Below are 72,089 nucleotides of genomic sequence, written 5' to 3' on the forward strand. Positions count from 1 at the left end.
TCATCTACAATTACTAGGCAAAATCTTTTCTTTGAAATTGACAATACATTGACTGGTCCAAACAAATCCATGTGAAGCAATTACAGAGGCTTTTCAATTGCTGAATCAAGTTTCTTCCTGAATGATGCTTTGATCTGCTTCCCTTTTTGGCAGGCATCACACAGTCCATCCTTTGTAAACTCCACTAGAGGAATGCCTCTTACTAGTTCTTTCTTTACCAGCTCATTCATGGTCTTGAAGTTTAAATGGGATAGCTTCTTGTGCCATAGCCAACTTTCATCTTGACTTGCTTTACTGAGAAGACAAGTTACAGATTCTGCTTTAGTTGAGTTGAAGTCAGCTAGGTACACATTTCCTCTTCTCACACCAATAAGAACCACTTTGTTGTTTTGATTATTAGTCACAATACAGGCTTCTTTATTGAAGGTTACTGAGTTGCCTTTATCACAAAGCTGGCTGATACTCAACAGATTGTGTTTGAGACCATCCACTAAGGCAACCTCTTCAATGATGACATTGTCCTTTGAAATCAAGCCATATCCCACAGTATAACCCTTGTTGTCATCTCCAAAAGTAATAATTGGGCTAGCTCTCTCCTTAAACTCTGTGAGCAGGGTAGAATCACTAGTCATGTGTCTTGAACAACCACTATCCAAGTACCAAAGATTCCTTCTGTTTCCCTGCACACATCAAAATCAAATCAAGTTGATTTTGGTACCCAAGTTTCCTTGGGTCCTGCCTTGTTAGCTTTCTTCTTCTGTTTCTTAGGTCTTAACTCATTTGACTTAGGAATTTCAGATTCTTCTTTAGTCATTTGGGTTGGGCCTTTAAAACCATTTAATGCAACAGAATTATCATGCATATTATGGCTAACAGGAAATGATATGCTTGGTGCAAACATGTTATTCCAGTAAGGCATGCTAAATGGCATTTGAGGCATATTATATGCAACATAATATGGATTAGGTGCAAATGGCATATTAGCAAACTGTGCATTCATATTCTATGTAGGCATAGCATTAACAGGCATGGGAGGCATGGCATTTATGTTGGGAAATTGAGACTGAACAGACATGGGAGTAGGCATGGCAGATTTGCAATTAACAGACAGATGATTTACACTACCACACTTGACAGATTTTTCTAGGAGCATATTTATCAGGTGTATAGTTATTGTGTTTGTTAATACCTACTTTACCATTCCTATTGTTTTTCCTTTTAGTCTCTGTTTTTACCTCAATTTTCTCAAGTCTGTCACTTAACTGTTTGACAGTCATGTGACCAACATTAGCCTTTTTCCCTTTCTTAGCTTGACTTGACTCTCCTGAAACAAAGTTCTTGGAAACAGACCCATACTTTTCATTTAGCCTGATTAATTTGGCTTTGCTAATGGGTTTGCTTACAGCCGACGGATGAGGATTTTCATCATTCGACGGATAACACTTTTTGTTATCCGACGGATAGTCCTCATCATCCGTCGAGTCTACATCTGTCAACAACCCATCTACCAAAATAGGTTCTAGTTTCTCTTTATTCTTTTTCCAGGCTTCATCACAAAAAGACTCAATTCCTTAAACTTTGGTGATTTGAGCATGAACATCCCTGGATGTTTTCCAAGCTTTAATCACCTCTTGTTCACGCTCGAGCTGCTTCTTCAAAATTTCTTCCTTTTTCAAGGACTCAGTTAATTACTCCTTGGCAATCTTACACTCAATTTTTAGTTTCTCAAACTCAACAAACTGAGACTCAAGCACATTATTCCTCTCACTTAAAAACAAGTTGTTTTCTTTGATTTTAGCATTTTCTTTAGTGAGAGACTTAAGTGTAACACGCAAATGATACAATTCTGTAGACATGTCATTTATGGTATCATTACACTCAGCTTTAGATAAATGTGCAAGGTTTGTAGTTATTACCTGATTGCTTGAGGAACTTGTCTCTGTTTCATCAGACTTGGCCATTAGGGCTAGATTGACATAGCTGACATCTTCATATTCATCCAAACCATCTGCTGCCCAGTCATTCTCTTGTGTAATAAAGCCCTTTCCTTTTGTTTGAGTAGATCAAAGTATTTTTGCTTATAATCCACAGACTCAAACCTTTTCTTACTGGAATCTAACTTTCTACACTCATTTGCAAAATGCCCTGCCAAGCCACATTTGAAATATTTGAATTTTGACTTATCCACCATGTTTCTATTTGGCTTGGCTGCTCCAAAGTTCTTCTTGAACTTGAGCTTGGCAAATCTCCTCGAAAGAAATGCTAGGGGCTCATCAATGTCCTCCATGTCATCTTGGCTCAATGATTCTTCACTTTCTGCAGCTAGCCCCTTACCCTTATTCTCACAGACCTTTGAAGTTGATTCTACAGCTTCCATCTTCACTTACTTCTCCTTTTCCAGATCAGCAACTAGTGCAATGGATCCTCCTTTCTTCTTTCCTCTCTCCATTCTTTCATCCTGCTCTATCTCAAGCTCATAGGTCTTCAGAATGCCATACAGTCTCTCCAAAGTAAACTCCTTATAATCTTGTGAGTTTCTCAATGAGACTGTCATTGGTTTCCATTCCTTTGGAAGAGATCTGAGAAATTTCAGATTGGAGTCTTTAGTCTGATAGACTCTTCCATGCAACTTAAGAGCATTTAGTAGTTTTTGGAATCTACTAAAAATGTCAGTGAGTGACTCACTTTCTTCATTGTGAAAATGCTCATATTGCTGAATCAGGAGCTGCATTTTATTTTCTCTTACTTGCTCAGTGCCATCACAAATTATCTGTATTGTGTCCCAAACTTCCTGGCATATTTGTAGTTGATAATATTATCAAACATGTCTGCATCAACTCCATTGAACAGAATGTTCATGGCCTTTTTATCCTTCCTGACTTGTTCAATATCAGGGTCAGACCATTCGTGCCTTGGCTTTGGAACAGATGGCTCGTTTCCTGTTGCAGCTCTCATTGGAACATGAGGGCCTCTTTCTATGCAGTCCACATAGGCCTCATCTTGAGAAAGCATATGAAGATGCATCTTTACCTTCCAATGATGGTAATTATCTTAATCAATAAAAGGAATCTTGACTCCAACATCTTTCTTGTTCATCTTGCTGAATTGTTTTGATCTTTAAACTCTTTGTAGATTAAGAGCTTGCTCTGATACCAATTGTTATTCCCTTATAAATATAGCAAGAATTACAGAAGGGGGCTTGAATGGAATTCTTGAACCTTTTTCTCGAAATAAAAATGTTCAACTCGAATATAGATATAATGTTTTGATTAGCACAATGCGGAATAGAAACTTAATTGAATCAAAGCATAAGTAATTAAAAACAAGAGTCTTTAAAAACTTTCTGGTGGATTTAAACTATTCAACCAGAGATATATATAATATATCGAGAGGACTCTGTGTGCAGGAATGCTCACAACTACTTACAAATGGAACTACTGAGAATACAAGAAATGCTAATGATTCTGCTTACAAAGATTTCTCTGTTTTTGTGTTTCTCAGCTATCTCAGTTATTTTTCTATTTGCTACACTCTTGGTTTATATAATACTAAGATTACAAAGTCAAAAAGACTAAACAAATATAAAAACAATCAGTCTTAAGCTTTGCTGCTTTTCGTCCTCTATTACCCAGTTAATGGGCTTCCACAGTGTGTTTGTATACATCTCGACGGCTGTGTGTCAGCTTTCACTGTTCAACTGCTGTTTGAATTCTTCATATGATCATCCGTCGACTTTCAGAACATTCGTTGATGGTTTAATTGATCATCCGTCGACTGCTATATTAAACATCCGTTGATAGTCATTTGATCATCCGTCGATGGCTTTGTTAATCATCCGTCGGTAGCTATTTCGGTACTTGACTATATTTCACTTATGCAGAATTACAAGACATCATTTATGTACAATTAATCAACCTATTTTGCATATCTAGTTAAAGTCAACATGACTTATATGCTACTACAGATTCTATACAAAGGTGCATACATAACTGTGCTACAAACTTATTATTACATAAGCTACTCACTCGATGGATAATAAGTTAATCATCCGTCTGGACTATAATGAGTTATCCGTCGGGACTAAAATTCTTATATGTCGAGTGCTACATAATTTCACTAAGTAAAATCTACTTAGATATTTTGTTTATGAAATAATCAAGTACACAACATATGCACAACAAAATGTATATGGAAGGGAAGACCCAATTGCATTGCTGGTATTAAGTAATATGTATTAGGAAAGCAAAATAAAATTTTCTTGGTGACTTTTCACATTCTCTAATTACTGGAGAAATACTCTGATAATAGCATAAATTCTGATAAGCAGTCGTGACTCACTTACACTGAGAAGCCACTGTAAAAAGGAATTTCAAAAGATGCATAAAATGAGCACAAAACAGTTGAGGTGGACTCATGCGTGAACTCATTCTATAGTAGACTTCAGACTAATAACAGATTTTGAGCAAAGTTCTTAGTTATGCCTTATTTCTAAGATGTACTGAAGTGAATCAGACTTTACTCTTTGTCTGATATTTAGCTTAATGCACACACTTACACTCCATATGAATGATGAAAATTACTGTGGTGATCAATGTTGTTTTAGATGAACAGTTTAAGTGTCAGCTGCATAAATTCTGAGGACACGTTCTGATGGAAGTTCTAATGATTAAGTTCTCCAGAAACCATATCAGTATTTGTGTGAAGAATTACAGAAATAAACATTCACTTTTTGCGTAAAGAAGCCATATTCTAATGAACTTTAAATTCTGATAATAATCAAGTTCTGATGCTTACGTGGCAGTATTTATTTCCTTGATTTATTTTTGGGTCAATACTTGAACAGTTATATTTTATCAGAATATTGGTTTAAGTGAGATAAAGAGAGTAATAATCATTTGTTTAGTGGGAACAGTTTTTTTTTTTTTGAAAAACTGCATGTGCATAGTAATCATTACTTATTTCCCGTGCTCATTAACTTTTGTCTTAATTACTGCATGGCTGACAGGTGTATAGTCTATTCCACTTCTCTGCTGTCAAGTGGAGCGTATAAGTAAAAGAGATAAAAGATTTTAAAAAATCTTTTACTTACATTTCTTTTTATACTCTCTCTCTTTTTTTCTTATTTTCTCATATTCTCTGACGGTTTTCTATCCAGACATTTTATCAAACACCTTTCAGGAACTCTAAACTTTCACTCATTTTCAATGGCACCCAAGGATATAATCTTTAATGGAGCAAAGTTCATCCCCAACAACTACGCTGCCATTCTCACTAAGAGTGAAGCTCCTTCGGAACTTCATTTTATTCAGGATTTCTTATCTCATAGTGAAATTGGGTTCACTTTGACGCAGCCATCCAGTTTATCTGGAAATCAAGTTCTGATGTTTTGGCGAACGGGACTTTATGATGATGGTGGTAAGAATGGTACTCCAAGCATCGTGTTTACAGCAAAGGAGGTTGAGTATGTTGTTACTCCGACAACAGTTAGAAAAGCTCTAAACCTACATGAAAACTGTCAATTCAGTTCTGCTGTTGAGGAGCCATTGTTACAGCAAATGATGGCTAATTTAGGTTATGAGGAGAGTTTGGCAAAGTTGGGCCAACTTAAACGCCCACATATTCGAAGAAAATGGAGCTTTTTCTTCAATTACATCACCAAGGCGTTCACAAACAAATGCTCAAATTTTGATGCCATTCCTATTCTAACACAACAAATTAGGCATGCACTCTTAAACCAGTCTCATTTTGATTATGCAAAGACTGTGTTATGTTTTATAGGAGATAGAATGAAAGAGGACAGGAATGTAGTTTACTTTGCTAGGTTCTGTCAGTTAATTTACAGTTATTGTACATCAGATTAACCACAACCAGCAAGTTAACACATAGAACCTTTTAGGTTTGCTAAGAGGGCTTTTACTGATCTCTTAACTGTTGACAACAAGAAGGGAGTTTTGAGACCCCTTAGAATTCCTTTATCAGTAAAGCAAGCTTTGGTAAATGCTGATTATGATACATGTTCATTGCTATTACCTGATGTCCAACCCACCAACACACAACAGCCATCAGAACCAACCATTAATCAAATACAGCAACCACAGCTATCAGCACATAATCAAGTGAAGCCTTCTCCTTCTAGAGCAAAGAGGACTAAGACAGTACCTCAGTCACAGCAGAAAAGAAGGAAGATGATTTTAAGAGATGAGTCTGATGATGAGGTACAGGTTCAACCATCAGAACCTGTTGCTGAAGAGCTGAGAAAGTCTCTTCTCAGACAGCTCAAGAAACTGGGAGTTCTAGGCCCCTAAAAAGGCTTAGAAAGCTAAAATCTGATGATCAAGCTCCCAGAGTCTCTCCGTCAGCTAAGAGACTTAAAAAGCAAAGAGCAAGGAGGGCTGTAGAATCATCAATCTCTGAAGAAGGAATGGAAGCAGCAACTGAGGAAGGAGGTCAGGAATCTCTGATCTCAAAAGACCCAATTGTGATTGAATCTCTTCCCACTACTGAACCAGACTTTACTAAAGCTCACAAATCTCCTATTCAAGAGCCACAGAATACTCAAGAACACATTCCTACACCTCCTGTATCTCCTATCATTGATCAAGTACATGCTGATAATCCAGGTACAAGTGCTGAAATAGATATTCACAACTTGAATGTGCCTGAGGTTCTGTACTGGGAAGCTCCAATCATTCCTCAGTAAACTCCACCAACAACTCCACTGCTAGATGTTGATGTCAATGCTGAGGAATGATTGGAGCTTCCCAATACAGAACCTCAGGCACATTCAAGGATGTCAATGCAGATGAATCTTTTATTACTTCACATACAATTATTATATCACAAGATGCTGATACTGAAGATTCAGCAAGTTCTGTTGAAATAAATGCTGAAAATACTGGTGAAGCTGCTACAAATGAAAATGCTGATGCAGCTGGTCCTTCAGGACATGCACCTCTACAAACAGTTGATAAAGCTAATTTGATTAAAAAGTTTATGAGAGAGGATGCACCAGTACCTTGGAGTGAAACCTCCATAGGAAGAGAATGGATCAAGGAGTGGAACAAAGTTGATTTTGTTCCTACTGCAAATATTATTGCTGAGCACCTGGCTAAAGCTGATGAGATGTTGATGAATGATGACTTCAAAGCACAGCTCAGAGTTACTGCATTGAGTACCAGGAACCTTCAAGGTCAACACTCAATAACTCAAGCCAAGGTGAATAAAATTCAAGAAACACTGATTCAGCAAGACATGAATGTCAAATTGGACAAGAAAAGGTTTTTTAAGCCAGCCTTTGACTGCATTGAGTATATAGAAAAGACTCAAGAAAAGCAGCAAGCTCAACTATCTGATATTTTAAACAATCAAGCTGCTCAACAAAACCAACTCAATGAAATCCAAAACTCTGTGGAATTGCTTGTCTCCCTGCTTCTACCAGATGATGCCCAAAAGGGGGAGAAAGTGGTTAAGTCCAAATGTAGAACTGATCAACCACTGAAGGGTAAGGATGATGATAATAAAGAACAGGGAAACTCTGAAAGGAGTAGAGGTCTAAGTCAAGGCAGGGGTTCTTTATCAAGCAAAGCCAGAACTACAAGTCAAAGAACAAGTTCTAATGCTGGGAAAAGAACAAGTTCTAATAATGGTAAAAGGATAAGTTCTGGTGAACAAACTCTGAAACTTGATGAAGAGATCTCCAAAAGGCTGTTCCTAAAGGACAATCCAGGCATGGATATTGAAAGTCTGAAGGAAGAAGTGATTAGACTGAAAGCTGAAAATGACAAATCTAAGTCAAAGTCTAAAGCTCAAGTCATAGCAAAGAAACCACCTAAGCCTAAGGGCATTGTGATCAAAGAAAGGACATATACTGAGGCATCTAAGGCCAAGTCCAAATCACAGGTGGAAGTTGATCCTAAATTCAAGGGTAAGGCAAAAGTTGATGAACCTGTAAACATATATATGTCAACTATGGATCTGGAAGCAAAATTTGATGAAGATACAAGTCTGATTTTGAAGAAGAAAAGCAATATTCAAGCAACCTCTGACAGAGCTCAAGTTGTCTTGACATCAGAAGAAAAGGAAACTTCTGACATTGCTCATGTTAAACCTTCACAAATTCTACTACCTGGATTTACTAAAGCTCAACAATCTGCTCAATCTATGAAGACTTCAACAAATGTTTTTAAGGGTAGATTACTTTAAGGGAAGGAAGCTAGAGATAAAACAAGGTTGGGTAATGCTGATGAGAAGAGAGTAAACAACTCTACTTTAGATCCTACATCTCTTTCTAAACCAGGAGTAGGGACAACTCCAGAAAGACTAAATCAATTGGAGTCTGTATAGATGGTTTAATATTCCAAGCTGAAAGAAGACATAATGCTTTATTTTATGACACGTGGGAGAGTATTCCAGATAAGAAAGGATGTAATTCGATTGAAGTATTATGAATAACTGTAACATGTTTTAATTCTACTTCAAGTGAAGAACAGGTCAACAGATGGTGCTGCCAGTTACTTAAAATCTGATATTCAAAGACAGAAGAAACTTTACTCTGTAAAGTGTGACAGACCATACTATCCAAAGTACAGAGCTCACAATGGTAAATTAGTTGAGATGAAGCCTAATACCGCCAAGATCACTACATTTCTGGGTATTAAAGGTGTTAAATTTAATCTGGAGTCTGACAAAGCTTATCTGATCAGACTGGATCAGGAAATAAGGAAAGCAAAGATTAATGATCTCAGGGCTGCTATCTTTCAGACATGAGAAGATACAGTTGAACTTAAAGATGCTAAAAGGAGGATGATAAATGAACTTGAATATGCTGAGAGAACTCTTTTGAAGAACTATCTTAGAACAACTCCTGACATTCAAGAGATCACACACTGAAGCCAAGTCAAGAACTACAATTATTAAATTTTGAAGGATATACAGGATAAATCTGATATCAGACTTTAAGGATGATAAAATCTACAAGGACTGTGAGTTATAGTTATCTAGTCAAATTCTCATATGCATTTGTACTTAATGTTTTTGACATCATCAAATATCTATTGAACTTGTATATTATGTCAATTTACAAGTTAGGGGAGATTGTTAGATATATTTGTGATGTCATGTCTAATAATGATTTGTGTTTAGTTCTCAGATCTTGACTAACAGGACAAATCAGGACTTAACTGGAAATCAGTACTTATACTGAAGTCAGAACTTAAGATATCAGAACTTAAGTTATCAAAACTTAAGATATCAGAAGATAATATCAGGACTTAAGAAGACTTTCAGATAAGGAAGGCGGCTGATTGAAAGGAAAGAAGATCAAGACTAAAACAAGAAGAGATATGCATGGAGAAGAATTCTATGAAGAATAGAAGACTTGGAGGAGAAGATAACTAATTGATATATTTTAGGATATAGAATTATATTCGATATCAATTAGAGATTATCTTGTAAATGTGTGGTATATAAACACAGCATAGGGTTTACACTAGAAGTGTTATCATAATCGAGAATATTATTCATTGTAACCCTAGCAGCTCTCGTGATATTTGTTCATCACTGAGAGAGAACGGTTCCATTGCAATACTGTTTTATTAATAAGATTATTATGTGTTACATACTTGTGTTCTTAATTCAATTTGATTGTACTATACATTGTATTCAACCCCCTTCTATAGTGTGTGTGACCTAACATCCAACTTCTTGAAGATTGACAAAGGCATCAGATTGATGCTAGCTCCCAAGTCACATAAGCATTTGTCAAATGACACATTTCCAATGGTGCATGGAATAGTGAAGCTTCCAGGATCTTTAAGCTTCGGAGGCAACTTATGTTGTAGCACAGCACTGCATTCCTCCGTGAGAGCAACGGTCTCTAAGTCATCAAGCTTCACCTTCCTAGAGAGAATACCTTTCATCAACTTCGCATATTTAGGCATTTGTTCAAGAGCTTCAGCGAAAGGTATGTTGATGTTAAGTTTCCTGAACACCTCCAGAAACTTCTCAAACTGCTTATCCAGCTTTTTCTTCTACATCCTCTTAGGAAAAGAAGGTGGAGAATAGATCTATTTCTCCCCTGTATTAACCTCAGGAGGAGTGTGCTCAATAGTAGTCTTCTTTGGTTCCACTTCTACTTCCTTCTGCACTTCTTCTTCAACCTCAACTTCAGAATCTGAAGTCTTAGCTTTTTCAGGATTTGCAACCTTACCAGACCTCAATGTAATTGCCTTAACATGCTCCTTAGCTTCCTTCTTGCCTGGCACTTCAGTATCGCTTGGAAGCGTGCCAGGTTGACGATTCAGTAATGCATTTGCAATCTGCCCAATCTAATTCTCGAAGGTCTTGATAGAAACAGCTTGGCTCTTGCACATGAGCCTCAACTCCTCCAATTCAAATTTTTCATTAGCTTGTGGTAACTGCTGAAGTTGAAGTTGTTGCCTAGGGGCATATTGCAGTTGTTGAAAACTAAGAGGGTTATACTGTTTTGCTGTGTATGGCTGATAAGGTTGTTGCACTACATTCTGGTTGTTGCTCCAGCTGAAGTTAGGATGATTGCCATTATTGGGATGATAAGTGGCTGGAGCTTGCTGCTGTGACCTATGAAAGTTGCTCTCAAATTGAGCTGATTCGTTAGAAATAGCACACTGCTCAGTTTCATGTGCCCCCGCATAAAGTTCACAAACACTAGTGATTTGATTAACTCCATAATTAGCCAAAGAGTCCACTTTCATCGTCAAAGCTTGAATTTGAGCTGCTATAGCAGTAGCTGTATCCACTTCCAGAATTCCTGCTACATTGCCTTGTAACATTCTTTGCGTAGGATTCTGGTATTCATTAGCTGCCATAAGCTCAATCAACTCATAAGCTTCATTATAGCTTTTGTCCCATAAGGCTCTATCAGATGCTGCATCAAACATAGGTCTAGACTGTGCGCCTAAACCATTATAGAAACAGTTTATAATCATCCAATCAGGCATGCCATGGTGTGGGCACTTCCTTAGCATCTCTTTATATCGATCCCAAGCTTCACACATAGATTCTCTAGTTTGATGTGCAAACTGAGTAAGAGCATTCCTGATTGTAGCAGTCTTCGCCATAGGAAAGTATTTCGTGAGAAACTTTTGAGCAAGATCCTCCCATTTGGTGATAGACCCTGGTGGTAGAGAATGTAACTAGCACTTTGCTTTATCCCTCAGAGAGAATGGGAAGAGTCGCAGCTTGATAGCATCTTTAGTCACCCCATTGAACTTGAAATTGTCGCAGATCTCGATAAAATCCCTGATGTGTGCATATTGGGATCTTTTGAAGCACAACCCCCAAAACTGAATTGAGTTCTGTATCATCTGAATCGTGATCGACTTGATCTCAAAAGTGTTAGCCGAGATGGCTGGTCTGATGATGCTCGACTGAATATCATTAATCTTAGGCTGAGAATAGTCCATCAAAGCCATAGGAATTTCTGCTTGATCTCCCATCACTACTAAAGCTGGTTCCTTGACTTTTTCTTCTTCTTCTACTTTCTCTTCATCCTCAAAAACTTCCCTTCGAATCACTACAGCTTCCTCCTCGGCTTGATCCAGAGTTCTCTTACGAGCCCGTGAACGCGTATGCATACACGCTCGCTAGAGTACCTGAAACACGACAAGAAAAAGAGTAGGTAAGTAACAATGTCCGAGTCAATGAAATTTAACGATCATTGATGACAAACACATAAACTAAAATTTAACACCGAGTCCCCGGCAGCGGCGCCAAAAACTTGTTAGTCTCTAAGCACGCGCTAATAATTCACATAAGTATATGCAATCGCAAGTAATATAGAATTATTTCTAGTTCGTTCCCACAGAGACTGGTTAGTTACTTTGTGATTTATGCACTTATGCAACAATGATATGGCTATTATTCAATGCTAAGACGAATAACAATTTGGGTTTTTATTATACTATGATTAACTATTGAGAATTATATAAGAGAACATAAACTAAGAGATTAAAGAGAGTTGAATAATATATAACACAAACATGGGATTCTAACTTCATTAAATACTTCATTCAATAGCCTTTTTAATTCTTAACCTTAGCATGTAATGGTGATGACACTAATCAGACAACACAAAACTGATAAACGCCAACTTTCGTTGCACGAATAACATACTACCAGATATTCACAAAAGAGATAGAAGCTGATTAGACACCAATTATATTGAGACCCTATATGTCTATAGAATTTGACAACATAACGGTTTAATGCACAAGTTATCTATCGTGATTACATAGGGCAAGTAAGATGGTTAGAATTACCTACAAATCATGCATATCAATAACACATGAACCTATGCTAGCATGGCAAGTTCTAAACCCTTAAATTCACTTTCGCTTCATTAAAGATTAACACGCTATCTTATAAGTTCGCGATGCTCATAAGACGAATAAGCACAACCAAAACTAGGTTATCATACAATCACCACACACTAAGGCATCGAAACAAATTAACTAAAAAAATCCATAAATAAATCCGCTAGAACCCCACGATAACGATTAGCCCATAATCGGACTCATCATCAACATGGGTTACGATGAAATCATGGTATAACAAATGTATTCTTTATATTGAATAAATAATAAACCAAGTACGAAACAAGAGTATAGGTTCACGAATAAAATAACTAGCATCCAAGTTATAACTTAGAACAAAGAATCACAAGTATAAACTAGATCTTCTTCGCCTTCGTTGAATTATGCTAAAACGGTCTTCTTACGCCTTCTCCTTGTGCTCTGGTACATCCCCTTATGAAAAACGACCTTTATTTAGGTATATATAGCAGCCCATGAGTAGTAGAAGTCCTCCAAACAAAAGCCCATAAGAATCAGGATTCAGAAATTCCGACCCGGCGCGGCCGCGCGCTTGATCATCGGGGGCGCGCTGTGTCTCTTTACTTCGGGCGCGGGCGCGCGCTATGACAGTGCGGGCGCGCTGGCCTTCTGGAGAAAATTCCATTTTTCTTCTTTTCTTGCTGCAATGAGTTGGTCTTCACGAGCTTTATTCCGTTGACACCATCCTAACACCATATTAGCATCAAATCAATGCTAATTCACCTGAATTCCGGATTAATGCCTGAAATGCAAAAACACTAGAAAACACATTAAAATACCAACAACTTGAGTACAAAAAACCAATTCAAAGCTTTATGGAGCGTTATAAAGTGTCATAAATGCCACTCAACAATCACCTATCTCTTTCTTCTTGTTATTCAAGGCATCATAGTCAAGACCAATAGCAATATTTGCACATGGCTTGTTTTTCTCATGGTATTGTCCAACCAACTCAGATGCATTTCTGAAGGACTTCAACTTCACCTCATTCTTTTCCAGCTTCTTCCTTAGCACTGCTTCAATTTTACTTGCACACTTGAGCTTGTTCTTCAGTTATGCATTCTCTTGTATTACAGCTTCAAGCTCCACCAACAACAGTTCAGCTTCTTATTTTTTACTCTCAAGTTTTTCATTTATCTTTGTCAGTCTGCTAACTTCTTCATTAGTAGCAACCATACTTGTGTGAATGTGAAACATTTATGTGCTCATCTTCTCTGCAGTTTCCTTATAGTGACTCAAATTTAAATCAATTGTGGTAAGAGTTGGTACCTGTGATTTTTATGAGGAGGATTCTCCTTGATCCAAGGCCATTAATGCATAATTTCCAACTTTCTCATCTTCATCATTATCAGAATCATCCCAACTTTTTCCCTCTGCAATATAAGCTTTGCTTTGCTGTTTCTTCATAAGAGCTTCATACTTTGCTTCCAATTGAAGATAAACTTTGTCTTTCTTTGCTTTCTTGGGTTTCCTGCATTCTGTAGAAAAATGACCTAGTTCATCACAGTTGAAGCTTCCTGTTTTGTAACCATTTTTGCTATCAGATGTGTACTTCCCTTTTCCTTTCCAGCTGCTTTCTTTGTTGAATGATTGTCCTTTACCTTTGACGAATCTTGGCTTCTTTACTCTTATCTTAGAGAACTTTCTTTCCAGATTGGCCATTGACTGATCAAGCTCATCAAGTTCATCTAGGGTGTAGAACTCATCTTCTTCTAATTCCAGAATGACTTGTTCTTGTGAATCATTTGTTCTTTGCTCACTTCTTGAGGCAACTGGAATTTGGGATCTTGGCTCATCATTGGAGGTCTGGCTTTCATTGACAATTAAAGCACTTGAACCATCCACAACATGTCCTTGACCAGATCTCAATGATTTTCTTTGAATTATTTCTAGTTCATATGTTTCGAGAATTCCATATAGAACTTCCAGTGTTATTCTGCTCAAGTCCCTCCCTTCTCTGATTGCTGAGATTTTCTGTTCCAAATTATCAAGGAGTGTAAGCAAAAACTTCAAGTTCACTTGTTCAGCTTCATAATATTTGTCATGGAGTTGCAAGTCATTTATCAGCTTATTGAACATTTCAAACACATAAGTGATACTTTCTTTTGGCTTAGCCATGAAACCCTCATACTATGAAATCAGTATCCTTCTTTGATTAGATCTAACTTCTTCAGTTCCCTTACAGAGTATTTCAATCTTTTCCCAGATCTGCTTAGCAGTGTCACAGTTAACAATGTAGTTGTACATTACATTGTCAAGTGACTCAATCAAAATAAGCTGCAAGCCATTATCCAGGGAAACTTTTTCTTTCTCAGGCTCAAAGTACTCAGCAGGGTCTTTGGAGCATAATGAGCTGGAATGACCATATCACCATCTGTAGATTCCTCAACTCTAACCATAGGAATGAAACCCATTTTTGAGAATCTGAATGTATAGTGGATTGGCCATCTTGATAAACAACAACATTTTCTTTTTCCACAGAGTGTATTTAGCTTTGTCAAAAGTAGGAATTTTGATGCTACTGATTTTCTGTGTATTCATTCTTCCAAGATCTTGAATCTATTTTCTTTCAGATTTTGCTCTGATACCACTTGTTAGGTAATGAATTACACACAGAGGGGGGGTGAATGTGTTTTAGTGTTTTTAAGCTTTTCTTGAACTATTTTGATTGTGAACAAAGTAAATCAAATCTTGTAGTGAAAATGTGTTAATGCACAAATTAAACATGCAATAATAAAGAACACAGATCTTTCAAACCTCACTTAATTTTATATTAAAATTAAGAATGTTTTGCTACAAAATTTCTAGGCTCTTTGTTGATAAAGAGCTTAGCTTCTTTCTTGAGAGAATACAAGAGTTCCTGATCTAAAATTGTTACTTCTAACAAAGGACAAGTGTTAACTTTATAAGATAGTTAACTTCTGGTTTACACAGTGTATAATAAGAAATTGCCTTTTACTTTAGTAAATTGTCACTTGTCATTTCCATTTGTCATTTCCATTTTAGGAAAAGTATATCTTCAATTTTTGGCTTAGCAAATCTTTTCACACTGTGTTAACTTTGATTTTCCTTTGTCAGTTAATTTTCACCATTGATCTTGCACACTCTTCAAGCTGCTTTTTGTAGACTTGTCAATCCAGCTGGTTGGATTGTTTGTTGATTGTTAATCTTGGATATTGAACTGGTCTGCAATTTTGTACTTTGAGATTTTACCTCGAGATCTCCAGTTTGGTCTATAGAGAACTTGACATCTCGATAAGTATATTGGCTTATCGAGATCTCTAGTACTCCATAGTTAATTTGTCTTGTAGAGGTCTCTGAGTTCTCTATAAGAGAATTTGCCTTGTCGAGATCTCTAGTCTTCATATCTTCACTTGACTTATCGATATCTCTGAGTTCTCTAGTGGCTTATTGACTTGTCGATAACTCAGAGTTCTCTAGTCAAATTTGACTTGTCGATAACTCAGAGTTCTCTAGTGAATTTTGGCTTATCGATATCTCTGAGTTCTCTAGTCGAATTTGACTTATCGATAACTCAGAGTTCTTTAATAAATGTTGACTTGTCGATAACTCTGAGTTCTCTAGTGAAGAAATGACTTGTCGACATCTCCAATCTTCATATCTTCAATTTGGCTTGTCGATGTCTCTGAGTTCTCTAGTAGCTTTCCCGAGTTCTCTATAAGTCATTCTGGAGTTCTCGAATGACTTCACTATAACAATAAATTTATGACTTGTAGAGATCTTGACTTAGAATATTTTTCTCAAAACAGATTTATTCAATTCCAAGCTTCTTCATAATTTTTCTGAGGCATGATCTTCTTGATCTTCTTCCAGATAGAATTCTTAGGCTTGACACTGTTTACGGAAAAAAGTCTTTAGTCTGCTCCTTTGACATTTTTATAAATTTTAAATGTTACAAGTACAAAATACAAATTAAGATTACAATACAACTTACTTAGGGTTGTCAATTTGACTTAGTCTTGTTAAAGTACACGCATGTCTTCCACAACAATATGTCTAATCGTTAGCCAATAAATTACTCAAATAAATGCACTTATATTTATTCAAAAACTATAATTATCTAATAAATAAATTATAATTATTTATATATTGTAATCGTAGCAGCACTAACAATCAATTAGTATTTATTTTTACTCAATAGAGCCTCAATTATAGATGCGACATAAAAGTAATTCATATATTTTAAAAACTAACTACTGATATTAACAAGTTTTTTTTCGAGAATCCAAAGATAAATTTGTACTAATATCATCATTCAAATCATTTTCAAATTTTTTTCAATTTTAATCTTTCTTTTATAATAACTTCATAACATTGTATATTTTTTTCCTAAAATTAAATATTTTTCAATTCGATATTTTTTTTTAAAATATTAGCTAAACTTGTTAATCCTTTCAAATTATTGACTAATATTAATTTCTTTTTCTTTAGATAGCATAACATGGATTAAATCAAATGCTACATTATATTATAGTTTTAACCTTTTTTCAAATAATTCAACATAGTTGAATAAGCTGAAATGCACAAACTATCTATGAGACTAAACTATCTAAATATGTAGTACACGTATATATTATTTATATAAGTGTATCTATTTTTAACATTTAAAAAAAATTATTTTATGTACAATTTAAATCTTTTTTATTAAAAAAAATATATATTAAAAAGTATGAGACATACTTTTCAAATAAAAAATTGTTTAAATAATAAGGTAATAGTTCGTTGATGTATCATGCTTAATTTTATATCTTAAATTTAATTGTTTAAAACTAACTTTACAAATATTTTAGTAATTATGTTTACAAATATATATATATATAAGAGAGATTAAAGGATTAACAAAATTAATAGCGGAAAATATCTTCTCTTTATTATATATATAATACGCCGACATGGCTATAAAATTGGTGAGATATTTTATTAATGTGAAATGACAGATTTGCTCGTGTATCTAATATAATTAAAAAATATTTTTAGTGGGAATCAAACCTGAGTCTACTAATTGATTATCAAACTACACAGTGATTATATCTTCTATGTTTTTAATCAAGAACAATATGTATTTGTAGCTAAAGAGTACAATTCGAGTTCCTTATTACACTTCATGAAATAATATTTTTGGTCATATTTTTCCTTTCACATATATCTATTTAGCTAGTTAAATAATTCTAAATAATTAAATTTTTAATTAAGATAATAAATTTGATCAATATTTAATAGATAAAGATAGTCCTTATACAAAAAATATAAATAAATTAAGATAAAAAGTGTATTTAGTAAATAATGTAATATGTATTTAAGTAAATGTCTTACTAAAATATATGATATTATCACTATACCATAAAATGCCTACTGTAACATCAAAAAAATGTTGCATTAGGGGGTAAATATGTTGCTCTTACCCCACTTTTAAGCTAAGGTAACATTTTCTTAAAGATAGGTTTTTCCATGTTGCCTTAGGGGTCTAAGGTAACATCTTTGGTGCCTAAGGCAACATCGTACTTTTAACTTGTTTATATGTTGCCTTAGCTTGCTAATGCAACAAAAAGAGAGATCAGATGTAACTTATTTTTTATATTACCTTAGAGTTCTAAAATGTTTTTAAAAAAGTGGGACCCACATTGGGGCCCACAAGGGGCCACTGTAACACTTTATAAAGCTATTGTAACACTTTGCCAAAAAAAATTAAAAATTTCTATTATAATATATACAATCCCGAAATACCAATTCATTACCACAATAATTCCATTTACACGAATCAAACATCCGCTCATCCAAAATCTAAACAGGTTACCAACTGCTAAAGATTATAAACTTTAAAAAAGAAAGAATATAAACTATATATAAAAAAATTAATACTACAAGCCACTGCTCTCGGACTTCTGCTTGGATTTGCTTCACTTTCTCCTCGACTTCAAGATCAAGGCATGTCATAATTTGTCCAAGTACCCAAAGAAGCTTTCTCTTATTCTGCCATTAGAGGTTAGGTCAGTAACACCTGTTTTATGAACTTGTTGGGCTCCTGAAATTATTAAGTACTGGAGTATTACCTAGAGAAGGGATGAACTCTGCATAAAAACCAATCCCTGTGCTGTATAACCATGAGATTATTTATGCGGCTTCATGCATCTTAAAGTTTTGTGAATCAAATATTTATATTCAAACTATTGTGTTTTCTAATCTTACTTAAATTTCCAATATAAGACGAGTGCACATGCCACATTACTGAATGCATGCATACAACTATGTTCATACTATGAAGCACATACCTCTTTCTTTTCAGATGAGTGTGACGCGCCTTTCTTTCCCTTACCTTTTTCTGCCGAGTTTGTCTTGCCTTTAATTCCCTTCTCTGCCTCAAGCAAGATCATACAGGTGTACTCAGAAATCACCGACATCTGCACGCTACTTTGGCTATCTAGAAGTGGAACATAAAAAATATGCAATTAGAAAAAAGGAGCAGCTGATACAGAAATTGCATATTATTAAACTGATTATTAAGGCACATTTATCATGTAAGAGTATAGTTAATGTTGTTATCCTGTAAAAGTATAGTTATGGTGGTTGCATCAGAGTGTGGACTCATTCCCATTACTTTTTCAGGCTCACAGCAGACAGGATAGTAATTTACTCGCATAGATATTTGCATTTCCTTGTGTAGTTCAGGAAGATCATTACTGTCCATCCCCATTATCAAGGATAAGGAACCAAGGAGTCTTCTGCTAACATTTCCAATTTCAACAGAGTATGCTTCAACAACCACTCTGCACAGATAACATTTCAACTTAAAAGTATTATAAATTTTTATTATAGAGAAAATATGGAAACGTTGAAATAGTAGCATGGTGGATACAAGAACATACTTGAGTTCTGCTGGTTTGTTTGGCCATAACTTAAGCTTCCTAGCCAGGACTGGGAAGAGCCGAAACATTAGTGAATCTGACTAGTCAACCATCTGATCTTCAGTGACAGGGTAAGGTCTACCATAACCACCAAGATGCATATTAGATCAAAAGTATACATAAAATTAGATCAAATGCATATTTCCACCCGTCTCAAAAGTATATATAAAATTAGATCAAAAGAGCATCTCATGATGCATATTTAAAATTTAGTGTCGCACCACTGGTGAATAGATAGCATACATCATAGTGATATGTTATTAAAACATGACATTTAAGTCGCAAAAGAAAAGTTGTAGGCTCATTGCAGAAAATATTTACACTTTTATGCATATCCAGATTTATCAATAATGCTAAGTTAACAGTTGTTATGACATCATCACTAGATTACATGGCCAGATTTAATTGACAGCTACTCAAGTTATTTTGAAAAACTAACGAAATCAAAAGTATTGAAGAGCCAAAACAAAATGCGCCATAGGCCCGAGCAAATTAACAAAGTACAACCTGCATCCTACGAGTAATATATTTTCGTACCATCTAGCAAGTGTATCAGCTGGCATCTCATATCCATATTTATGCCAAAATTCAGCAGCTTCATTTCTTGCTTGTTGAACCACGGTCCTTGCATCAGCTGAAATGTAATAAATTAATACATCGATAACGCCAAACAAAGTCACTCTATAATTATCGTTATTAATTATAGATTGGAAGGCTAACTAGTTGTTCCAGTAGCTACCAAGCCAATGGAAACTCGCACCCTAATCGGTTCTCTTTGTGTTAGGTATCGTTACTTTAGATCACTAATCAACAAAGAGTAAAGCCAGAAAATAACTTGTAAAGTGCAAGAGGCATATCTTTCTCTACTAGTGACCAGGGAATTCAATAACAACAATGGTTCCTTCCATTCAATAACAACAATGGTATTTATTCTATACATCATAGTGAGCTATGATAACCCCTATCCAATAATCTGCTACATCCCGTACATCATTATGAGAGAAATCAGAAAATGAAATTCCACACTACACCATATTTTCATATTGCAATTGCAGTACACATATAAAAGACAAAAAGATTTACAAATACTATAATGTTGACAAAGCATTTTCTCATGAAAAAGAAAAAGCTTCATCTCCGATGCAAGCGACAAACTATATACTAGTGTTATACTCTAAATTTTAAATTAAAAACAATGTCATACTAAATAATAAAAAATAAAACCAGAATAAATTACAAAACATATAGTGAAGAACATAAAAATAAGAAAATGTAAAACTAAATGAATCAAAGCTATAGTAGAAATTCCACCAAATAAACATAAAAATGAAGAACATAACCAAAAAAACGAAGCCCTAAAATAAAAATTACCTTAAATCCATTGGAAGCCTTAATTGAAGAACACCTGAAATTAAATGAGAAAAGTGAGAGATTAAATGAGGTTTAAAGGAACGTAAATATAAAAAATGAAGAACAGTAACCCGAATTTGAAGAACAAAAGTCTCCACTTATCAAATCGATTGAGCCCAATTATGAGATGCCAATCAATTGAGCCCTAAATAAAAATTAAAATACATAATAACGTGCTAAAGATTGAAAGTGGTGGCCAGAGAATGGAAGTTGTAGTGAGAGATTAATGAGAGATTAATGGTGTAGTGTATATATAATAATTTATAAACAATATCAAATGATTAAGTTCACACTAATACGAATATATATATATATATAAAGTTTATAATGCGTGTTTATTTAATAAAAATTATATTATCAAAAAGTATATGTAATATAATTTTAAAAAAATAGAATGTTATATTTTTGTCGTTTGTCCAAATTGACCGTAAAATTTAAATAAGTCAACGGGATAAACAGGGGTAGTGTTAAGTATACCCACAATTCATAAATTTATTCGATTTCTGATTTAGACCGGTATATTTAAGCTTATTTCGAATTTAGCATCATAATCTACTCGATTTTAAAAAAAATACAAATTTTACCAATTTTCACAAATGTATCAGAGTTCGATCGAGTTGAAGTGCAAATTTCAATTAGCGAATTTAGAAAATTAATTTATTTGATCGATGAAAATGTTATACCAATGAAATAAGGTGTTTGTAATATCCTACATCAAGAGGGATTAATGTGTCTGAGACCTTTATAAGACCAAGTCAATAAATTATGTATATTAAAATTTGAAGCTTGATTTATTGTGATTTTTTATTAACTTGACCTGATTTATTTGGTCCACATTATCGAACGATCAGGTAAAGTTAGAGGTGATGTACTCAACCAATTTTTTTTATATTCCACTTTGTTAAAACAAAATATACATTAATATCAAAATTGTAATTATATGTATGAGAATTTTTTTAATAATGATGAATTCTTCGAGTGAAAATTTTAAATTATAATTTATATTTCATGCGGAATTTAAAGAAAGATTTTAAACGTTTTTTATAAAAAAAATGATTGATTTAATTCGATCAATTTTATGTTAAAATTGAAATATAGTTATATTGATCACGTAAAATTTTCTATTATTTCTTTCATAATAATATTATAGCATTAGAATTTTAAGTACTACTATTTATGAAATTTTTACCGAATTTAGAAAAGTTTAGCAGGAGAAGCCAATAACAAGACTAAGTCTAACTGAAAACCCTAAAAATTAGTTGTATGATAGTCTAACTTTGTATTTTATATTGTATTACTTGAGTTTATAAAGTTGCTAAAGATCAGACTGGAGTATTTTTCTGTGAACAGTCTCAAGCATAAGAATAAACTCTGGAAGAAGATCAACAAGATCATGCCTCAAAGAAAAGGTGAAGAAGTTTGGAGTTGAATAAATCTATTTTAGGAAAAATATTCTAAGTCAAGAAATCTACAAGTCACAGATCAAGTCATATAGAGAAGTCATTCGAGAACTACAGAATGACTTATCAAGAAGTCCAAAATGGCTTATAGAGAAGTCTCAGAGATATCGACAAGTCTGATGAAAATATGAAGATTGGAGATATCGACAAGTCAAATTATCATTAGAGATCTCAGAAATATCTACAAGTCAAAATGTATATAGAGATCTCTGAGAAATCGACAAGTCATTTCTGCATTTAGAGAACTCAGAGATATCAACAAGGTAAAATGAAGATATGAAGATTGGAGATATCGACAAGTCAATTTCTCATCGAGACTTAGAGATATCGACAAGTTAAAATGCATATAGAGATCTCAGAGATATCGACAAGTCATTTCTACATGCAGAGATTTAAAGAACTCGACGAGCCAAGTTCACTTATAGAGAACTCAAAGACCTTGACAAGTCAAAGACACTTAAAGAGAACTCAAAGATCTCGATAAGCCATTATACTTATCGAGATGTCAGTTCTCTATAGAACAAACTGGAGATCTCGATATGAACCTCAAGTACAGAATGTATACCAGTTAAAAATTCAATATTATCAATCAACAAACGATCTAATCACTTAGATTGAAAATTCTACAAAAGCGGTTTGAAGAGTGTAAGATCAAGGGTCAAGATTAACTGACAAAGGAAGGTCACAGGCCTACAAGATTTGCAAGGATTTACTAATCCAGAAATGGAAAGCTTTAGAGATAAGTTAAATTAGGGTTTAGTACATCTTATTGCATGTTGTTTAAACCTGTGTTTACCAATCTATAAAATAAATATTGGTCTTTTATTTTTAATAGAAACAAACAGATCTAAATTTTCTTGTAGTCTCTCAAGATAGAGGCTGAGTTCTTTACTTACAAAGATCCCATGATTTGTAGCAAGACATAATTTGATTTTAATACAAAAATTAAGTGAGTTTTGAAATATTGTATTTGCTAGTTTATTTCTACTAACATAATATAACTGCATTTCTTATCTGCTTTGTTCGCACAACCAAATAAATCTAAAAAGACTTAAAATATCAAAAACACATTCACCTCATCTATGTTGTATTAAATATCTAAAGGTCGAATAACATTCACGAAAAAAATGACAACAATTAAAATGATATATTAGTCTTTATACAAGAAAACAAATATGTGATCCAACACTAACTCTACAACACACATTGACATATTGTAAAATACAAATCTCACTATGAATAGTAGATATATCTATATTTTCCAACTAAACACTTCCACAAATAATTTAACATTATTTTAAACTTCAACACGAGAAATTTGTGATTAGGCTGAGACATTCTATATCATATGCAACAAGTTTTCATTATACAGTCATGCCACGTACAATTAAAATATTTGTTATAACCAGATTAAGCCCAAAAAAATAAGTATAAGAATAAATGTCACATAATAAATCATCACCTAAATGTCTACATAATCATTGAGCATAAATTACTTACATTGATATTTTGTATACACTTTGATTAAATTGTTAGAGGTTATATACTTTACTTTTTAATCGAAAAAAAATTGAAATTTCAAAAATTTTATAAGCCGCATTTTGATATATATTATATTAGTTTATAAATATCTTGTTATGTACAGGATGTCTTGCACAACATTTACAACTTCAGTTTGCCCGTTATTTTGAGGTTGACATGTGGTGCTGTGTTTAAGTGTGGAATCAAATTTAGTCCACAAATTTTTCTAGAAGTGGCTTAATATTAGAGGTAATGGACTTTGGAATAACACGAAGACGCACAATATCTAGAAAAAATAGATGAGCAATTTTAGAAGCTATCTGATGTTTTCTTACATAAAATAAAATGGGCCATCTTAGAGAACCTATTAATGACGACAAAAATAGAATCCATAGCTAGTTGCATTCTTTGGAAGACCTAACACAAAATCCATTGAAATATGGAGCCAAGCATGTTTGGCCAGAGTAATGGGGTGTAAATACCATAATTGTTAGAGTGACATTTTGTTGTTTGACGGGTCTAACATCTTCGCACATGACGCTCGCTTTAGTTGGGGAGAGAAATACCTTTTTTCCGTAAAAATAGAATTGCTTTTATCGCTTCCAACAAGTCCAATACTTTCCAATGAGTTCTCTTCAAAAGCATTAAACACTTCCCATGAGTGATTTTAATGTTCTATATCATTCTGATTATAAATCAATATATCGTCAAAATATACAACGAACTTTCCAATGAATGGTTCGAGTACCTTACTCATTAGTCTCATGAAAGTACATGGTGCATTTGGAAGACCAAATGGCATTATATACTATTCGTAGAATTCTTCCTTTGTCTCGAATGCTGCTTTCGTTCATATGGAGATGCTGAATTCTTGAATCCCGGTATTTTTATATCTGAGTCCAGATTGGAAATTTTGGCTCCAACTTGCAAGATGTGCAAGAAATTCCTGGACTTGGCAAGGAGGAAGCCGTTTGGAACTAAACTCAAATATCAGAGATCGAATATGTGGTGTAAATACTTTAAGCTGGAAATATATGACAAGTGTGCTCCAGATCTTCAAAGCTGGAGGGTTATTCGGTTGACAGAGTTTCTTATTCGGTATGTTAATTATTACCAAGTCCAATACTTGCAAAGATGAACATCTAGTGAAGTAGGAAGACTCTTAGAAAAACCTCGAGGATGAAAACCCTGCAAAATCTGATGAGAAGCCTAAACTATTGGACAAATCTAAAAATTGTTGAGCTAAATGGTGTTAAACAAACTTGAGTAAATATCCATTCAACTGATTGCCGCTCACTTGCAATTTTCCAGGGATGAAAATAGTGTAATATCAGGGAGTGTACCAGTATATTGGTTTTCAGACATCAATAAATAATGCAATGGAGCAAAACGTCAAATAAAAGATCTTCAAGATTCACAGTGAAATTGAAGGCAATAATATATACTACTCTCGAATTAGATAAATCACAGATGAATTATGGAGGCATCCAACTAAGTTGATTTGCAGATAGATTCTGATATGTAAAAGCAGTCACAATTAAAAGACTGGAATTCCACCTTTTAACATGTAATTTCCACGAAGATGAAGAGCAGATACAGAGGAAGAAAAAATGCTTAATCTAGAAGATGGAGTTGAGAGTGACAGTAATTTACACACACAACTAAACTCGAAGGGATCACTCGACGAAGCTAACCCAAATACTGGGAAAAGTGATGTTAGGTTTTCTATCTCACGTGAAATAACTCATAAAAGGTCACTGTAGGAAAGATCAAGGTATCATAAGCTGTTGAGCGAGGCAAAAAATCTGGGATAGGATTTTAACTATAACTAAGGCTAAAATTTAGATACCGAAAGTTGAAGTGGTTTCCAATCTGTTCAGGAAATGATCCCTCCATAAGAGTATCAGAAAGATCAAAGTGAGCTAAGTTTGTGAGGAAACCAATGAATTCTGGAATTCCTACAAGCATATTGCTACTGAAGTCCACATAGCTAATATATGGTAAATCATGCAACAAATGACAGCTACTAACATTGGGTAAATCCAAGGAAAATGGTAATATACAAGAAGAAAGATGAAGAAGAATCACATAATTCGTTTAGTATTCACATTCAACACCTTTCCTTTTGCAGAAATCTTCTTCTTCTTCTTTGAACTTTGTTATTCCCTGAATGAAGGTCACGTCTGTGTTCAACGTCAACGGAAACTGGGGAGTTGGCTGATATAAAAATGGACAATAAAGATAGCGTAATATAAATTCTTCCGCCTCGTCATCGAAAGCGGCTTCCAATTGCTCGGAAATTCTAAGCTATATAGGGGACTTGGATGGTGAGCAAAAACAATTGGTCTAGGGGCCTAAATTCTATTTTTAAAATTAAAAGTTTGGTAGGCAATCGTTGGTCGGTATTTAGATTTGATTTAAGGGCTTTAAGGGCCTAATTCTTTTTTTTAAAAAAACCTAGTTTAATAGGCTTAACTATTTCAAAAGTTAGTCCTAATAAAACACATTTAACTATTCTAACTTAAGAACATCTCTAGGGCTTACTTATATTAAAAACCTATCTTAACGGGATTAATTATTAAAAACCTTGCGAGCCTAATTATATTATAGACCTATTTTAATTAATAACATAACTACTGTTATATAAAGAAAAATCTAGGGTCTATTTATTTTTAAACCTATTTTAAAATGGCTACTTATTTTAAAAACTTACTCTAATTAAAACAAATATATTTATTATAATTTAAACAGATCTCCATAATAACATAAAATACAAAAAAATATAATATTAAAACACAAATATTAATATGACATATATTAAAAGTAACCGGTGCATCGCACTGGATAATGTCGTATGATACAAAAACGAGAACAGCCATAAACTTGGGTGGATTAACCACATAAAATCCACTACCCAGGGATTTTTCAACCATTGTAGGGAGAAAACTATGGACCGCAACCCAAGAAGAGACTCGATTTATAATTCAATATCATTTCAACAATGAAGTCTCTCCATTGATATGTAAGGATTACTTGTGCGAATAAGAAAAAAAGAAAGAGCAGAATGCAACCCAAAAACACCATTCATCAAGTTCAGTTCAAGTTCATTTGAATAAAAGACAATTTATAATTTTTCTTTCCTGTAGTGCAATATAAATTAAATAAAAGCCGGACACATGTATAATTGATTAAGTGTCTACTTCAAATTCACGTTGGCCAATAGTTCGACCCTATGCTGATGTGAAGACTGAGCTAAGAAAACGAATAAGTTTTAGAGTTTCTTGCTCCAAACAGGCATATATACCACTTTCAAGTTTTCCTAGAAAAATATTGATATACAGTTCCTAAAATCATTTCATATTAACTCAAAAGGTAATAAAAGATTGAAAAGAAATAAGCATGTGAAATTTTGATAATTGTTTTCAAACCATGCAGCATAGAAATGGACTATTTCCATCAACTGAAACCGGAAGAAGTCTTCCTCTCTACCTCAGAATATATCTCCCGCTTTCTGTCATCCCAGCTTAAGTTTATATTCCGATTAAAATCCTCTACTACCCTGCATAAACAATGAACAAATAAGAAATAAGAATTGAAAAGGAAATAAAGGATTAAACGAGGTAAATTTCATGGCACTTCTCCCCTTTCCTGCACGGCCACTGCAAGACACAATAACGAATGGCAGAAACTAAAGAGCATCTGAATTTGATGTATTATAATTGGATACTGAAGTCAGTCTGAAGATAATGTAAAGCACTAACCAGAGAAACTTCACATGATTGAAGAAAGTATACACAATGTCAATTAATAAGAGAAATATTTGATAAGAGATAGAAGCATTATGCATTGCAAATCATTTTTGAAGACCAAAGTGTTCTTACCAAAATACATTTTACAAGTGGGGAAAGGCAATGGAAAGGAGAACATTAACAAGAACGAGAAAGAGAACTAAGAACAAAATAGGGAATAACTTTTCTTTAGATATTTACTGACTTTGCAGCAGTATTTGTAGATCTTACTCACATGTGGTATTTAAGATAGGATTGAAAATTTTCTTTTGCATTTTTATTGAAAATAATGTTCTTTGTGGGAATAAATTTGTATAGCAGCAAAATAGTATTTAAGAAAGCATTTATTTTCCCTTATATGTAGGTGCCCATCCATTTGGTTCGAAAAACGCAAAAACAAGATCATCTTTAACAAATGTGGGATTGTAATCCATGCATTATATGAATGCGGATAAAGGCCAAAAGTACCGAAGTTTTACAAGAGACCAACAAAAATAGCTAAATCCAGAAATGAGGCCAGATATACCAACTTGTTACGCATCTCGAGAAAGAGTAGTGCACATACGCTTTCAGTATATAAGTAATAGACATGATAAGCATTTGATACATGCATAATAGACACGTTATATACATTTTTAATCAGAGTAATACCTATTACGTGTTTCTGATATGGGTTTAACACTGCTGACACCACCTCCCTCCCTCCCTCCCCCTCTCTCTCTTTCACCCCTCCCCCCCTCTCTCTTCCCCCTTTTTGCTAAGTAATCTCTCCCCCGCTTTTAAAAGACAAAATATAATATATATACAAAATATACACACACAAAAAATCACACACTCATCCATTCTTCAATTACCGATTCGTAATTATTATATGCAAAATCACTAAGATTTCACCATAAATTGACGATTTACAAACAATGTTCACCAACACCTACGTGATTAAACTGAAATCACTATGTCATATTACACAAATTACTGAAATCCGAGGTTAACGTTGAAATCACTAATTTATCTTTATACAAAACACTAATATGTGCTATAAAATTCACTGATTTATATTGTAAAAATGTTATGAACCTAGATCATATAAGTAAAATATGGAACAAATAGAGATATTATAGGATTAAACTAAAATATTTATCAGACTTCTGATGCTACACCAGAATTACAATTTATGGTGCTTCCCCATCAGGGCAGAGCTTCTCTACTAAGAAAACACTTGCAAAACTCAATACCTAAAAGGCTAAAACTATACCTACGTGCTTCAATAAGATCCCCCAAATCAGAGAATCCCTTATATGTATATAATCTGTCATTTATTCTCTCAATTAAGCCTACTGATTCTACTCCACCAATCATGATGTATAGCTGACCAACTGATTATGCATCCACCCTATTTCCTTTCTTTTCAAGCCTCTGATACGTTTTTAGTTCATTGACTTTCCTTGGTCTTCTATGGTAATGCTAAACCAGAATTACAATTTATGGTGCTTCACCATCAGGGCAGAGCTTCTCTGCTAAAAAACACTTATACTCTGCTAAAAAACACTTATAAAACTCAATACCTAAAACTACACCTACATGCCAGATTAAATACTATATCTCCCTTCAATTAGATCCCCTAAATCATGCAGAGAATCCTTTCCTTAAATGTATATAATCTGTCATTTATTCTCTCAATTGAGTTTACTGATTCTACTCCACCAATCATGATGTATAGCTGATCTGACCAACTGATATTTCCTTTCTTTTCACGCCTCTGATACGTTTTTAGTTCTTTGACTTTCCTTGGTCTTCTATGGTAGGTCTCTATAATTGGTGGTCTTACAAAAAATCAAGTAAGAAAAAAAGATACAGAGTTATTACATTTTATACACGGATTATACCACTACCCAGAGACGGAGCTAGAAACGGGAGTTTGAGGGGGCAAATTTTTTTTCGGAGTAACTCATATATTTTTATAATTTTTTATATATATGATAAATTAATAAAAGTTAATTTTAACAATTTCAATGTATAAATATACATAAATTCACGTATTTAAATTCATATTACTGTAAACATCATTAATTTTAGTACTGCATTCATAAAATTTATATTAATTTATAGGGGCGAAAATTATAGATAACACTATTTTAATTTTGAATATATAGATATATAATTTTTCCCGTAAATTTTAATACTAATTTCATGATTATACCGGGTCTGAGGTGGCGGCCGCACCCACCTGCCACCCCTTACCTCCGTCCCTGCCACCACCTCATAACTCACCATCACCACCACCTCCGGTCTGTTCACCACCGTTGTTGTCGTTGTTGGGCAACAGTCACAATCTCAAACGAAAATCACTACCTCTAGTTATTAATTCTTATCATCAAAATTAGAGAATGCTATTAGAAAGTGAAAGTGAAGTTAAATATATCTAGTTTTTATTCTAATTTTGGTTTCTATTTGACCAAAAGCCTCTATGTACATATATATATATATATGCATACATATGCATCTAAGTCTCCCCCCACACATATATATATACACACTTTTAGTCCCCGCCATCAATACACAGGAGGTAATGGTCGGTGAAAGTTATTGTGATACTCTTTTAAATATGTAATAAGCATTTTCAAAGGAGGTATTAAGTGGGTATTTTTAACCTAATATATATAAAAGCCGTTACTTCAGTAATAGTTTGTAGAAAATCTGATAATATTGTCATTTTTTCCATGAATGCTAATTGTATATTTATAGCGCAATGCGCGGATAGATTTCGTGCAAAGAAAAGAGAAGTTTTAATCCGAATATTCCAAAATTAAAGCTAGAATTTGGATTCAAGCTTTTTCTCCGGTCCCTACAATGAATGATAGCTTTTATACTGATAATTTTACTAAGAGTTCAAGGCTAACCAACATAAACTTAGTTTAACGAATAGTAAAACAAAACCGATCACTCTATCATAAGTTCTTAGTTCCCCTAATAATCCGAGCTACATGTTAGGGGAAATGACAGGTTTCCATAATGGAAGAAAGTTCAATCAGCATAAGGAAAAAAAGTTGAAAGATCACAATTGCACTAAAATAGATTACAAAACTTTGTTACATTACTAAAACATGAAATATCTTAATTAGCAAAAAGAAGCAGAAAGCTCACAACTATACTGAAATTGATTGCAAAACTTCGTTAGCATTATTAAAACATGATGATAAATTTTAATTAGAAAAGCAGGGATAGGGGTTTTAATTATTATTTATCGATCTCATATCCTGATCTATACTTCAAGTAGGGAGGATCTTGATAATCCATTACTACAAAGATTATCATATCCTGACTTATAATTAGAGTAAGTAAACCGTTAATTGTACAATTCCGAAAGGGATGCTCCACCCCTCTTGAGAGAACCAAAGGGTTCAATTCCCTGATTCCATAAGAAATAAAATAGATTACTATAAATTGGTGAAGGGGTTCACCTCTAAACAAGTATATTAATAATAAAATATTAATCTATTGTTATTGTTAGGAGGGATCAAGGGTCTATCCTCCCTACTCCAACAAATAATTTAATATCCATTTATCATTAGGAGAGGCTTAAGAAATAAAGTTTCAAACATCCTAATATATGCGTGTATGTTAATTTTATTTAGTTATTAAAAATAAGATTGAATTCGGAAAAACAAAAAGGATACATCCCACAAAATGTCTAACTAATTTTTTTTATTTAAGAACATCATCATATGTTTTAAATGTGTGTATATTACAACTGATAGTTGTTTCTTTAATAAACTCTAGTAAAATTTTACGAAATTTTCTAAAACATTAGAGCACTATACGAGATTAAAGACAACAATAAAAATATTTGTCTATTTTTACTTTTATAATAATTACTATAAAACATGAAAAAATTGTTACATTAAACTACAATGAAGTGTTTATCACATCAATTTACAATATTCTTTCTCAAGGCTATACATGCCAATCCAAAATGTAACCAATGATTATCTCATATGAACATTAATCAAGTCACAACTCAATACTCGAGAAGATTAAAATAAAAAAGGAATACATGTGATACCGTTTTAGAGAAAATTAATATATATAATCACGAACTAAAAAGTGTTTTGACGCACAAATGTGACAATCATGTGCCATCTCAAATCAAGTGACTATTCAACTTTTTTAATCAACAAAAAAAAATCAATACATGTATGCCTCTAATCTCCACTCCCAGTGGTTCTATAAATTCTCAAAACATCGATAAATGAATTATTTTGTCTAGGGACCAAATTATTTCCATCCCTATAGTTCAAAGATCGAAAATTTTATTTTAATTAACTAGTATTCCCAATTCAATAATTGCAAGTAACATATCAATAATGAGTAATTCCAATAATAAGAAATATGTTATACGCGAGTAAAATTCTTGCTTCACTAGTACTTCATAATATATTTTGTGGAAGTAAGTTACTAAAAAATGCAACGTAACTAGAAACCTTTTACCAATGCCATCTTTTAATCTGGAAAAATTATAATGAAGATAATTTTTAGTACGAATATGTTCCGAAATAGTATAAGTTTAGTGCTTTGACATTACAAGTATATTTGACAAAAGGCAAGAATAATCATTATAAATAGTAACCTAGTTACTCAGAATTACAATTCCAAGTTTAATATTCAATAAAGTCATACGTAACTAGTAAGTAATATTACTATGTTGTCCCTAGCAAGCAATATCAAATGATGCATAGTATTTTGGCAACAAAGAACTAATATCACAATTAAGCAGGTTACTAATATGCAAAATCTTTGTTTCCGTTCCATAGGTTTTAAAATTATCAGCCTAAGATATTTCTAATTTATCAGGTACAGATTCCAACAACAGTTTGACCCCATTAAAGTGATGGTTTCTACAAGTTCTGCCTCAGAATTTGCTAAACATTTGTTTTAAAATATAGTAGAGTAGACCTGGCTAATTCAGGGAAGAATATGCAGTTGCAACAAATTATTAGTGTTCTTACTTCTGTGCCACTCACCCTTGCACATTTACATGAAATAATTGAAATAGATAAAGAGCTCAGATAAACAGTGATATCGATAGTGCACATATGTGTGTATGTGTGTGTGACGACGTCCAAAATCCCAATAAATCATTATATAAACAAACTGATGGGTCGCACAATTATCTGTTAATATGGAAATATTACTTGTAATAAAGTAACTAATTCCTTAAAAGCAGCATATAATACTGCAGTCAGAAACAAAGGCACATGTGCAATTTCATGCATTTGCAGGAATGAATACCTGCATATTTATGCTTCCTAAAAGATTAACAAGCTGACCTATCAAAACTGCTATCATCAAAGCCTTCTTCAAGAGTGGACGCCTCATCTTGGGTACTAGATAGCTTTAACTTATTATGAAGACTGGATGACAGAGAACAAGTACTCTTTAAGCCAAGCTTTTTAGCATCAGAAGAACATGGATCCTGAAAAATGTCAATACACATCCATATATATACTGAGAATTTAGCAGGAAGTATACATTAATCAACTACGCTATTACGAAAAGTACAAGAAAGCCAAGAAAAAACCAAAAAAACCACAATGGCATCCCGAATCAGGATGACTGACCTGAACATGGTCCTCGGCGACTTCTTTTAAGATGGTAGCTGTATTTGAAGAGGAAGTGCAGATGGAAGGAGTATTGTCTTGTGCCTGCCTCTTTTTTCGGTTCCTTTTTTTCTTCTGGGAAATTTGGACCTCCTTCGATTCTGCCAAGATAACAGAACTACTCAATTTTAATCTTTACATAACTGAGTATTAGAGTAGTCAAGTGTCACAGACACTTGAGAATATTGCACAATGCTAAAATGCGCAAGGATACATTATAAAGCAGGAAATTTTTTTCTTCCTTAATAATCTTCATTGGAGAATTCCTTTGTTGAAGTGAAGAGTACAAAATGTATATCTAAATATCTATAATAAGACACCAGACTACAGAAACCATGATTTTTTAATGTACATTCATTGGATTTACAAGGCAGTTCCCTATTAGTTTATCAGGCTATGAAATATGTCACAACTGCAGGGAATTGGAGCCTTCAAAGCTATTGTTGATAAAGTTGCACAAAAGTTCAGAACCAAGTGCAATTAGACTGCAGTAAAAACAACAAACCTAGCAGTGAATTATTATTTTTATGAATTAATAGGACTAATTTAATTGTTTCACAGTCTAAACAGCAACGCAAAGCTAATGAGTTTCTTTCTGGAATTTCTAAGATTCACCTAGAAATATTCAATTCTACATAACTTTGCAGGCCACAACTTTTCATCCTTTTTTTTTGCACGAGACAGAAAAAAGACGCCCAACTTCTGCCAGTTTAACAAACGCCCAACATTTGTGATTTGTTCGATAATTTTGTTTGGAACTAGTAACTTCACATGTGAAGTTCCAATTTCTGAGTTCCACCCTAGAGTGGGTAAAATTTGACAAGCTGATGTCAAAGGCCATCCTATGTATAAAACTTTGTTTAACTTAGATTGGTGAAAGCCGAATGGTCCTTCCTTATCAGAAAAGGAAAGCTTGAGTAAGGTTCGCTCAAGTAGACCAGGCAGAGATGCACCAAGTAAGGAATTGCTCCGGCCATTCACTATCCCAGCTCGAATCCAAACAAGTTTTAAGGATCATGGTCCATTCAAGATAGCTGTACCGTTTCTCGGGGAATCCTTGCTTTACAAAAAAAAATAGATAACAACATTTTGGTAGGTGACAACTATTTGATTGACCAGTGTCATTAGTTCCCCAGCGTGGATGAAATCAAAGTAAAATGCTTTTTTTTTGGGTATGCAGGCTATGGCGGAGTTACTAAACACCAGTCGGTACACAATAAAATAGGGCAGCTTGCTGTTCACCCCTCTTACTGAAGGGGTTTACACACACCACAGTCTATTCGTAAGTCGTAACTACTAAAATGACCCAAGCCAGGAAGGGACTTGAATTCTCAACCTCCACCATGGCAAGGATATGCTCAACCATTGGTGAAGCATTAGTGAGAAAAGTCCAAAGTTAATCACAAATGTCGGGAAATATGAAGATACTGGTACATATTTAAGTTAATCAGTAAACTGTATGCATACTAGAAAATGATAAATGGAAGAAGTGAAGACACCAATACCTTCTCCGTTAATGAAAGAAACAAGGTCATCTATTGAGCGACTATCTTTAGGCTGAAACAAGAAAATCCCAGTAATCAAAAGACAAGTTCATACACTTCATACAAGATTTAGGTAGAAAATAATAAGAATGTACTATACGAAACTGATGAAAAGTTCATCTTTACATTTTTGCTTTTCTCCTCGACCTCCTTCATTTTTTTAGACAGACTACTTGAAGGCTTGTTCCCTGAATCACAAGTTGAGTTGTCCGAAGACTGGTTTGCCTGCATCAGATAAGTTGGTCAACATAACAAAGTGAATGTGTGCAGTATGTTTTGCCTATGAACAGTAGACATTAAGCTCGATGCTCAAAAAGAAAAAAAAACCTTTGGAAAATCACGACCGCGATTCATCATAAGATGTAATGCTCCAGGTGATGTATTCAACATATCGTGGCCCAAAGCTTTACTGGCGCAACGAACCAATGGTTCTACTTGCAGGTAGTCCGCAAGATTAATTATCTCACAAAGAGTTATTGCATCCACTGCAAGGAATTTTTTGTCAAAAGCCTCGCACTCCTGTCAAAAGAAAAAAAGTAACAATTACTTTCAGTTTTATGCTATGTATGACAAAGTTAAGAGAATATGATAAAGGGATAAACCCTATCATTGCTATCAATCAGAAGTGATACGAACAAAACTCATATATTACATATATTTATCAATTATCAATATTTAATTTTGTTTAATATTGGATGATTACATCTCCTTATATAGGAGTGACGGTGCATTTTTTATAGTAACAAAGTGATCCTAATCATTCAACTTCTTTTTTGAAAGCTCAACCTCGAGTTTTGAAGCGAAGAATAATTCAAAAGGTCTGAACTAGACTCATTTTAAAAGGAAGTGTATGAGACATAGTTTGATTGCATCTTTTTGTACCATCTCCACCAGAAATGCATTTTCTTCACAAGTATTCATACCTTCAATAAAATTTAGAGAGACCTAGATCACTGAAAACCTTCGCATGATCCATCATATTCTATTCATATTTGTCATATAATTGGTCGTGTTCCTTCTCCAATTCCCTCTTATCTATCTACGGTCGCTCAATAATCGAAAGCATATGGATAAGATTGTTTAAGGATACCTTTAAAATCACTAAGTAGTCAATCAACTTAAAAATTTTAAACCTCGAGTATCACGGCATCTCTATAAGGTGAGATATCTTATTACACAGGCATAAAAATGATCAAATTTAGACCGAGAACCACAATTTCTGCTGCATATCGTGCTTTCACCTCAGTTGCCTGATAATTTTTTAACGAACTCAGCGATGTGGGATAGGTTTAGATATAGGGACATAACCATTGGCTGCAGGGAATTGGCAGACCGAAAAAATTATGCGATTTATCAAATATATATACATACATCAATTCAGACCACTTAACTCTAATTGACATTGGATGATTACACCTCACACAAACTTGTATAGTAAGAAACTAATCCTAATTATTATTTACATACCTAGTAGATGGCTATTACAGTATACCAAAATTACTTATATATAACTATTACCATATATCTAAACTCTAGAATTCTTATCAACACACCACATTAATTTAATTACATATACACCTATATCTAAATAATTAACATTTAATAAAACTATTTTCTACTTTGCATCAAAATCCTCCATCATTGCAATTACAAACTAAACAATTTTAATATATATGCTTTATTAGAAACTTACTAGTCATGGCTTTAGATCAAACAGAGTTATAGTCATATACTATTTCAGCCTTTTAAAGGTAGGCTTCTCAGCCCCCTCTGTAAAGATAGCAGATTAGATTATCCTCTGTCACAAATGCACTGCAAACATCTTCATAATGGGAAAACTATGGAAAATAGTGTCATGGCACTCATCAGCGAGGAGTGTAAAAACAAAATTACCCAGATACATATATCTAACCTCATACGAAAAGCCAGGTACGTCATGAAATTTGCAATAAAGGAACACTAAGCGGAGAATGGAAGGTCTAACTCTAGAAGGTAAACTGATGGGGTTGCTCCTGGAATATCCCAACCCTGATTGCATTTCACGGCATAATGTGGGGCATAACATAGCAACCTTTCCTTCAACCTCTTGCATTGAGCCGTCAGCATTTTGAATCCACACAAATGACTTTAAAGTCTGGAAATGGAAAGTAAAATCAGTACATAGAAAAACCATCATAGTAAATTTAACATGCATCAACATTAAACGAGGCCAACAAAGTAAATAAACAATATGGCAAATAAAAGCCTCACTATCAAATGCAACAAGATATCTCATTTTTTAATATAAATACTTCAGGCATGTAGAAATAGTGAAATACTAGAATTTAAAAAAGCATGCCAGTAAGAATGCGAACATCCTTTAACTAGACTATATAATGTGCTACTTAATAACAACATTTCAACTACCAATACTTGAAATATATCCACAAACTATCATCCTGCCAAATATCCGGTATACACTCTTTGTATACCGACAATGGAAGGTGACATTGATTTATCAATTAGGGAAAAAATTTCACTATATAAGGTCTCTTGTATATTAAACATACCCCATCACATGCCTATCTTTTTCATTTTGAGGTTAAGTGATGTGTCCACCAATTTAGCAGACAGAATTTAGCCATTAATGCTCTTTTTGGTAACGTTGAATCTCAAGATTAGATGCTTTATCGAGGAAGAACAGAATAGGAATTTCTTCAATAGAAACAGTATTAAATCAATTGACACGTCAAGTTAGAATCAAAATACACTTAAAATGAACGGACATCCAAAAATATCTCGAATCAGAACTTGTTCATTGAAATTTCACTTTGTTAAATGAGAGGCGCAACCAAAATTTGTCTGACTGGCATCAAGCATTAATCACTTTTACTGAAATTTAGCTGTTCTATCTCTTTAACATAGTTATACAAATTATTGGAAGTCCTGGAAAAGAGAAAAATAATGCACTGGAACAACATCAAAGATACATAATAACAGGGGTATACAATTTTAAGAGTATGATGACATGTTGACTTTGTTCCAAACTTCATCTATAAAAAAAGATAACAGAGAAGTCAAAAAAAAGTTCTTGAAATTTACTTTAAAAATGTCTACAAAGTCAAATGACGAAAACACTCCATTAAAATATCTTCTGAAAAGGATAGGTATTCTAGTGAAAGAACAACTAAGTACACCTTTCGGAAAACAGAATAGAGTGAAGAGAACAGAGAACAGAGAACAGAGAAAAGCTAGAAGCATGAGTGCGGGTGCGGGATACAGGAATTCGGCAAATTAAAAAATATGAAGATTCAGGAGCGGGGAATAAAAATATATTAAAATATTAAAAATACATATTATATATAATATAATTACGATATATTTATAAAAATCCAAGAGTTGCATTTTAATCAAACAAAGTAGTCGAATAAATAGGTACAACATCGTAGATAGCCAAATACATAAGACATCATCCTTAATAATTAAAAGACACAAAATTAAACATAATAAGGCTGTCCGTCACCGTAGTTAGCAGCAGACCTCCAAAAAAGATGACGAAGTCGCCCTTGACCTGGAGTGGTCGCTCTTGGATTGGCTCTTTACAAATTAGGGTAGCGTAAGTAAAAAGGGATATACTTTTATTTGTTTTGACTTAAGTCTTTGCTGAAACAGGTTTAAAATAATAATAAAAAAAGTGTTTATTGTTCGCCATGTGGCGTATCCCATATGTATTCAGGCGTATTCCCATGCACTACACACTGCATATGTAAGGGATACTTTATTGTTCTGCTTTAAACTCAAGAAATTTTACGTGTTTTAAACTAAATATAACATAAACAGCTTTTCCAACTTATTGTTTTAAAATAGATAAAAAATGATGAATAAATTAACGTATATACAAACAATAAATATTAGGTATTTTAGAATATTACTTTTGCTAGAAAATCTATCCATTTTATTCATAATCATTGTGCAAGCTCTACAGAAAAATTAAAGAAACAAAACTTTTCCACTACTTCGTGACACCAACTTTTCCAATTGCCACATGGTAAAGAAGAATATACTAGTAAGAAAGGAAGTGAATGAGAATACCAAGACCAAGGTATTCATTGAAGTGTAAAGAACGTCATTTTATAATAAAATTACTAATTTGTTATACAGAAAATCTGATAACACAAGGTAATAATATTTTTTTATGGAGATCATAAAGTAGCACTACCTCTGGTACGCTTGCTTTCCTTTCAACTTCTGACATATTTCCAAAGAGATGGTCCAAGAAATACTTTCTGATTTCTTCCCTTCACTAACCCAATTAACCTGCAACTAAATTTTTTACAAAAAACGTAACTCATAGTCATGCAATAGAAATCTCAAAATCAAGGTTTAGCTGCAGGATATTAATTATCAAGATTTAGATGCGTTTTTTTAATTTAATTTTATTCAACGGGTGTATTTATAAAGAAATTGGATCTATTTGTCATAGATGTATAGACTTTTGTTCCCTATGCTTAAATAATGATTGCAGTCACTCATATATTTGTCTGGTCAAATTCATTATCTAACACTTTCGAAAAAAAAATTACATTTATCTACATTCAAATATATAAATAAATGTATATTTATGCCTTTCATCATGGTATAAACTTATCATGCCAAAAAGTTATAGCTTTGAATTTATATAATTTTACTTAAAAGCAAAACAAATATAACCTTTGCAAAAACACAAGTGTTTAATTAAAAGGAATTTTGGAAAAATTTGGCATAGCCATATAGGCAGGTAGTAGGCCCCTTTATCAAAAGGTAGTAAGACAGATACTAATATCTCTAATAGTTTTATGAGTAATACAACGAAATAAGAAGCGGGGTCAGAAAAACTAAGTCAGAGAAATCCCCGATTTAAAAACTTTTACAATTGCAGTATACCACTTTGAGAGTGTGGTATAAAGCCTGTTACTGAGGGGAAAGAAGATCAGAGATATCAAAATCTGTACTTCGGACAAATTTTAGACACATTTATCATACAAGGAAACAAAAAAATATATATTTTTTAAAATTTCATTTATTTTTTATGCAGTTACAAATATAACCGTCAAGTAACGGGTCCGAATAATTATTACTAACGGTCCCACAAGTTGAGTAGGTAAAGAAAAAGGTGAAAAGAATGATGATACAGAAGAATGCACATGCATCTATGGTTTTTACTGGAAATTAACCAGAACAAAAAAGGTGGGCCCAAAGAGCTGAAGAAAATGCAAATTATTGGTATTTACTGGATATTAACCAATAAACAAATAAGTGGGGCGGTTGAAGAAATACGCAAACATTTTTTTTTAAATAAAAATTAACCAGGATAAAACAAGTGGGCAAAAATTATCATATAAGAAAAGAAGTAATACAGAGATTTTTAAGCAATGGTCTACTACAGTACTACTAGGGGGACTGCACTGAGAAGTATGCGCTTGTTAATGAAAGGAGCGAGAGGAAACCAAGATATCAATCAAAATCTTACTTGACAAGCTTTGGATTTAATTTTCTAAGGAGTAAAAAAAATCTGATAAAAAAAAATCTCTCTAATAATAAAGATTTACCAGGATTGCAGTTCTGTCTGGAGCACAAGAATCCCCTAAAAGATCAGAAAAACAATGAACTAAGATTCAGAAATTCAACTTCTATTACATCTATACGGCAACCATCTCATCTTCATTTCACATTTTAAAAAGATCTTCACAACAACAATAAAAGAGGATTGATAATTCAAGTGTAAATTCTATGATAGTAGTCCAACGTGGAACTAATAAACCATGTGCAACAACCTGAAGAGTTCTCAGACGGGGGACTATCATTTCTCAAACAAGTAGCAAAAAGATATATTGACTCGATTAATCGTATCATGTATCAACACAGGACTTGATTAAGAAAAAAAAAGAAGAGGAAAAAACACCTCTTTACAGGTTCCACAAACCAGAGCCATAATAAAACGCTTTAAATGAAGTTCTTATTCTAGGATTCGACATTCTTCTATCAATTATATAATTGCAAATGACAGAATTGAATTCAATAGAGTAAGAAGCAACGTGAATCTATCAGAACCATTACTTACTTTAACACTCAACTTCAATAAGAATATGATTTACCAATAAAATCATGTGATACACAAATAACATTTGAGCAAATATTAATTTCATGCCTAAACAGAGCACAAACAAGCTTTTAAACATAGAAGACAATAAAAAGTCTTAAAACATACCTCAAGAGAAAAGTTTTAGAGCAACAATATAATGAATCGGTGCAAGATGTATGTTAGATGAAAATTTTCTTTTATAACTCTACTGTGTAAACAAATGTTCTACCAGTGGTTTACTTAAATGTTTATTCAATTGATGTATGCGAATTTCTTCAACCTTCGGGCCCCACTTAGCTGTTATCTGTTCAATTTCAAGTAAAAACAATAGATGTATGTGTATTTCTTTAATTTTTTGGCCCCACATATTTTTGTCCTGGTTGATTTCTGGTAAAAACCAATTGGACGTGAGCGTATTTCTTCAACTTTCTATATATTGATCCGCCCTACCTCTTTTTATAAATGGGCCCCAACTTGTTTTATAAATGGGCCCCGGCTCTGTATCATCATTATATTAATAAGTAGGGCCAAAAAGTTAAAGAAATACACATACATCTATTGTTTTTACTTGAAATTAACCAAAGAACGTATAAGTGAGGCCAGAAAGTTCAAGAGATACCCATACAATACAGAAAAAATGAAGTGTTTCCAAATAAAACAAAGAAACAATAAAATTAATACTATGATTTTATATTTTAAGCAATGGGGTCTACGAACTAGTGTTATAAGGCGTGTGCATTATAATTCTAATAGAGCAATTTTGTTGAATTACAATGATTAGTGCTTACACACACATATAATATAATATACTTTTCCAATTAAAATAAAACTATAAAATATTTATTACTCCATCCGTCCTATAATAGTAATCTCTTTTGAGATAAAAAAAAATCTCAATTAAGTATTGGAATTGGAAAGGAGTTACATCTAGAACAACTAGATGTTAAGACTGTGTTCTTGTGATCCTGAGATATACATCTACATGATAATGACAAAAGGGCTTTTAAATAGATAGGAAAGAAAACCTTGTTTGCAAAGTTAAAAATCTTGTATGGTTTAGATAGCACCAAGGCGTTAATACTTGAAATTTGAAAACATTTTTATAAGATTGGGCAAAAGAGGATTGTTATTGACCGTTGTTATTTATAAAAACAATTTGATTCATTTAATATCATATTGTTGTATCCCAACAATAGATGTTGGGCTATCTCGAAAATACTTCTGAAACATGTTCACTTGCTCTCTCATGTGTATCTATTCCTTTTGTATGCCTAAATGTCTCAAACTAGTTATATACTAATTCTTGGATAATCCATTATGGAGCTACTGATCATATGATTAATAACTCACAATTTTTTCATACATATTATCCATATCCCATTAATAATAAAAATTTACTGGTAAATGGCTATCTAGCAACTATTGCAGGCATAGGTTGTTATTTCACATTCTTCAACTTTAAAAGGTGTTTCCATGTACCCAAGCTCGCAACTAATCTTGTCGGTGAAAAATATTACTCATGATCTTCATTGTTATGCAACATTTTCTCCATCCTATTGTGTGTTTCAGGAGGATCAGGGCTCCAAGAGGAAATTGGACTTACTAAGGAACGTCATGGCCTCAATTACCTAGATAATTATAGCATTATTATGAATAATTTGTTTGCCAATTAGAGGCCATTTGGCTTTTCCATTTTCACCTTGGTCATACTTCCGTGGAAAATTAAAGCTCTGGTAACAAGTAGATGACCATTTTTACAGCCATTGGTGAAAATGGTAAAGCCATTTTCACCATATTCAAGGTCCATGTGCTTCAAAGTCCACCCTATCATTAGATCCTAGTCAAACCCTTCCAATTTCACCAAATCAAGATGTCTGTCTTGTTGTAGAAAACATGTCTTCCACTATTTCGCCAACTATTCAAAATAATTCCATATTTTAGAGGAATGTTCGCTACAGGGAACAAATTCATGAATCCAATTCAGTCCCTTACAAATCCTAATGAAGACAATGTTGTAAGAACTCAAACCCAAAACAGTAATGATGATTCTGATCTTCCAATTGCCAACAGGAAAAAACCTGGGGAATGTACTAAAATATCTTTATATCCACCATCTCATTATGTCTCATTGCAAAAGTTATCAAACCATAAACAATTCATTAATGGTCTTAACACCATTTGATCAGTTCCTAATACTTTGTCCCAGACATTACCAAGAGTAAAGTGAAAAAATGCTATGAGAGAAAATGGCATCTTTATAAAAGTACAAAAGCTTGGAGGTATAAATGGGTCATTACACCTAAATATAATAGGTATATGTTAATATAAAGCAAGGTTAGTGGTTAAGGGATACACTCAGACATGGAATGTGAGACTTTTGCTCCTGAGACAAAAATGAACATTGTTCAAATATTGTTGGCGTTGGCCACTCATTGTGGTTGGCAACTTTTGTGGTATGATTTAAAAATGGTTTCCTATATGGAGACTTAAATGAAGAGATATCCATGGGCATCCCTTCAGGATTTGGAAAACATGTAAAAAATAAAGTTTGCAGGTTGAGAAAGGCATTATATAGGTTGAAACAATCACCAAGAGCATGGTTCGGAAGATTTAGTAAAGTCATGAAAGTCTCGGGATATCGACAGAGTCAAGGAGATCATACTTTTTTATAAAACACTTGAATAAAGGAGAGTAACTGAGCTGGTACATGAGGATATATCACAGCAAAGGGATCTTAATATCACAACAAAAGTGTGTAACTGATTTGTTGAGTGAAGCGGGGAAGATTAGATGTAAACCAATTTCTACACCTACTGATTATTATAATCAGAAGATTGGAGAAGCCAAGAAAAAACCAAAATCGGAACACTCATCTATTCTACACCCACCAGACCAGATATTGCGTACTGAGTAAGTTTAATCATTCAGTTTATCCATGATCAAACAGAACTACATCTAAAGGTTGTTTACAAAGTATTGAGTTATTTGAAAGGGAATCTGGTTCAAAAGAAACCAAAATCTTGCACTTGAAGTCTACACTTGTGTTGATTACGGAAGATTTACAGTGAATAGAGATCAACAACACTGATGCAAGACATAATTTAGATAGATGAATTATGATATAAAAAGAACAAAATATCAAAGCAATGAACTATACGATTCCCAAGAATAATAATCAATGTTATTCCTAGAAAATGTATAATCAAAGCTAAGTAATATGTGATGGATTACAATGCTTATATAGTAATATAAACCCTAATGGACTAAGGCCCATAAACAGTTGGACTTTATAATAAATAAACTACTTAATTAATATACTCCTAGCCCCACATTTAAAACATATAGATACATATATTATTTATCTTTACACTAAATATATAAAACTAATTAATAACATATATATATTAATTCTTTATTCTCGTTCCTCTTCATTCTCCCCTCGTTAGAGAAAACTCGATCACGAATTTTGTAAAAAATCAAAAATCACTCAAGTATGAGATAGAACCAAGATGAACTTCAAGCTCTTCCGGAAGAACGGTTGAGGTGCAAAGAACTCTGAAAATTTACAAGCAAGCAAAGGTAACTTAGGCAAGTACTCCGGAAAGATGAAGTCGATCTGCTCAACCTCAACAATAGCATCAACTACTTGCTTTTCTTGAACAAATGAAACGTGCTCAACATGAGATTCTCCATCACGAACATCTTCAATATCTTGTACCATGCAACTCAAAGATTCTAGCACAATCACATTATCCCCGTTCAACTGATTTTTCATATTTGTGTCTTCAATGTACTCACCTTCATTTGTCCCTTTGACTTTTTCTCATTCTCCAAATGCATGAGACGTTCTACAAGAGATTTGAGAGTCTTTATTACTTGGTTTAGTTCCTCATGTGCACGTTCGCCCCTTTTCTTTGCTCAACTCAATTTCGTACCTTTTTTCCAATCTTTTAAGTTCATCGAGTTGATTTTTTAACTCCTTCACTGTAAGTTTATATTGAAGTAACCATCATTCACGATGAGTAGAAGTCATCACGTTCACACTCGAGAAAATAGATATTATCTTCAACAATATCAATTTGATGTTTCATGTGAGCAGGCATGTTTTAAGACATGGAAAACAATGGAAATTGAAGAACAAACCAGAACTTAGAATGAGCAAATTCTAAAAATTCAGGACCTGATTTGTACTTTCTGGAATCTTCAACTGATTTGTAATATCTACAAACCCACGCAAATCAGTAGGAAAGCAGTTGATTTTCAGAATAAGAAGATGCAATTGTTGTAACGGCGCAAAAACGTGTTGATTGCAGCTGCTCTACAGCTCTAGCGAGCAACAGCAGTGGAAACTTTAACTTTGACAACAGGGTGAACTCAAGGAACTAGTGACAGAATTCTCAACTCAGGCTGGTCCAGATGCGTGCTTTTTTCTTCCGCAATCTGATTCTTCTTGTTTCTGGTATGTTCCCGAAGATATAGACTAATAGAGTTGTGGCATCGATGAATAAGTGTCTCTTTTTTTCGGTTTTAGGGTCGGAATCAAATTAGGGTTAGGGGTTTTCTGAGTTGAGACTTAGGGTTCCAAAACGGGTCGGGTATGTAATTGGGCTTTTAAGTAATTAGGGTACTGGGCAGTTGTAATATACAGTGATTTTATAGGTTAAAAGGCGGGGGGATGATGGTGTGGCCTAGTGTTTGCAGCGATGGTGTGTTTTGGTGGCTAGAGGCTGATTAGGGCTCGGGTGAACAGTAAAACGTGATGAACAGTGATTGATGAATAGTAAAACTTCAGGTCCGGCTCTGACGTCAATTTGATGCAAGACAGAATTTAGAAAGATGAATTATAATTTAAAAAGAACAAAATATCGAAGCAATGAATAATACAATTTCCAAGAATAATAATCAATGTTATTCCCAAAAAAAATGTATAATCAAAGCTAAGTAATATGTGGGTATTACAATACTTATATATGAATATAAACCCTAATAAAATAACCTAATGGACTAAGGCCCATAAACAATCAGGCTTTATTATAAATAAACTATTTAATTAATATAATCCTAGCTCCACATTTTAAACTTATACATAAATATATTATTTATCTTTACATTAAATAGATATAAACTAATTAATAACATATATATTAATTCTTTATTCTCGTGCATCATCACATTTTATCAACGAGAAGCTCAAGGAAGGATAAATATGTATGTCGTATATTCCATCCACAAGAAAACTTGCAAAAAAATTAATGAAAGCCCTAAACATTCCCAGCTTTCACAACATTATTTCCAAGCTAGGAATTTAAGATATCTAATCTTTAGTCAAAAGGTGTATTTTCCGGACATCCCAACGGGGACCATGCCAAACCTCCTCAAGCCCAACACATGCCATGTATATCGGACTCACAACCACATTGGTGGTCCTTCAACTTGGAGCGCGCGCGGGGGAAACCAAGGAATCAAATCTTGAAATCTTTGGTCAATAACCAGCACTCTTACCAACTCAGCTACACGCCTAGAGGGAAAAGATGTATATTTTGAAGAGAAGTATCTAGGGAAATAGTTGGAGAAGTTTTTTGTTGAGGATAACAATACAAAGTACCCTATTGGTGACTCACTTTAATCCCAATAAAAAAGAATCACCTAAAGTGAATGAAGACAGGAAAGATATAGCTAAAGTTCCATATGCATCAGCAGTTGGTAATTTAATGTATATTATGGTTTGTAGAAGGCCACTATGGGAGTTGATAGCATATTCATGTCTATTCTGCAAAAGGAGAACTGAAAAGCAACTAAGAGGTAGTTGCGCCAGTTGAAAGGTGCTTCCGAGATTGCATCATGTTTCAAAAAGAACAATGCTATATTAGAAGGATTCTCTTATGCAAATTGATGGATGCTTGTCTATAAAAAAAATTATTATATATAACATACTATGTAATACAATCATGTATCAAATGGACCAATAAAGTGGACTAGCCTTCACCTTTCAGCTGAACTATTATCGATGTTAACACTCATCTTCAACATCCACGTAGTTTTCTTATGATTCCAATACTTTTCAATGCAAACAAAATAAATACACATATTCACAAGAATAGTTTGTGTACCATATTTACCCAATTTAAGTACAAAAACATGTACAAATTAACTTAGTAGTACTAATTTACCTGTGTTATTACTACTTCCTTCGCCAATTGCTCGTTGGAGCAAGAAGATAATCTTCATAATTCTCATTATGCAATAGAAAATCTTCATCCTCAATGACTCGCATCATGCCATTTCCTAACTTTTCAAAGATGAATCTCTTTTATTAGATATTGAAAAAAAGTGATGGACCAGTTTTTGAATTTTTTTAAAAAAAATGAGATATCTCACCCAATTCTGGAAGGTGATGTATGTGAGTCTTCCAAAAATGTGATAAGATATATTGAACTCTTCAAGAACTTTGTAGATTATTCACAAAAATCATTCCTTACATAAACTGATACCTTTTCTAAATTGTGGTCAAATAAATAGGGCATCCAATCTGTAAAAGAACATATGAATCAATGTAAATAATTTGCAATAATTGGGAAAAGGTATGACACGTTTGCTAGCACAAGTTTTACAACATTTCTCTATCACCTACACTACACCCAGTGGCAGGAACCAAGCCCGGCTAGCTGTCAAAAATCAATAGAATCTTTTTATAAAAAAATCCAATATTCTTATCAAAAAAGGGTACAAAATTAATAGTAAGCCCAAGTTTCCTCCAAAAACTAGTGATATTTTTTTTCCCGGCTCTCTTTGAACCCCAGTTCTGCCATCTGCCACTGCTTATGCCATCCTAAATAGAAATCTCCCCAATAACTAGATTCACTCCATTGTCTCTATTATGGTTTAATCAAAATTCTTCTTTTCCTCAGAAGTTCTTGTAACTCCAATATCCATCAATTGAGTAATCAAGTGGAAGTGCAAATGAACGTCACTATTCCACATGAGAATTGCACAATAGATTTGAAATTCAAGGACGCATATTGTTTTATTAAATTATAAAAATATCATAAAAGTGTTTTATCATCCAGAGAACCCAACAATTATAAATTCAAGGTACTGCCTCAAAGCAATAGAAAATTTCATGCAAGTACAAGGGTACTGAAATAACTTAAGGTTGTTAAAACAAATCACATATGAAAACAATAATTTTGCAATATACAACTCCTTAAACAACAACAAAATAACATTAATGATTAGGACAGTCTGAAAACACTATATATATAACTCATAAAAACATTAACAGTGAAAGTATGTGTCAAACTAACAACTAATGAACTAAACCAACAGAAAATAAAAAAAAATACATGTAAAGGGGCATGTAATGTAAGAAAAGATAAGTAAGAAGCGTTGATACCTCGTAAATGGAAGAGGGGGCGGTGGTAAAAACTAAATAAAAAGTAACCCATCACGGCCGGAGCTGTGATATGTTGCCGGAATACACCTGCAAACTCGTCCGAGTCAAACTCGAGTTGGATGGGCTGAGAAAAGTTATACACAGCTTGAGCTATTTGAACTAGGTTCATTACAAATCAAACTTTTACCTTTTTTATAGTATATAATATAATCTTGGATACTTTTTAATCGATTTAACCTTATCATATTTATCAAAAAATATTACATTTCATGGAAAATATGAAAATAATTCTTCTTGTCGTGTAATAATGCATCTAAACCTTGCATTTTGGGATTTAATTTTTTGCAGGAAAAAAAAAACATTATCATGCTACAATAACACATCCAAATCTTGTATTTTGGAATTCATTTTTTTAAAAAAACATTATTATGTTATGTCTTTAATAAACGCAAATTATGGTTCCATTCCGATGTGTTACAGTTAGGGCCAATACGCTGAAATTTGAAAGTCAGTTTTAATGCAAATTTTAGAAGGAGCACTGCATCATTACTTTGGTTTAATTATGGTTTAATTACATACCAGATCTAAGACATCATTAGTTTGGTTTAATTATGGTTTAATTACATACCAGATCTAATCCATAAGTGTGATTACACGAAAGAAAAAAAATCCTATTACTTGCTGCAAAAACCATTGCACCAAGGTCTGTCAGTACCATGATATCAAAATACTACACCAACTTAATGCCTCCCAATAACTTGTTTTGATTTATTGAAAGAAAGTGAAAAAAGAAAAGAACACGAAGAACAAATAATTACACGGTGGTATTATGAAAAGTAATATACAGGGTGAGATTATTGATATTCATTCTAGTCGAAAAGAAGCCGGCGCCTTGCAGACTTCGTTAGGTTCTTGTTTAATGCACCTCCTCCTTTACTCTTGGAAGAAAAATCACTGTTACTTCCCAAAATCTTGGATGAGCCTTCTGCCAATTTTTCCTGCTTTTGTAATTTAGATGTGCGATAAAATTCTTTTATGCTGAGCTGAACAGATTTTGATGATGTTGCTGATGCATGCGCTGGAGTTTCATTAGATCTTATCCCTGTTTGCTTTCTTCTTGATTTCATCTCTTTTAGTTCCTGTAAAATCACAAACAAATACTTAATGTCATTAATAGCACAAGGGAAGGGGTGGCAAAAACTAGGAAAAAGTGTCGAACCTTTTCTTTTAAGAAAAGATCAACTTTTTCCGGAAAAGCTGCTCTAACCAGCTCCATATCTTCATCAGTTAGCATAAATGAGCATCCATCAGTACTGCTGAACTGAACTTCCGGAATGTCAGGTTCATCTACTATATCAATGCATTCAATGGATTGCCCACGCTCGCAAGCCTCTTTAGATAAAATCGTATAGGCAGCAATACTAGCTGCAGGTGTAGCTTTCTTCCATTTGACAACATACAACTGATGTCCAAACTTTATTTTCACACGGTGGATAGAATCAAATAGATATTGTTCATGCAGCAAACTATCCGTTGGATTTAATGCCATTTCTCTCAGAAAAATAGTGGACAGCATTGGAAATATCCTCTGCCGTATGTAGGAAGGATCCCAGTTCTGATAATAATTTAAAAAATCAACCAGCATCTCTACATTTGGTGTATCCCAACTTAAACTGTGGCCAGCATCTATAAATGAAAACCACAAAACTTGGTATTAGGTAACACCACATCAAAGGCATACAAAAATAAATCTTTACATGATTTAAGATGTACATGTCTTTCACACTACAATAAGACAATATCCAAGCATTAGGTGGCAGTTAAAACTTAAAACAGAATATCATAGTCACTTAAATATATAATTGACTGAATATCAAAGCTTGAAAGAGTGTCGACAGATTCACTGTCATGAATTCCAAGTTCTTCTAGAAAATCGACAAAATAAGTAAAGATAAATATTAAGGAAATTCTTTATAAATCCCGATTTAGCATCATGACTAGTACAGTCCACCAAACTCACCTTCAACGGTTTCCTGGTTTCTGGGAAGATATATTCCAATTATATTTTCATTTGGGAAATTTCGCTCCCTGGATATCTTTTCACAAACTTTTATTTCCCAATTTTCATTCTTCTTCTGTTGCTTCTGTTGCCTATCCTGTCATTTAAAAACCATTAATGTTATTATTAAGAAGAGTACTCTAAGAAAAATCGGCCAGAGAACAGTTACATTTTGATACATAGCAAATTCTGGGGTCTCATATCTTGTAATTTTACCAACTATAATAATTTAAGAAAAGTATCAAGTAAAAGATGTACCATATCGCAGGAGGAGCAATTACATTTAAATGACACCAGTTTTTCTGAGCAGCCTTCCACAGTACCCAAGTTACAATATTCACAAGGAAACTTAAGATGCATTCTCTTGCTTCCTGGATGTCCACACAGGGAGCAGTGAGGAGGACCTTTAGTCTTCCTTGCAATCTCATCTGAACCGGGAACAGAGCAACCTAAGGAGCAAATATCATCTTCAAATTGTATTTTATTGGATCTGCCTATCTCATGCAATCTGCACAACATTTTTGTAAACATATGAAGATGCATCTTCTAATTGTTTTCAAGAAGCAAAACAATGACCATTTTATAATCTTACTTATTCAAAATCTCATCTTCACTGAAAGACTTGACAAATCGAAGTGCTGTCTCAAGCCCAATCCCTTCCACACCATTTGAGTCATAGTCATTTCCAACCAGAAGAGAAATAGCTATCAAGTGTTTCCTCTTCAAGCCAAGACCAGCTTCAATATCGGACATATAGTAGCACTCAAGAGGTTCCTACATAAGTTTTTAGGACAGATTAGAACCATAAAATCAATTCAATAAACAAAGCACTATACACTCCTGTATTAGAGCCTAAAAAGTAGCAATGAAAAAGGAGCCTGAACCAGCAGCAAGGTTAAGAAGCGAACTAAAAAGACACATGAACACCTTACACCCCATCCCTCCTCAACACACAAGACAATACCTAGAATTGTAATTTGGCAGATACCCCTCCAGAGGTCAAGGGTTTGAGTCTCAGTGGAGAAAAATGTGTGCCTGAGTATTTCAATTTCTTTTAGGTGACTACTCAAATAAATACAGGACAAGAAAATTAACAAGTAACTATGAATAACTATACTGAAAATTTAAAAAATATAGCAGAAGCCCTAAGGATGCAAAACTGAAAGTGATGCATGAAGTATACAGACATTTGGAAAAAAAACGTAATCTCAGTCTTTCAACCTCTCATTCAGAAAATTTGATTTCCGAAAATGCTACAGGCTTATAATTAAAAATTGTATACAAAGATGTGATAGATGTATATAACAAGATCCATATGCCTCAGAGATGCCCTACCTTCAATTCGTTGTTTATGTATTAATTTTCAGGATACATGTTACCAAATATTATGAAATATTGAAAGTAGTTTTCTTTTTAATTTATTGACTGGCACTATTTTAGAACTTTAACTAGAGGGGAGATGGAAAAGAAGGAAAACAAACACATACCAAGCACTTACTTTTGTGTTAGGCCTGAGGGATTTTATAACACAGTTAGCCCCGAACAGAAATGCGTCACTATCAGCAGTAATACAAGCATCCACATGACCTTCTTTGTTCAACTGGGCACACAAAGCTTCCGCCTCTCCTTTCGCTCTTAGAACAGGCATCCCAAAAAGTTTAATCAACTCCTAATAGAACACAAACATAGTATGCAATAAGTAAAAGAAATCCCATTTTTGCTAACATGGGAAGGTTGTTTTCGCTATTTATATCTAGGGTATAACTTAATGATTTTATCTTGTATTGTTATACCTTATAATTTCAAATACAATGGTAGATTTGATCATAATGTTTATTGTTATGATTCCACATACAGTGGTGGATCTGAAAAAGTTTCAACAGGAATGCATTCAATCTTACAAACTTACGATATTATTACTACACTAAACATACTGTTATAATAAATGTCACAGAATCGTACTGATCATTAGATCTATTCTGAAAAAATCACTGTCTAATGTCTATCATTACCATAGCAGAATATGTTCCACCACAAAGATTTTGTTACTGTTGGGTCCAGGGACCCTCCTCTTCACAATGCAGAACCATGATTCATACAACGGAATGCAACTCAAGCAAGTATTTTCCAATCAATAACAAAATGACGAAGAAAATATGCAACTCAATCTTTTCTAATAAAAAAAGAAAGGACAGCAAAAACAAACAAAGCGTTCAGCAATCACTGAAAAACCATGTGGCTTAAAAGGATTGTTTTGATACATAGGAAGCATGCATCTTCCTCTGTTTAAGGATTTTTCTGATACTGCTGCACAAGTGTGCATGTTCTTCATATTTAAAGTTCAACAAGGGGGTTAACCTGATATTGGTCCAACTTTTATCAACAACCCATGCAAGATTTTTTGGTCAAAAACAAGTTGTACACTTGATTCCAAGGTTATCACGGCGCCAAGTCAACCCTCGACGCCCGAGTACCTTCGTGAAGACTAGTCGACAAGTCGCCCAACTAGTCATAAAAAGTCGACAAAGTGTTCATTATATATATAATTACTAGATTTTGATATATAATATAATTGAACACGTTAGTTTTATAATTTAGATCAAAAGTAATGAAATAATAAGTTCAAAATAAGTATGGTACGCAATTATGGTTATGAAGGCCCCAAGTCGGGCTACGAGACTCTTGGGTGACCTTCACGTCAACTAGTCGACGACAAGTCAGGCTTGGAGACTCCCGGTGCCTGAGTAGCTTCATATCGACTAGTCGCTGACTAGTCGACGACTGGTCAGCGACTATTCTAGCAGTTAAAAATATTATATAGTACATCAAGCATATGATTCCTACAGAAGTTTAGCAAAACATTGAAACAATAAAAATTTCAGTATACATCTTGAGCACGTGGATTATTAATAAATCAATAAATTATCTTACAATGCACTCTTCAACACACTTCACAAACTTGTGATTTCTTTCAACTGAAACACCCTCTTCTGCCACAGGCAAACTTGAGATATCGACGCCTGACCCTCGGAAGAACCGTGCAATTCGCATCTGAGATTTAAGTGGGGATGGTGTTCCATCTACTACAAAAATAGGAAAGGCTCCAAACTGCAAAACACATGTCTCAACATATCAGCACAGCTTCAACTACCATGTCCTAAACACACAAGACCAAGGGCAAAAACAAACACGCATATGTAAAAGGTCATACTGCTATTATTTTAAACATACTTAAACATACCCACCAAAATCATCAACTTTACACCAGTAAAATCCTATAAACCCATATTAACTTTCACATTCTAACATTGTACTAAAAAATCTAAAATAAACAACAGTACAATGCACATCCCAATTCCAAACAGCATCAAATTCAAAAACCCATTTCTCAAAAACCCCAAATAAACCTATAAATTTACATCATCAAATAACAATTACTGAGTGACCTGCACACAAATCCCAATTCCGAAAGCATACACACACAAACACACATTAAGCTCACACACCTAATAAAAACCATTAAACTCAAACATATAAAACGTAGCACATCAATTTCATTAAAATGGGCACACAATACATTTAAAAAATTCACACCAAACCAACCCTTATAAAAAAAGCCCATTTTTCAAAAACCCCATTAAAATACAAAAACCCACAAAATCAAGAAAAGAGTACAAAAAGAAAAGAAAACATACCCGAGAGAAGAGATTGATGGTACGAAAGAAGGTGAGTCTGAGATGGGGATTAAGAACATTAGATTTAACAGCAGTCTCGTGTTGAACAATCCAATAAGACAAATCAATAGCAACCCTTTTGTTTCTTAGAAAATCAAAGCCTTGTAATCGAGCGTAGGGTTTAAGTAAATCCCAGAAATTACCACTCACCCCCATTCTGTAATGGGGTTTTTACTGACTAACAAATTGTGTTGGAGAGGATAGAATTAGAAACAACCAGAAGAAGAGGGAGAATTAACGTAGGATTTTGTGCCGTTATGTTTATGTATGTCTTCCTTGGTTGCTTCGTTTGGACGGGTATTTTGGTATTATTTTTAAGTTTGGAGTATTAAAAATCTCTCGAATTTGTTCTGGGAAAAATAATAATAAAATAATATTGTATTGTACAAACTATAATGATATTATCATTTTTATACTAGTTAAATTAATTCTAATTTATTTGTTTCCCTGAATTATAAAAATTGATTTATAAATAATTAAATTTTTGAATTTTTTTCATCACAATTCTTATGTTAAATTTTAAATAATGTCGTTAATTTTTGGGTCGAGAACATTGAAATTTGGCTTTCAAAGATCAAAAGGTTTTCTTGGTAGACCCGGCAATATGTCATGTATGTATACAGCTGTTCATATACTTACGTGTTTTTTAGTCAAAATCTTAAAATTGAACTTGACCCGTTGCATTCGTGTACCATTTGATTGACACTAATCTGAAATTAATATATATTCATATCTATCCGTTTAATATCCGTTTAATACACAGAAGTAGACAAATTATATAGAAAAAAATATCAATTGTTAAAAATATGCTAGATAACTAAATAGTTTATGATAGGGAATATATTAGTCATATATAATATATTTAGTGTTTATATAAGTTATATATAAATATAATAGATTATTTGTATTCGTTCTTAAGTATAACATAAGATATATAAATTATATTATACATTATAAATATTTTTAAAATTTATGTATTTATTTTGTATACTTTCATTTTGTATACTTTCATTCTGTGCGTATACCTATATCAGAAAATCAAAATTGGTCCTAATTATATTCGTATTTTTTGTTTTAGCGTGGCAAATTTTTGTTAGTGTTTGTGCCTTGGAAACAAAACTATTATGTCTTGTTTCTGACATTTGGATTATTAATATTTATGTGATATCTATTGTTCTTTGTATAATTGATTATGTCTTAATTTACCGCGATATAAATACTAGATTAATAAATGTACTTAGAATATGATATACATTATATATCTCTAAGTACATAACTTAGAAATGAGATTATGTAAATAATATTTATATTGTTAGATATATTTAAGATGTCATGTCTAATATGTTTCATGTTTAGTTTTCAGATCTTAACAAACAGGAAATATCAGGACTTACTGGAATCAGTACTTACTGGAAGTCGGAACATAATATCAGGACTTAAGGTCATGTCAGAACTTAAGTACGGGAGGACTTACAGTTAAGGAAAGAAGCTGATTAACAGTAGAAGATCGAGACTAAAACAAAAGAAGATATGTATAGGAATAATTAGAAGACTGGAAGACTTGTATAAGATATTTGATTGATATATTTTAGGAGACAGAATTATATTCCATATCAATTAGAAGTTATCTTGTAACTGTGTAGTATATAAACAAAGACATAGGTTTACACTATATGTGTTATCATTATCGAGATACATTATTCATTGTAACCTAGCAGCTCTTAGTGATATTTGTTCATCACTGAGAGAGAACAGTTCCATTGTAACAGAGTTTATTATATTGAATATATCTGTTTACTATTACTTGTGTTCAAAATCGATTTGATTATAATAACATCGTATTCAACCCTCTTCTACAGTGTTGTGTGACCTAACAATTGGTATCAGAGCTTATCTGTTAACACACATACAGTAAAGATCCAAACAATCATGTCTGAAGAAGCACAAACTCCAACCAAGCCCACTAAAACTGAAGAAATTAAAAACACTCAAATCCTCAGTCGATATGAGACTATTAGGGTTCCCATACTGAGGCCTTCTGAGTATCCCATATGGAAAGTGAAGATGGTTATATTTCTGGAAGCTACAGATCCAGAATACCTTGATAGGATTAATAAAGGACCATATAAGCCTACCAAGCTCTCTGTTGTAGTTGCAGATCAACCAGCAAAGTCCATACCAAAGGAGAAAGGTGATTACACAGCTGAAGACATCTCATCTATTGCCAAGGATGCAAGGGTAAGGCATTTGCTGCATAGTGCCATTGATAATGTCATTTTAAACAGGGTAATTAATTGCAAGACTGCAAAGGAGATATGGGATGCTTTGGAGACAAGATGCCAGGGAACTGATGCAATCAAAAAGAACAGGAGGACTATACTCACTCAAGAGTATGAGCACTTTGACTCAAAAGCTGGTGAGTCATTAACTGAATTATATGACAAGTTTGTCAAACTATTGAATGATCTGTCACTGGTGGACAAGGAATATGATCTTGAAGATTCAAATCTGAAATTCCTTTTAACTTTTCCTGAAAATTGGGATTTGAAGTCTACTACCATAAGAGACATCTATGCTCTTGATGAAACTACTCTTGATGAAATTTATGGTATGCTCAAGACTTATGAACTTGAGATGGATCAAAGGAGTAAGAGTGTAGCGCCCCAAAACCCGGGGTCAGGAGTCTCGGAAGCCCGCCATCCAAACTCACAAAACTCACACTACAATATGTAAATACTCACGCTTCACGACCCCACACTTATCACACACACACTTACAGATTATTGTCTTGGAAACGAATCATCATAACTAGAGTAATTTTATTACAACCCAAATATAATTAGTCTTACCGGGGAGTGACCTTTAGGTAAGGTTAGTCCACCGGCCAAATATACGTCTTGTTTCTTACCTTACATAAGTAAATAAGCCGAACTATAAACAACTGAAAACTAATCTAGCTTATTCTGACTACCTGTGGTACAGCACCAAACAATTTACGGAACAGCTGGCCATTTTCTACCCGTTTCCCGACTGTGGTTCTCATGGCAGGCATTTTGATTAACTGTTGTGTTGTGTCAATATAAGAAAACAAGTGTGAGCTATAATGCCCAGAATAATAATGTACAGTATGTAAATGACTGTATGATAACATCATTTATGATAATTATGTTTTATTTGAAAATAGTTTTCCTTGGTGAAATACACCTTCTTATGAAAACAATTTTTTAAGGGATTTTAATATCCTGCGAATACCTTAGTAGTAATCACAACACCTAGGCTTGGGTTACGGTATTGCGTCACAATTCCAATTGGAAGAATTAGGACACTCGTTGGAGCCACCGCATACGATGATCAGTCGTACTGCGATAAAAGTAACCTTTTCTACTAGTAGAAGGACGACACCTTCACCTCTCGGTTATCACCCTTGCCGCATACGGGCTATGTGTCCTCATTTCGGGTATACACACACTTCGCAGGTCCATAGGTACATATTGTACCATCTCCTACGGTACTAGTAATCTATCCAATACACGAAGTACTTGGATCCTACCCCTCCCTTGTCCTTTAGGAAATCCTATCATATCTCGAGAACTCGAACTACATCGAAGTTCCTCCAAGCGTTTTGCTTGTTGATAGGCATAGCTTTACTGTATATATATATATATGTGTACTTCCGAAAGTTTCGGAGGAAGTACTAAGGACATGAGTTGATCGTTGTCAACAGATAATTAAATAAGGGGGAAAAGTTTCTCCTTGAAACTATATTCAAAATATTAATAAGTCGGGATAATATTCACCGACGATATGAAATTATTCGAATGATATTCCGAAATCAGAAAGTATGTTTTAAATCAGGATCTATGATTTTTAAATCAATATAAAACCCTTTAACAAATAATTAAATGATAATCGATAATAATCAAACCTCAAATGAGTTTACTCTCTAAAAGATTATTTAAAATAATATTCCTCAACTAGTTTGTGTCTACATAATTAATTAATCTACAATGATTAATCGGTTTTGAAATAATTAATCGTTGGAGTATACTACTCCCATAATAAGGAATAGGTATATAGTATTTATTATTCGAACAATAAAATATAGTTGAGGGAATATGATCATTGGGAAAATTGTTTTAATAAAAGTTCGAGGTGTTTTAATATTTCGTAAGTGGACGATGAGCCCCTTTAAAAAACGTACTACTATGGACTTATAACCGTCCTATAATATCACCGAAAATGATTTCCGGGTTTTATCTAAATCCCGACCGATTCTCGGTCTTATATAATACGTCACGCTTAAAGCGAAATATCATTTCACGATATATACTTTATCATACAATATTGCTATATTATGCGAAATTCAACAACTATGTATCATGGCAAGTATGGTATTTATGCAATGATAGTAAAATAATCCTTTTACAACACAACAGTAAAAATGGAGTTGGGTTCGTAAACTTGCCTGGGTATCTCGAGGTGGAGGATGCTCTAGGTTCCGCTCGGAAATCTATAACTATAACACAATTCATTTCGTTAGGTCCCGTTCTAATTTACGGCAATTCGCACTCATGCGCTACTTTTTGTGCATCCTATCAACTTATACTACCCTTATTATTCCTTTAATTCATATTCACATTATGGTCACTTCATTTTTCTAAGTATCGTAGGTTCATTCTCATAATCGTCGTCGGCTCCGCTTAGGGATTCTTACGGTTTCTACTCGCGCGGTCTCGGCTCCGACATTTTTATAAAATTGAGAAATCATTATTTTCACTTGAAATTTTTATGGCAGTTAAGATTTCAATATGTTACTCTCTATAAAAATTTCATGATTTGTGAACACTTTTAAGTTTATCCTTTATATTTTCAAAGTTCGTAATTCGTAGCAGTTTTTGTCGCGTAAATCACTTTTACTAAAACTACCATAACTTTTGATCCGTAAATCGGAATCAAGCGATTTAAGCGCCTAAAAGATCCTTATAACATTGTCTATCTTAAACAAAGGTTATTTTTCAAGAATCTACAGTTTACAACTTCGGGACTTTCTTCAGAAACTTAAAGTTATGATTTGTTGGTTTTAACGAAGTTACGTTTACGATCGGGGTTTCGTTTACGCCCTAACTCTTAACAAAACCACCAACAATCATCATATCATCATCAACACACAAACTCCTCTCAATAAAATCATGTTCTTGAGGCAACAACAACCAACCTTAAATCTACTTAACTTAATCATCAAGATTTCATCAATAACACTCATTACACTAGGTTTACTACCACATACTAAATGGATCTTAAAAATGAATCTTAAATAAAGTTGGGCCAAAGATTTTTACCTTTCTTGAAAGTTTGAGATGTGTTCTTGAGGATGGTGGATGCTTGGAAGTGCTTGGTATGATTTTTAGAACCTAAACCCACCATTGAAATCAAGAAACCAAAGAGAGGTTACTATTCACACTATTCACTAGTGAGTTTCTTGAATTTATTTCACCCATCAAACCTTGATAAAAAGAGATGAAAGAATTTTCTTACCTTAGTTTAAATGCTAGGAGGCTTTAGAATTAATTGGGTGATTTTACAAGAGCTAGAACTTGGAGATTTGAATTTGATTTCTCCCATTTTTTCATTAGGGTCGAATGGAGCTTCCAAGGGGGTATTTATACTACTCTTGGTTGCTTCTCTTGGATGCTTTGCTAGGTTGCTTCTAGGAAGATGAGGTGATATCTTTGCAATTGATTTTTTTCTCCTAGTATAGCATTCTAGGTTGATTCTTGGTTGCATATCTTAGGGACAAATCCTAACAGCTTACTAGGTTACAAGCTAAACTACAAGGTTAGCTTCCTTAGCACACTATTTTGCTAGCTAGCTTGACCATCCTATGGTTAGCTCACTATTTGATGAAGTAACCATGGTTACTTCCTTACCATGGTTTAGTTAGTGCGTTACGTTTATTTAATCATTTACGTGTTTGCTCGGTTACTTAAACGTTCTCTGTAATACTTACTCTTAATTGGTTTGCGAAGTAATTCCTTTCGTATTTATTCCTTATATTTTTATTTATCCTACTTGAATATAAATCCGTAGGATTTTAATCTCGTAATTATATTGTGATTCTCGTAATCCTCGATAAGTCGTAAATACGGTCGTTTTTCAAAGTTCGTTTTCTTCGAAAACTAATAGCGTTTACATACACTCATTTGGTACGTATAGTTATATTATCAACTCCGAAACTCATTTTATCATGCACTACATAGTGTGGGCTCAAAAGTTTTTCCCGTCTGTCAGGGTTACTATTCATTAAACATTTTACAAGGTCTCAAAAATTCGAGTTATTACAGTCTTCCCCTCTAACAAGGATTTCGTCTCAAAATTAATTAGAAAATAAGTGGGGATATCTATTCCTCATTGCGACTTCAAGTTCCCAAGTTGACTCTTCGATATTTTGATTTCTCCATAAGTTCCTAACCAGCTTCACGGTTTTGTTCCTCAGCACCTGTTCTTTCTGGTCCATTATCCTTACTAGCTGCTCGATGTAGGTCAGGTCTGGTTGTAAATCTACCTGCTCATACTCTATTACATGTCGTGCATCTACATGGTACTTCCTTAACATGGACACGTGGAACACGTTGTGCACTTATTGCAAATTAGGAGGCAAGGCGAGCTCGTAAGCTAGAGGTCCTATTCTCCTCAAAATTTCAAAGGGTCCTATGAATCTGGGACTCAGCTTCCCTTTCTTTCCAAATCTCATCACTCCTTTCCACGGAGATACCTTTAATAGCACAGAATCTCCTACTTCATATTTTCTATCCTTCCTGGTCTGGTCGACGTACTTCTTTTGTCTGTCATGGGCTGCTACCAGTCTTTTCCTGATGAGTCCTACCATTTCTCTGGTCTGCTGGACTAACTCAGGTCCTAATATCTTGTGTTCTCCAACTTCATCCCAACACAGGGGAGAGCGACATCTTCTTCCGTAAAGAGCTTCATACGGGGGCATTCCTATGCTAGCGTGATAGCTATTGTTGTAAGCAAATTCGATCAGGGGTAAGTGGTCATCCCAGTTTCCTTTGAAATCAATGGCACATACTCGTAGCATATCTTCTAGGGTCTGAATAGTCCTTTCGCTTTGTCCATCAGTCTGGGGGTGGTAAGCGGTACTCATGTTTAGTCTGGTGCCTACGCATTCCTGGAAGCTTCTCCAAAATCGGGAATTAAACCTTGGGTCTCTATCTGACACTATGGCTACAGGAACGCCGTGTCTTACTACAATTTCCTTCAAGTAAATATCTACCAACTTGTCTACGGTGTATCTTTCGTTGATTGGTAGGAAGTGTGCGGACTTGGTCAATCTATCTATGATAACCCATATGGCATCGTGATTGGTCTTTGTCCTTGGTAAGCCTGTCACAAAATCCATGGCTATATGCTCCCATTTCCATTCTGGAATCTCTAGGGGTCGTAATAGTCCACTAGGTCGCTGATGTTCAACCTTCACTCTCTGGCATGTCAAACACTTGCTGACCCACTCTGCTACTTCTCTCTTCATGTTAGGCCACCAATAATATTCTTTAAGGTCACGGTACATTTTCGTACTTCCTGGGTGGATTGAATATCTAGAGCTGTGCCCTTCGTGCAATAGCTCATCCTTTAATTCTTGCACATTTGGAATCCAAATATGGGACGCATACCTTATGATCCCTTTCTCATCCTTCTCGCATCTCACTTCTTCACCGGTCAAGGTTCCTCTTTCTTCATTCATCTTCTTTTCCTGACATATTCGTATCTTTTCAGCCAGCTCTGGCACTAGCTTAATCTCAAATAATCCTTCCGTTCCCTTACTGGTCATTCTCACGTCAATTTCCATCTTCTCAAATTCCTTAATCAACTCCTCCGATGTCATTATCATCTTGAGTCTTTCCTTCCTACTAAGGGCGTCAGCCACCACATTGGCTTTACCCGGGTGATACAAAATTTCACAGTCATAGTCTTTTATCAACTCTAACCATCTCTTATGTCTCATGTTCAGTTTCTTCTGAGTGAAAATATATTTGAGGCTTTTATGGTCAGTGTAGATCTCGTATTTCTCATCGTATAGGTTGTAATAACCCCAATTTTTGGAATTTAGAAACACGGATGAATGGTAACTTTTGCTGATGATGCTGATTAAGGAAAATTATCAGACCACGCTATATAGGAGTACTGTTATGGAAATTCTAAGATTGTATTAGTATTCCATAAAGTAAATGAGTGTATGTAAAGGTCGTTAGAATTCGAATCCGGACACTTTGATTTTTTCCCAGAAAATCCACCAGATACCGAAAGAATTGAGTATAAGGTAACATGATTAAAAGGATTTAAATTCAAGGATTATAAGAGAGGATCATAAAAGGAATATAAAATATTGAGAAAGGTTTAGGGGAACCCAAGTAATAAGATCCCGAATATGATCCCTCAAACGATTAACGAAAACGAGAGATAAGCGAACCGTAAAATAAATAAGCGACCAAGAGACAAGCTTGTACAAGAAGCCAGGGATTATGACATCATCAAACCACAAGATAAAGACATGTGGCATTGAAGTGACATAGGGATGATGAGGTAAGCAAGGTTAAAAAGATATTTTTCAAGAATGAATCCTAGCCAAGCATTTTAAACCATAGTCAAACCAAGGTTAATTGTTAACCAAACTATCAAAACACCACACAAATCCACCAAGCAAGCAAACAAATCATTTTTCATCCCCATTTCTTGAAGAAACCTCTCGGCTTCTTTCTTACAAATGGGAAGTCCAAGCTCCTCCACTTGTTAATTTACAAGGTAATAATCCTAGTTTCTCCTAGTTAAGTTACATACTTCCTAGGAATCTTAGCTTCAAAATCCTTTCCTAGCATTTTCTATAAATCATTCAAGAAGATGGTGAATAGTACTTTCTTGAAATTAATTTTGTGTTCTTGATTTCTTTGGAAAGATCAAGCTAGTAGGAGGATAGATCAAGGCTCCCTAAGGCTTCCTAGCAACTCATCACTCACCAAGGAAGGTAAAACCTCATACCCTAAGCTTTACTTTGAATGTTTAGGAGTGGTTTTTATTGTTTTATTATATAAGAAGCATGGTGCTTATGTGTTTCAAGTTTAGTTGGGTTTGTAGTGAGTTGGATGATTGAATCTTGTTTATAGTTAATGAACCTTAGTATGGTTAGTAGCTTTTGTTTGTGATTGAATGAGTTGAATAAAACATGAAGTAATGGACTGATGTAGTGAGTTTTGGATGGATTTTGGTTGTAATGTTGGTTGTAAGTTGTTTTGTGATTGATTTGGAGTAGTATAAACTTTGGTAATCGCGTAAATATAGCCGTCGTAATGCCCGATGTACCTTAGACTGTTTTTGTTCTTAACTTCAGGACCCGTTAACTCACTGTAAGATTCTGAACATTTCCATGTTTAGATAGCTCATGTTACGAGCTTCGTTTTGATATGTGGTTCTCTTGAATCCGATGTACGGTTTAGGAGAAACGACCGTTTTAAGTAACGGCGTTTCTCGAACGAACCATTACCCCTCGCCTTACTTTGAAACCTTGGTTAAGTCCCTTAAATGAATAATTGGAGTATGAAACAATTATTTAAAGTGGATTAGGCAGTTGGTAGAGTACTCGCGAAAGAAGCGCCTTAAAATTTTTAATGGTTAATTTATTAAAAATGGTGGAGCCGAGGGTACTCGAACGACTTATGTGATTCGTTGAGCGTATGATTGACCATAAGCGAACGTTAGGGTTCAATTGGTTAAAGTCTAGCTTCTTAAGCGACCGGGGTTTAATTCCGACTTATGTTGTTGTTCATAGGTTATCGGACCCACTCTAAGCTTAAGTCTATCCGGGAACACTCAGGCAAGTTTTCTACCCGTTATACTGTTGTTGTGATGTATATATGTATATGCATTATCTTGTGATAAGTGCATGATTGTTATTAGCAAATCTTGCGATATACTGGAGCATGCTGATATGGTATATATGCATGCCTGTTTCGTAATCTTGATATCTAATTGTTGATTCAAATGCTTATAAGTTGCATAATACCTATGCTAGAGATAAGCAGTAGTTGCGTATACCCTTAGTATAGGGGACCCAAAGTTGAACATTTTCTAAATCAGGAATCGATGTTCTCGAGTATAATATATATATATATATATTTATATATATATATAGATATAGTTTTCAAAACTATTAATAGAATAAGGTTTATTCGATAACTTTATTTTATTTAATGAATATTATTTTGAATATTCATTCGAGGACTTATGACTCCGCTTATTTTATTTAATGAATATTATTTTGAATATTCATTCGAGGACTTATGACTCCGCTTATTTTATTTAATGAATATTATTTTGAATATTCATTCGAGGACTTATGACTCCGCTTATTTTATTAAATAATATTCTTTATTTTATTAAAGAATAATGTTTCGATAATCAAACTTATTTCATTGTACTTTCGTATGAGTATATCTTTGGTTATTTATTATTCATTTCGAGTATGAGTTTTAAAACTTCTACTTCAATTATTTTTATAAAGATTATTCTTTATGGGAATATTATTTAAGTAATAATATTCAGATATTTTCTCCAACATATCGGGACTGATTTATTTTATTAAATCAGCGTTACTCTAAACATTCTTTAAAATGTTTTCGAGTCTTCAAAATGATTTTTAAAAGTTAGAGCGGATCCCAAAACTCATTTTTAGATTTAAGATCTTCCTTTCGAAGGGGATTTAAATACTCGCTCAAAACCTGAGGGATCCGGCTATGTGGTGTATTTTATATTCACAACGAGGTTGCTGTTTTGAGAAAATATTTTGATTACTTGCCCAACATTCGGGAAGTAAGTCCATCTATTTGAGTCGGCATAAGCAACATGGGCTCAGTGGGCGTCTATGAAAGTGTAAGTTGCTTAGTGGGAGTCCATCAATGCGTAAGTGGCTGAGTGGCAGTCCAGCATAGGTCCTAATGCGGCCAGGGTGATGATCAGTGGGAAATTCGTCCATCTACTAGTAGAAAATATTACTTATTGGTATCTTTGTCTGATCATCAAGATATTAGGTTTATGCCAAGGTTTTTCTTTCCAAATTCATTGGATATTATAACTCTGTTCATACTTTTCATAACAGAGGTTTCCAAGGAAAGTATGAGATATATATAGGTGTATATATATATATCGGGACCTAATGAAGTATCTCGTAACTTCATTTCTTCTGAATGATATTTCAAAGATTGAATCTATTCAAATCTTATCTTGTAGTCTCATCTATGTGATGAACTTTTGAAACTGATTATACCTTGAACGGTGGTAGTTCAAGTAGTATTCGGAAAAGATATAAGTATATTGGAGTATCTCGTAACTTCACCTTTATAACTTATATTTGGTTAATGATTATCTTATGCATGACAAAGTTTTTCAGAAAAACGTTGAGACAAGGTTAGATATATGAGAGCACCTTGCAACGATATGTTTATACAGTTATAAACTAGAACTCTATGTATATTATGCATGGAAAAGGATTCTAAGATTTTGAAAAGTATATATTATGACGACTGAGAATTTTGCGACGTAATTAAGTCAATAAAGTATGCTTTATTTGATTATAATTATGTGGTTAAGGGTTGATTAATTGTCTTTGTTGTATATTAGAATATACAAGCGTAAATAAAAACGTTCCAATTTAAAGAGTCAGCTTAGGAGTTAAGCTGTGTTGTCGGGCCGTCAAGTAGAAAATAACCCGTCCTAATAAGGAGTTAAAGAATATAAAATATGAATTATGTGTGATTGAATGAATTGAATGTTTAAATAAAGTATTTCGTCCTAAGTGATGTGTCGGTCAATAGTGATAATGAGAAGCGTAATCGAAACGCTGAGCGTCGGGCCGTCAGGCTGAACGTGACCCGATACTCGTAAAAAAGGGTAAAAGATTAAAGAAGGACAAATTCTATGATCAGACCTGAGTTGTTATGTGATCGTATATGTGTGATTGCCTATCTGTGTGCATGACTATGTGCTCTGTGACATTTTTATGAATTTAAAGGAATTATTTAATTTAAATAAAGGTTTATTTTAACCTTCGTGCATTTTTATAAAATCATCGGAGTAAGATAACTGCATGAGATTTGTTCTGTTATCTTCGTAATAATCCTGTAGACTTTCTAAAAATGAAGGACGGATTTATTTGGTGATCGTTGCATTTTAAATTGATTTTTATGTGATGAAGTGTTATTGTAAGCACGAACTTGCGAAAATCATATAAAATCAACCGTTCGCTCAAAAATCTATCATGAGTAATGGTTGAAAAGCTAATTTCGAGATCTACGTTTTAAAATTGTCAATCGCTATAATTTCCAACTTCCTGAGAGAGATGTATTTATTTTTCCACCAATAATCTATGGGAGTAAAAAGAGAAAGGAAAATCAATTTATAAAAGGGAATTAGTAATGTACTAAATTGCCCTTGTCCTTGATTGTGTATAAACTCATCCTCCCCCCCTTTCTTTTCTTTTTTCCCGAGCACCCCATTCTCTCTTCTCTCTTTCTTTCTCACTCTCTCTCGGCTACTCTCTCTCTCTCTCGGCTCTTCTTTTTTCTCTCTTGGTATACTACTTGTTTCTTTGATAACTCTCACCAATCCTTCTCAAAATCTCTTGTTAAACACATATAAGTGATTATTGGAGTATGCATGTGTGAATATCTTCTTGCATGCAAGCTCGATGTGTGTGTGTGTTCATGCTTGATGCGTGTGTACTATGTATATATGATCTAATATGTGCTTAAGGAGGTGATTTTATAATTGAAAAATGATTTTCAAAGCTAAATGAGTCTTGCATATGCCTTGTGTGTGCATAAATCGAAGGTTTCAAGGTTGGAAACCCCGAAATGGGGCACCACCGAGAAACCACCGCCACCGGTGATGAACTCCGGTGAACCGGTGGTGAGTTGTGATGTTAAAAACTGAACTCTAATACCACAAAACTTGATTTTGGTGTTTGCATGCTTGGATTGTTTAAATTTCAAAAACAAAGTTTTTGATTTCTAAAAGTTAAGTTGATAATTGCTTAATAGGAATGAGTTGTTGATTTGATTTTAATTATGGGTTGATTTGTGATTTAAGGATTAAGAAAATCATTTGCATGTGTTGTGTTTTTGAAAAACCCGAATGGGATCTTGGTTTTTAAAAGATCAAAAATGATTGTTAGTAATGATCATGACTTGTTGATGTTCATTCTTGGAAATTAGTGAAGTTTGAATGAGAAAATTACTTAATGTTTGCATGTACCAAAAAGGGTTATGTTCTTTTGTGATTTAAGTATGTTAATTGATAACAATGATTCTATGATAATCGGACTTGTATGTTTGATTGGATGCAAAACTTGGGAATGCATGGTGAAGGTTTTGGTTCGACCTTGTGCTAATAAAAAAGGAGAATTGATTTTGTGACTTGAATTTGGTATAATTAAGGTTTAACTAGAAAGTAATAAGATTGCATGTTGATTTAAAAGAGGAATTGTTAATGCATGTTTTGGTTTGATTGTGATTGTGGTTAAGACCGAATAGGCCAAAGAAATTCAAAGTCAAAAATCTGATTTTTGGTAAATGATAGAATGATTGAGTGTTTATGTGTGAAAACCTTTGAATTTTTCTTGTTGGATTGTTGTTTTGGTTCGAATTATGGATAAAAGAAAAAGGGAATTGAGTTAATGTTAAAAGCTATAAGTGCTAGCTGTGAATGTCCTTGTATGTTTGTATGAGTTATAAATATTTGATTTGGGAAATAGTCAAGGTTTAGCGAGTATATGTAAAGTGATAAAAGGTTAAGAGTAAAGTTATATGTCGTATGATGTGCTATGTGCTTATGTGTATAAGCTGTATTCGTATACTCGGGTCAAGGATATAATCGAGTTATCGTATTAAGTAAACGTTCCGGGAACGAGAGTTGAGAATCTAATTAAGGTTTTGGGTTTTGATTGTAGATTCGGAACGTGAGGGCATTCGGGCTAGGAAAGGAAAGGGTATACTAGGTGGCAGTAGTTCAACCTTCAGGAAAGCATATTCAGGCAAGTAACTCTGATTACTTGTGTAAATGATTATAAAGAGAATGTTGCTCATACCATGTAGAGTATTGAACTGTTTAATTAGTTGAACCCTGATATTGATTTGAGATACCCTGCTTTTGATCTTGATAAACTGTTATTGATAAGCTTACTGATTCAACCCTTTTGTAGCCTGTTCTTTCTGTTCAAGTTATTTATTAAGCCATGAATTGTATTGAACCCTATAATTATCCTTGCGAACCATATTTAATGATACCTTATTTCCTGATCACCCTATTGATCCCTAAACAGATGTTGATCCTTCTAACTTAAGTACCTTGTTATCCTTGAAACAGAATCCTTAAGAATTGTTCCTTGCTTATCCTTGAATCACTCCTTGAACTTTATTTTTCTTAAAATTTGACTTAACAATGAGTTTCGACTCGGAAGAGTCTGAATGATTTCATATTCTTGGTAATGATAAAATGGATTTTAGAAAACCTATTTTTTTTCCAACTCAAGGTTTTCCAAACAAATTCTTGATGGATTGGATTGGGACGTAAGAGGCTAGTGGGACTAGTCCAGTCATGGTAAGAGGCTAGTGGGGCTAGTCCAACTTAAAACTGAAATTATGCCGATTGGTACCTTAAAGACCGGATGGAGGTCGGTACAGGTTTATCACCCATATTATAATGAAGTGGAAAGATAAAGTGATCCAATCAAGGGTTCTAAATGATTATTTATAAAAGGGAACTGAAACTTTCTGTTCAGTAAATTGATTCTTGAAAATGAAAATGGTTTATATTGTTTTGAAAAGAGTTGATTATGTTAATGTGAAGCTTAAAGCTCGAGAACCCTGATTCTTAAATCTGTGATCATATGATTGTTTCCATATAATGAAATACTGTTGCTTTCATCTTTTTTGAAAGATCTATTCTGATCCTTTAAAGATTTGTGATGAATGTCGGCTTTCGTCCAACGTTGAGCCTTGTTCCTTAAAAGCTCCATATTGTTCTTTCAAAACCTTTCCTTAACCCTAAAGCTGGAAATCTGCCACCTAGAACAAATAAAGTAGAATGCCCTGAGTTTGGTAAAGTATATTGCAAATTGATATCGTAGAACTGCTTTATAGTTACTTGCTGAGTTTTATACTCATATGTTTTGTTTTAATCTAACCATGGCAGTTAAGCAAGAAGATGGCCAGGCTTAGGCGCACTGCTCGTAAGAGCGTACCTGGCGGTCCCTATCGTATTGAGGGCTTCCGGTTGCCAGAGAAGGTAGTGATATTTTTGAGTGAGCACGCGCCTAGAAGGAAATCTGTAAAGATACAATGGGTTATCTGTCGGTTCCCAGCCGGAATCAATATTATCTATTTAATAATATTTTGGGGTTGTAAGTTATATTTTATGATTGGTAGTTGTAATCTTATCTCATACTTTATCCTGTTGATCCTGTAAGTAGTTAATCGGGGTTTATGCTTATTTAATTATTAGATTAAAGGTGTGTGAGTCCTCATTTCCTAACCCCAAGATTGAGGGCATCACATATATACATATATACTAAATATTTTGCGACTTGGTCGCATTAAGAGATCAAACTTGGTTCATTTCTTTTTGACCAAGACTTTCATGAGTACTTTGAGAATGCTCATATATTATTAATTATAATACATATTATTTTGGTGGGCTTGTTGCTCACCCTTGATTTCTTCTTTCATCACACAACAACAGATAGAAAAGATGAACAGGACCAAGCTTCCAATTCGAAAGCGGTTAGGAAACATTCCACAGTTTTCTGGAAGCGTTGATTCCGCTGTAGCTGAGGTAGGAATTACTAATAGGCTAGGCTTCCAACTTTTGATGCACCAGACATATTTATCTATATGAATTGTAATAATGGCAAGGAATATGTAAATTATTCAAAAACCCTTTTAAGGTGTAATGGTTTATAATTGTGGAATAAAATGACTTGTGTTATTTTTGGATATTCATCTCTGAGACTATAACTTGTGGTGTGTGTGTATATTGTGGGGTCACAGTACGCAGTAGTTGGTTGATCATTAAGATTAAGTATTATTAAGGGAAATGGAACTCGTGACAACCCGGATCCCCGGCCCCGGATTTGGGGGTGTTACAGAAATGGTATCAGAGCCAAGCGTTATAAACCTCAGAGTTGATGCGACGTTAAAATAATAAGTTCACTAAGATAATAATAACTCTTTCCAAGTTCATAGTTGGACTTCCTAACGTAGTGCTGACAGTTAAAACCCTTATGGGAACCCTTATAAATATCATGATAGTAACATAGTTTGTTATCATATAGGGCAGCGGGGCACCGAACCCTGAGGTTCAGGGGCATCAGCATGAGGATGTTTTATTACATGTTGGAGATCAAATTGTGAATCCGATAAAGTACCCTAACGAGGGACCGAATGAGATTTATATTGGGAATGTTGCAGTTGAGGATGTTATCTCAGAAGGGATTGCTGCTGAGGAGGACTCGTGGAAGGTCCTGACGAGAATAAAGAGAGGACCGCTGAGGAATTGATGACCGTAGTCAGGGCTACTACCAGAGCTAGAATGGCCGCGAGGGTGGCACTAGAGGATGAAGAGTTACCAAGGGCACATAGGATAATGAGGGCAGAAGGAGTGGGGCCTTCTACGATACCAATTATACCAGTATCAGACCCTCTTCCAGAGGTTTCTATAGACATCCATGAGGTTCCACCAATTCCTGTTCCCTCCCCTGTACAGAGCCCGAAACCTACTGAGAATATGCCACCTTTATCTCCTGCACCATTGTCACCCGATACCGTGCTTGGTTATCCATTTGGATCTCCTGGGTCTGCACCACCTGCACCCCATGGACTGCTAGATGCTACCACTCAGGCTTCTCTTATCGCCAATTATCATATGACTTTGGGTGGCCTATCTGAGGCCCGTAATGTTAGAAGTGATCTGTTGGACCGACTTACTGGACCAAGAATTGAGGGCGGGGTACTTCCGGCAGGATTAGCTTATAGCATGGAAAGGATTGAGGCTACCACCCGAATTACAACTAGAGGCCATCTTGAGGGTCAGATTGATCCAGCTCTACTTGTGACTATCTTAGACCTCATCACCGCCTTAATGGAGCAGGTTAGGGATGTCGTGCATGCCCGTATTTCTTGATCCATAATATTGTGCAGAGTCTGGGCAATCAGACAAGGATTTCATGCAGCACCGCTTTTGGAGGATTAGCCTAAGTTATGAATGATTAGTTTTTAATGACTAGATGATTATCTGTGGTAGTACTTTTGGGATAGAAGCGATCAGGCCAAATGATGTAATTCTCTTTCATGTGTTCAGTTGTTGTACCCTCGAACAAATGGTTATGTATATATTTGTTCCTTTCAAGTTCATACCAGTTTGTTTGTGATGAGTTCATATTGTTAATTTCACTATTAGCACTTAAGAGTGTCATGGAGTTTATAGAACTTGAGAATTCATAATTTACGATCATGTAAGGACTGAACGAGGGAAAGGATTAAGCAAAGTAAGTAAGACAAATATAAAGAGATTCCCAAAAATTTTCCAAGCATTATGCCCCCACGAAGAATAAGATTTGGGGCAAACTATGAATGTGATAATCAGGGAGGTCGCAATTAAGATATAAGGGACCCGGAACATAATGAAGTGGAAAATGAGGGTTTTAAAATATAGGATGACCCCGATTATGGGGAGTAGGAAGAAATACTTTAGACTGAGAAAACATAAGTCGAGCAAGGAAGGGAGCACCAAGACGGTACTCCTATACGAAAATTCATGGTCCTGTCTAAACAGAACTTAGACTTCTACCCCCAAACACCACCCTGAGGAAACAATGTAGTGGGGAATTCTTTCATGATCTTTAAGTCACTAAGCTCTCAGAGTTCCAAAGAACAGGTTGACCCTGTCGAGGCAAGAGCCTGGCTAAGGGAAATATAGGAATCATTTGAGATTCTAAATGATTGACGAAGCGCAAAAGACTGTTTTTATCACTTACCTTCCTAAGAGAGAGGCCACCCGCTGGTGAAAGGCCAA

At 34.1% G+C, this 72,089-nt stretch overlaps 2 protein-coding genes, 1 long non-coding RNA gene and 1 other non-coding gene across 9 annotated transcripts; 1 reads left to right on the plus strand and 3 right to left on the minus strand.

The window, feature by feature from the left end:
* Positions 1-10,974: 10,974 nt before the first annotated feature.
* Positions 10,975-11,081, plus strand: LOC141662662 (small nucleolar RNA R71). Its single transcript, XR_012550765.1, has one exon. It is a non-coding gene; the product is annotated as a small nucleolar RNA R71 (small nucleolar RNA).
* Positions 11,082-18,130: 7,049 nt separating this feature from the next.
* On the minus strand, positions 18,131-20,801 carry LOC141723517 (uncharacterized). Its single transcript, XR_012576297.1, has 5 exons — positions 20,663-20,801; positions 19,829-19,925; positions 19,253-19,369; positions 19,021-19,153; positions 18,131-18,807 (listed from the first exon to the last, which is right to left on the minus strand). It is a non-coding gene; the product is annotated as an uncharacterized LOC141723517 (long non-coding RNA).
* Positions 20,802-26,817: 6,016 nt separating this feature from the next.
* On the minus strand, positions 26,818-48,352 carry LOC141724118 (SKP1-like protein 20). 6 transcript variants are annotated; one of them, XM_074526115.1, is made up of 12 exons: positions 48,165-48,352; positions 47,263-47,300; positions 46,942-47,060; positions 40,239-40,273; positions 38,870-38,973; positions 36,584-36,805; positions 34,999-35,190; positions 34,798-34,896; positions 34,633-34,684; positions 33,089-33,228; positions 32,798-32,943; positions 26,819-27,241 (listed from the first exon to the last, which is right to left on the minus strand). In XM_074526115.1, exons 5-12 carry the CDS (start codon positions 38,903-38,905, stop codon positions 27,139-27,141), a joined length of 990 nt encoding a protein of 329 aa, XP_074382216.1. In that variant the 5' UTR covers positions 38,906-38,973; positions 40,239-40,273; positions 46,942-47,060; positions 47,263-47,300; positions 48,165-48,352; the 3' UTR covers positions 26,819-27,138. The 6 variants fall into 6 exon arrangements, with proteins under 6 accessions (XP_074382217.1, XP_074382215.1, XP_074382216.1 ...); XM_074526113.1 differs by having other exon boundaries at positions 46,942-47,056; positions 47,150-47,300; XM_074526112.1 differs by having other exon boundaries at positions 47,150-47,300.
* Positions 48,353-48,814: 462 nt separating this feature from the next.
* LOC141724119 (flap endonuclease GEN-like 1) lies at positions 48,815-54,242 on the minus strand. Its single transcript, XM_074526118.1, has 8 exons — positions 53,919-54,242; positions 53,155-53,331; positions 51,722-51,892; positions 50,816-50,997; positions 50,482-50,731; positions 50,185-50,320; positions 49,384-49,850; positions 48,815-49,303 (listed from the first exon to the last, which is right to left on the minus strand). The coding sequence occupies exons 1-8, from the start codon at positions 54,111-54,113 to the stop codon at positions 49,034-49,036; spliced, it is 1,848 nt and encodes a 615-aa protein (XP_074382219.1). The 5' UTR covers positions 54,114-54,242; the 3' UTR covers positions 48,815-49,033.
* Positions 54,243-72,089: the final 17,847 nt, after the last annotated feature.

Source organism: Apium graveolens, chromosome 5 (genome assembly GCF_009905375.1).
Source record: "Apium graveolens cultivar Ventura chromosome 5, ASM990537v1, whole genome shotgun sequence".
NCBI lineage: Eukaryota > Viridiplantae > Streptophyta > Magnoliopsida > Apiales > Apiaceae > Apium > Apium graveolens.

Coding starts and splice junctions, on each gene's coding strand:
- LOC141724118 (XM_074526116.1), bottom strand. CDS start 38,905: ATGTCAGAAGTTGAAAGGAAAGCAAGCGTACCAGAG. Junction 35,191..36,583: donor TACCTGGCTTTTCGTATGAG/GTTAGATATATG, acceptor TTCTTTTGACAG/GAGTGCGAGGCTTTTGACAA. Junction 33,229..34,632: donor TTCTTTCATTAACGGAGAAG/GTATTGGTGTCT, acceptor TTATCTTGGCAG/AATCGAAGGAGGTCCAAATT.
- LOC141724119 (XM_074526118.1), bottom strand. CDS start 54,113: ATGGGGGTGAGTGGTAATTTCTGGGATTTACTTAAACCCTACGCTCGA. Junction 50,998..51,721: donor CCCTCAGGCCTAACACAAAA/GTAAGTGCTTGG, acceptor AAACTTATGTAG/GAACCTCTTGAGTGCTACTA. Junction 49,851..50,184: donor AAACCAGGAAACCGTTGAAG/GTGAGTTTGGTG, acceptor TTTCATTTATAG/ATGCTGGCCACAGTTTAAGT.